This window comes from Miscanthus floridulus, chromosome 9 (genome assembly GCF_019320115.1).
Source record: "Miscanthus floridulus cultivar M001 chromosome 9, ASM1932011v1, whole genome shotgun sequence".
In the NCBI taxonomy this organism is placed as follows: Eukaryota; Viridiplantae; Streptophyta; class Magnoliopsida; order Poales; family Poaceae; genus Miscanthus; species Miscanthus floridulus.
Window position 1 is genome coordinate 118,155,815 of NC_089588.1, and position 72,089 is coordinate 118,227,903.

General features: G+C 44.5%; 2 pseudogenes; both read left to right on the forward strand.

Moving 5' to 3' along the window:
- Positions 1 to 10,102: 10,102 nt before the first annotated feature.
- On the forward strand, positions 10,103 to 15,667 carry LOC136482762 (uncharacterized; annotated as a pseudogene).
- Positions 15,668 to 20,882: 5,215 nt separating this feature from the next.
- LOC136480704 (uncharacterized) lies at positions 20,883 to 35,511 on the forward strand (annotated as a pseudogene).
- The last annotated feature ends 36,578 nt before the right edge of the window (positions 35,512 to 72,089 follow it).

A 72,089-nucleotide genomic window follows, 5' to 3' on the forward strand; every position in this document is an offset into this window, starting at 1 on the left:
AAGGAAGATAGTGCAATACATCGACCACAAGTTACTTAGTACTTAGAACAAAGGAAGGGAAGCATATTTATGCACAAGCACAATCATGATGCATGCTCATCCTATTCGTCCTCACGAAATTGACAGCCTAAGGCGGCAATCATATTCTATGTCGGTGGCATAACACGTACTCTCTCGATATATAGCTAGTCGTCAGCTACATTCCATCTACGCATTCATGGTTAGCATACCTGCAGGCAAATTCATTGCAACCCATCCCCACAAAGAGATAAATAAGCACACAATAAAAGCAGTAAACTAATATACTCTCCATATATACATCCCTAGATGTATATGCTTCGATATCCATAGCTACCCGATAAATATACCCGCAATTAAGTACCTTCATATATACATGGGTGTAACATGTAAATATTCCAGTAACCACAGTTAACTCTCCCCTAGACCGATAGTTGGACGGTCATACTCTCACAACTCACACTTACCTGGGCGTAGAGGCAATTGATCCATACAGTACCATTCAAGCGAATGACATCCATACAATAGCACGCCGTATGGACGACGAAAGAAAAATTGCAATACAGTACATCCCTCAAAGTTAGTACTTAGATAGCCACCTAATAGTCCTTAACTGGGCATAAAGGAAGATGTCGCTAGCATAGTTTTACAAATAAGTTTTGACAAATTTGCCTGTAGCTAAAGTTTTAGTTAAAATAGAATTTTTAAAACCAAAACTTGGCTTTTAAAACTATGTACCTGACAGTATTATGCTTAATCTCGCTCTGATACCAGCTATGACAGAACCGCCCAATTTATATAAGATCAAGTATGGTTGTCCCCACTAACACGTTGACGCACCCATACTTTCACTCATATAAACCCGGTAGTCCGTCGAGTGTCCCGAAAGACCTCAGTAAATCAACATCACAACCAAGATCGCGTGATTAAGCAAATACACATCACATACACCAGGTTGAAGCGGAAATAATATTACAAAGTGGTTAACAAATAATAGTACAAGTTTGGGCTTCAAAACCATTTAGTGAAAACAACATAGCTTTCAAATGAATACGTTAATATAAGTTCCAATTATATGGCTAGCATAAGTGACATCATCCGACAAAAGCATATAGATGAGAAGTAAGTATAGAATCACCGAGCCCATCGGCAGTTAGCCACCATCATCGATAGGTCGAGAACATCACCTGCAACCAGGTGGAATAAACCCTGAGTACTCAAATGTACTCAGCCGACTTACCCGTCTTAAACCAAAATAAAGCGACACCAAGGATTATGCAAGGCTTTCTTTAGTGGGCTAGCTGACTTGTTTGCGAAAAGCATAAGCTATCCTGAAGAAACCATTTTAAGTACTTTGCATCATCTTTATTATGACCTATCCATCTAGGTAAGCACCTGTACTATAGCAATCACTTGATTAACCAATAACATCCAGTTACCAATTTAGATTTAGCATATCCCATACCATCCAGATAACCATCATTGTTCCATAATAATTACTACGATGCCGTAACTCGAGTCAAGTGCTCACTATCCAGGAGTGATGGCGATTCAAATCGATTCCTAACCAGCTGGTGATTTATTCCTTACACAAACCTCACTCACCCGCTAAAGTGAGGTATCGGTCACCGAGTCAACTATCCAGGAATCTCGAGTTTGCCAGGAACCACATGTACCCGAGGGCCGACCGACTGCCCTTTGGTCTTATCATCGCTCCCCCGTGTCCTACCACACCTGCTCCGGTACAGTGCGCTGCGGGCAATCTACTCGGCCCGAATAATCTCCCAGCTTCGCGGTCGAAAGGTGCTTTATTCGGCTAGCTAAATGTAAGGCATGCGTTCAACATGACTCGAGGGCCAACAACGGTCGGTCCTTAATCGACACAGACGGACAGCACCCCAGAACCCTGTCTGGTTGCCTCCAACTTTTTCCGTCCGGTCTCCAATTATCCATCACACATGGTTAATTCCAGGATATCATTCTTTCCATAGCTAAACTCTTCCAGTAACCACCTATAATGTAGGTGACCGGATATCACCGATCGCTACCGGTCTAAGCAAGGCTAAGCAGTTATTCGATCCCGACCTAACAGGGTAATAAGGTAATAAGGTAGGCAAGGATAGTAATAAATGCATCAACGGTTTCAATCAACTCCTACAACTTAATGCAACAATATATAACTCGTATATAGAAAGAATTGCTTTTATAAAGTAGGAGACTTAGAATGCTCCGGGGCTTGCCTAGGATCCGTCACAAGTCAGTTCAGTTAGCTTGCACCGTCCTAGTGACGTCTCAGGTCCTAGCATTCGCTTAGTCCTTCCATCTTCGGGATAGATCCATCAAACACTGTCTTCAGGTTTGGCTCCAACATCTCATCCTTCACGTGGTGCATCTAGCGTACCTAGATGAGATGCAATATGCAAGTGCATAAATATGAAGAATAGTACCATGAGACGCATCACAAAATAGCAAGCAAGACAAGCATAGTTTACACTAACACACTTAAGTACTTTGCGATGCTTAACTTAAACATCACACAATCAATCATGCTAAGATGGCAAAGAAGACGACAACACCAAGCATGACATAAGTTTCCCAAGATCTCAGGTGCTCTAACTCAGTCATCATTCAAGGCATAAGTCACACTTAACAATATACAAGCAAACACTATAATTGGAATCTGCCAATTTCTGGACATGCAAACAGCAGCTACAAGATTTAGCTATAACTGGAGTTACACAAATCCAAATGAATTGCAAGACAACAATCCGGAAAGCTTATGGAATTTTCTAAATTCATCTTTAATCATCTTAGCATGATTCTTAAGTTAACTAAGTCAAATATTCCCATTTACAGAAACTGGTCCACAATTGACAGAAAGCAGCCATTTCTGAAACACAACTTTAAACAGGCATAACTCACAAACCACAAGGCCAAATACCACCAACTTTTAACAGAAGCTAGATACATGAATTATCTACAACTTTGTTATTCTCGTATTAAGATGATTTTACAGTTAGATGGGTCAACTAATCCAATAATTGCATCTCTGTCCAAAACATAGACAGAAACTGACATGCCACTTTAAACAGCTATAAATGGAGTTATACATGTACTATAAATGTGATTCTAGACTTTTTAGAAAGCTTAGCAAATTCTGAACAACTTTGTTGTAAACACCTAAAGCTAATTATACCATTAAGAAGGCCCCACAGTAAGAACAAGGAAACCCAGTCTGGGTTTGGGCAGAAACAGCCACAGAGATTTAAGCAAGTATAACTCAAGATCTACTTAGCCAAGAATCATGATATTTAACTTTTTGGAAAGCTTAAGAAAAGTACCACAACTCACGTATTTTCACCAAGTCATGATTCATAACTTAACTGAGCCAATTAATTCAAACATGCAGAACTGTTCAGAGTAGAAGCAAAGCAATACAGGGCATTTGTTATTTTTATACCTCTTAAACTATAAATCCTAAACTCCTGAAATTTTTACCAGACAACAACAATCACCTTAGTAGAACTCCACAAAAATTTCACATTTATTTGAGCAACACCACTTCAGTTATGAAAAAGACAAGACATAACTAGTATTCAGAACCTAACTGCATAGATCTATTTTTACAGTACAATATTTACACTAAACATGTAATATTATAGATCTACTGCATAGACAATTTCACAAGGATTCCAAAAAGTCCTCATTTGTTGTTTTAGGATTTTTCTACTAATTAATATGAATTTTCCAAGTTCATCATTCAAATCTGTAAAAATCAAAAGAAAAGGAATGTAAACTTGCATCGGGGTCCCTATGGAAAATATAATTCAAATGTCAGCGAAGAGGTCCTCCTAAGCACTATTCACATGAGTCACAACTTCGCAGAAAGAACCTTCCCTTTTGTCGAATTGTTGCGCGAGGTCCTTGATGGGGTCAGGGAGCAGAGGAGGCATTGGACTTCGCCGAATCTGGCCGGAGAGGCGGCAGTCGATGGCGACGAGTGGCGGGGAGCAAGTACGGTCCCGCGCGCACCCGATGGTGCCCTCGGCTCGGCCCGAGGAGGAGTGTGGAGGGCTGGCCACGTGTGCATGCGACTCAGCTATGCGTAGACTGACGGCGGCGACGCTGTGGGGCGCGACGGAGACGAGTGGCTTCAGGCGAGGGGTGCGGGAGTTGCGGCGCGTGGTGAGGGAGGTGGTGCTGTGGTCTATTTGGGCGGAGGGAGGCTGGAGATGAAGGAACAACGGCGGCCATGGAGCTGGCACGACCGACCATGGCAGCGGCGCCTGCACGGGAGCGAGGAGAGCGCGAGAGGGAGCGAGCAGGGAGTGGAGAGAGGGATGGAGAGGGCGTGCTGGTGCCCTTCCTCATCGATAGCAGGGCGCAGGGCGTCCACGATGCGTGGAGTAGCGGCAGCGAGCATGGCATCCACGTGTCCCCTATGGGGCCCGCCATCGAACACCTGGCGCCCGCGATGGAGCCCGAGTTCAGACGCGTTTTCAGCATATTCCCGGTAGTTTTGGATCCGTGGGCCTGTACCAAAGTTGTTGCCCTCCAAATGGTCTACCAAACTCGTTAAGGGTGCCTAGTCATTAGGACAGAGGATCAGTGGTTAATTAAGCCCCAAACTGCCAGTGTCAGCGTATTGACAGCGACAAGCAAACGTTCAAATTGATGGTGAAAACGAGGTCAAACTGGTGCCATCTTTTTACATGCCCTTCTCCATGAACTTAGCTCCAACTTCCATTTTGGGGTCAATTTGAGTTACTTAACGAAATTTGGAGAACGCGAGACGTCAATGCCGATGTCGATGAATTTCTAGACTTAGAATATTTCTAAGTGCTGAAATCAGCAGCAGGTTCCAACTTCGAGCCTCTGTTTGACTTATTTCCAAGTTGATCTAGCTCTTGGTCCAAAAACAAAGTTTGTTCTACATGATATGGACTATTAGTTTCATTTAAGGTCCAACCTCAAAATTGGTATAGAACCTACTGTTCTACTTTGACCAAAGTAGGATCACGATGAAGCTTAAATTATCCTTTTTGATCCATTGGAGCGTTTTCTTGGCATTTGCCCAACATGAACCTTTCATGACTTTTGTTGTAGAATTCATCTAGAGTCATTTTGGCAAGGTTGCAAGGTTTGGTTGACATCTCATGCTCTCATTCACTTAATAGTGCAATTCAAGCACTTAGTAAAATCATTCCAACAAGGATATAACTTATCATTTCATGTGACTTTTTGATTCCAAACTTCATGAAACTTTTCCATGGATTAATATAGATGGGTATTGATGTGAGACACATGAAGATATTCCAATAACACCAGCCAAGCATATATCTTGAAAAGGGCCTATATGTAAAGCAAGGGTGCAATATCCAAGTTTAGGTTGGGGCTCATTTCTATAGGTTGGACCTTGGCATCTTCATCATCACTTAATCATGCCATGTTTGAGCTCAAACCCATTGCTTAACTGGTGGCAAACACCTAGGGTGTTTCAGGCCGCACCAGGGGGTTAGGGAAAAGGACGACCTGGAAGCAAGGATTCGAAGAGGACAGGCATATGTACAAGAAACATGGCAGAGACCAGGATTCTAATCTTGAGCTCCAAGTGAAGGCTCTAGTTGTGAAGGCGCTGGAGGAGCAAGGACTATCTATGGAGCCATGGATATTAGTGACGCCACCAAGAGAACTGGCATTAGTTGGCAGCCCTCCGAAAGTTCCTAGCAGCCAACGTTCCACTGCAGCCACAACCCCCGTCGATCACAACGGGAACCAACTAGTTGCACCTTGGTGTTTCTCAGTGGCTAGCAGAACACTGTGATGGAGGTGGCAACGGGTGTGGCACATCCTCCCGGTGGCTTACACCACAATAATAAGATACCGCCGGACTACACTAGGGTCGAGGTGCATACCGTGAAGCCCGAGTTCATGTAATGGAGGATAGACTATGCAACTCCCGAGGGGCTGGTGTTACTCGGAGACGTTATTGGGTAGTTCATCCTCTGGCACAAATGGGATATTATATTGACTGCTTCTTCGCCGCACCCCCCTCTCCAAAATTTGGACCGAGTTGTTAAGGTCGGAGAGATATTTTCACCGTCTCATGACCACCACATTCCTGAGATGCCACATTCTTCCCCACCTCCTAGCGAGCATGTGCCTGATAAGATGCCACAACCTTCTCTAGCTCATACCGCGCAAGTGCATGATGAGATGCCACAATCTTCTCAACAAGCACAGCCGATACATGAACAACGAGTGTCTCCTGAAGAAGGTGATGCACAAGAAGATGAGGATGTGCCTGAATGGGAACTTCGAAAGAAGCATCCAATCACCATAAGGCCAGTTTATGTTCCAATGAAAGACGTCTTGTCGGTGTCCAAGTGGTATTCCCATGACCAGTTCAATCCTGAGAACGCCTGAGAACCAAGTTAAAAAAGTCCCATCACGGGGTTCTGAGGAGGCCGTCACTAGCAAACTCCACCAAATTGTAAAGCAGTGTCCAAATGTTGATGCCATCAAATGGTCAAAGGATTGCCCGAAAACATATAAAAGAGGCAAGCCCTTCCTACCAAACCGGGACATCCAGCGCCTACCACTTGGAATGAGAAGGTTCCATGATTGGTACTTGCGTGTTCTCCCAATGAGTATAGACCTCATACAAGCATGCTTCCCCACCGGCACATTTGGAAGCCCAGCCAGGAAAATTGTCTTTGACTTCAATGACATGCAGACATGCTTTCACCTGGGAGCAATGGATATGAATCTAATTCGCACGTGGTGCCTATAAGTCCTTGTCCTCCCTATATGATATGAATGTAATCTTTGAATTTTGTTGTAACTAACCCACGCCGTGATTTGTAGAATGCAAGTGCACATTGTCAAACAAATGCCAAGTGTGAAAGCTGGGTATATAGACCCTCAAGCTATAGCCTAAACAAATTTTAATTACCCTAAACAGTGGAAACTGAATGCCAAAGAGTTAGCTACTACAAAGACTCTTCGAGAGAAAGAGCACATCCGTACGGCAAAACTAAGGGAAGAGTCCCTTAAGGTTGCAGCATACATTGCCCTGGCTTTCAAAATTCTCCAACAGCACTCTACTATATGGCTACCATACAACTTCGAGTAAGTTCAACTCTATACTTGAAGCTTTGTTCGATATATTTTATTCAATGCAAAAGAGCTTATCTAGTTCTATGATTAAATCCATGCAGCAACCACTGGATCTGTATAGCTGTCGATGTTGGGAGGAGCATGGCATGGGTCTTTGATTCAATAGATAGGGACCTGGTGACATACAAAGACTTCATATCGATTCTCAAGACGTATACATATCGACAATCCTCATTAGCTTATATGTTTGTATATATACTTGTAACGTTCACTTTTGGATACTAACAAGTTGTATTTGCTAAAATAATTCGAACAGGGCATTTAGGTTCTATGTCACTACACATCACGGAAGGCATGATCCAGCAAGGAAGGAAAAGCTGGCTATAAAAACACTATGTGTGGTAAGTGTAACTTACTTCTTTAGTACTCCATTACATGGGTGTTAAAAGCATTAATTAACATTTTCATATGCAAAACACACATTGCCCCAAGCAGAAGCCTGGGAGTGTACATTGTGGATACTATATATGTTCTATAATGAGTAACACTGGTGTCTACAGGAGACACCCCTTAAGGGTAAGTTTGAACCTCTTCACCCGTAGTATAAAAACTTCGTATATGGTATGAAATACTAAACTGAAACTTATTCTCTTGTAGTGAAAAGAAGAGAGAGAAATGAAAAGAGACCCATACAAGGATGACCAACTCTTAGAGCTCATCGGCGACCTATGCAACTTCATATTGGACCAGATTGTACACGTTAAAGACGCCTACCATGACCGAGAGTCTGACTTAGGTAGTAATCCTCAGTACCAATACCTTCGTCAGACTGAAAGGCTAGCTCTAGGACGTTGATAACAATGTGTACGGAATTTAACATTGGTTTTACCTTGTGAATTATGTCTATTTAATGATGGATTGTATATATTCTTGTGAATTGGACTTGTAATTGTAGTTTATATAATACTCTTGTGCTTGTAGTCTAACGGGTTCGGAACGCTGGTCGCGGGGCGTTCGGCAACACGAACGCGGTTTGGAACGTTGGTCACAGGGCGTTCGGCAACGCGAACGCAGTTCTGAACGTTGGTCGCGGGGCGTTCGGCAACGTGAACGCTGGATGAAATACGCGGAAACAAACAATGTTCTGGTCGAATTTGAATTGTAAATTTAAAATTTTTTTTGGCGGAAAAGCGTACTGTAGGGGCGGTTCTAGACTGAACCACCCCTACAAACAGGTATTATAGGGGCGGCCTGAGAACCGCCCCTACAAATGCATGATTTGTAAAGATGGTTTGGTTGGGACGGCTGGCCAAACCGCCCCTACAAAGGGTTACGAGCCGCCCCAAAAAACGTTTCTGTAGTAGTAAATAAGATAAAAAAAGAATCATTTCTGCAAATGGGTTTATAGGAGAGAGAATGCCCATATTTGGGTTGTGCCTCTCAAGCAACCCAAAATAGGTACTTCTGTTGGAGGCTGATTTTGGGTCTCTTGCTATCCATTTTGGGTTTGGGTGCCCATATGGGTTTCTTATTGGAGACGGTCTTACCAGTGTCTAAAAGCAGCAGAGTATGGTCTGAAATTTCCCACGTTAACGTCCGGACCGTTGCCAGTGAAAATTTAGACTACCACTTCGTGCTCATTAAGATCCGGTCTAATCTTTCATAGGGGAAGATTCCAACGAGTTGGTGTTGCCGAATAAATTCTCCAACTTCTGCAGTGTCCTGTCTATTATTGGAGGTTTGCTTTGGTGGTGCAAATAATTGGAGGAAGGAATAAAGAGGATGCTTGAGCGACTGCTCTTTGCGTTCTCAACCGGTGCTTCTCTGTGCACCCTTATCCAATTCGAATTTGTACGCTATTTGCTTCGGTGATTAAATGGCTTCAGATTTCTTCATCTTTCCTCTCTATTTTCATGACTGATTTATTGATCTGCACCGTTTTTGTGGGATCTAGCTGGTTGAAGAAATCCTGTTCGGAGTGGAAGTTCGCGTTAACACCTTCTGCAAGATTTACAGGAATAGGATCTATCTGGTTGAATCTATAGAGTTACAGACTGATCTATATAAAGATTTCCTGCAAGATTTCATTTCCCGCTTCAGAAATGATGCTCCATCATCTGATAGGTGGAGATTTCATGTTTCTAAAAAGCAAAGGTCGGTTCATCAGCTGAAATCGCCACCGCTCAGTGCCAAATCCGCACAAGAGAGAATTCTAACAAAAAAAAAAAAAGAATGTTGACGGACTCATTTGACCAATCTGAATGTTGAGGGATGAAAATAAATGGGTCCGGCGCGAAAGTTTTTTGAACCAATTTGGCCATTTTTTTACCAGAGCCTAACCATGTCACTAGTATTCATTTATTTTTAGCCCTTACAATAAAACGTCATGCAATCTTACGTCGGGCACATGACGTATGCACGTATGGGCCCAGGAATAAAAACCCTGATGGCCTACCAAGGCGGCTATATGGGAGATATATAAAGTATAACGGTACATGATCCTAATCCTATTTCCTATGGTTTCGTATGTGCACACGGTTAAAACTTATTTTAATTATATACCACTATTGCCCTGTTCGCTTGATCGTTTCTGTGGCTTATAAGCCCGCCGATGCTATTTTGTTGTGAGAGAAACATATTGTATCATGGCTGATACGATCAAGCGAACAGGGCGTATATCGTCATGACGACTAGCTTAAGCCTAGGCTGTTTTATAGTACTCCAATCGGTTCTAAATTATAAGACGTTTTGACTTTTTTTTTAGATACGTATCTTTTGCCATGACTTAGATATACACTATTTCTAGATACATAGTAAAAATAATATATCTAAAAAGGTCAAAACGTCTTCTAATTTGGAACGGATGGAGTAATAAATAGTATACTACGGACGAGCTAATGAAGAGACTTGCAGGTTTGTCTATATATATAGCGGCTGATGTGATGGCCGGGTTGTGAGTAGTAGAAGGATAGCAACCAGAGAGCCAGTTGTGCACGCGAGTGCCTTGAACCATCAGTGAGGCAACTAGCAAGCTTGATCTCCTCCGTAGAAATGGCTCCTGGCTCAGGTTTGGTTTCTTGGCACTTGAATTCAGTCCAAGAGCATGTTGGTTTGATTATTTGTATTGTAATTGTAAACCCCATGGGTTTGCTTTCTGCCCAGTCATCTGACTGAAAGCAGCAGGGCAGTTGGGTGTGACGGCGAACTATAACCACGCTGTGCCACTGAAGCTTCACAAGGAGAAGATAATGGTGGAGGTCACCGGACCTTCCACGGAGAAGGGCAAAACTGCGAACCTGGACCTCGTTGTTGTCCTGGACACCAGCGGGAGCATGCAGGGGCAGAAGCTCCAAGACATGAAGCAAGCCGCCGAGTTCATCATCAGGAAGGTGGGGAAGCTGGACACGCTGACATTCATCCCCTTCTCATCCAAAGCTGGGAGGCCAAGCACTGTGCCGCCGCTGCACATGAGCAGTAGAGCAAAGCATGCCACGAGCCATTTTGTCCAGGCACTCACGGCACATGGCAACCACTACAAGAAACTTGTTAATCCGTGACGATTTCTTGCTGACGGATTTACAAACCGTCACTGACAGCCACTGACAGACGTAATCGGTGACGATATTCATTTTTTCGTCATGGATGAGCCCACTGAATATTCCCAGCCCGTTAACTCGTGACGGTTTTATCAGGATCGTCATAGTGTATGATTTTGAATTCGTCATACGCTAGTTAGCCCAAGACAGTTGGCCCGCTATCAATATTTAGTGTAAAGAAAAGTAGAAAATGTGATTGCAAAAAGTATCAAACCCAAAAGACAATTTGTTAAATTATTTGAACAAAATAATTTTGTTACTTTGTTACATGTTTTTTTTGGCAAAATTAAAAATGTTCTCCATTTATTGTGGATGGGAACAAAAAACTTTACACCTATAACTATATATATGGGATTTGAACACAAGACTTGCAAAAAAATAGAAACATGTCTTACCATTTGAGGTACTTACACTACGTGTCTAAATGTGCACTTAAGTATTTTTATTTATTTACTGGCCCAGCATCACAGTAGGCCTGGGTCATTCACTCGCCTGGGTCATTCCCGCACACGGCGTGGCAAAATGACAAAAAAAAAGGAATCTCCAGGAATTGAACCCTGATCCTAGGTGTTGAAAACAATATGCCTTACCATTGCGCTAGCTGCTCCAGTGTGACAGAACATGATTCTATTAGCCTTTTGTTGGCGGGAGTGGCCCAACATTAGGTAAATAGGGAAAATAGAAAAAAAGAGTGGAGTCCGTGGGAATCGATCCCACAACCTGCGAGTTGACAACAATCCGCCTCACCACTGTGCTAGCAACTTGTGTGTGACCGAGTACAATTCTGTTTCTTTTTGTTGATGAATGTAGGAGTAAGTTTCCCCTTTCCTCAATTCCTTCACGGACTCAGTTAGACACCAGCCGCGATTCAGAGACTCAGCCACCGCCGCTGGACTCAAACACTACCGCCGACGGCGAGATTAGGCAAGAGCCGCGCCGTTGCCCACCACCGCCGCGCCGTCCAGCACCGTCGCCTCCTCGTTTGCCGCGTCCTCCCGCATCACCGCTGCACACCAGCAACATCTCGCATCACCGCCGCCCTTCAAGGCTCCAACCCTATCTTGTAGCTCCGCAGCGCCGCTGCCCTCCATTGTCGTACCAATGAGAGATGCCGAGTGCGGCCATGCATCCACCTGGTGACAAATCCAACTATTGAGTGGACTCCTACGGCCTCGAGCACGCCTGAAATCATCAAACGCTAAGCAGCTGCCTCCTCTCCGAGGGGATCCCCATCTGCCTCACCTGAACTCCTACTGACAGCCAAGGTATATATCTCTTCTCTTTTTTTTTGTTGATTTTGTTGGATGTAGCATTTGAATTATAGCAGTTAGCTCATTGTGGTTTATCTGCGACGTTTGATTAGATGGATAGAAGTTGGGTGCATAGCAAACTATTTTCCCCTGAATACATTGACGGTGTGAAAGAATTTATGAATTTCATTAAGGGGAAATTCAATGAGAATGTTGAAATTCTATGCCCCTGTAGTAGATGCCTTAATCAGAAGTACCGAAAACAGGATGTTGTGAGGAAGCATATACTGATGAATGGCATGGAAACTACTTATACTCAGTGGATTCATCACGGAGAGAGCTTAGATGTCAATGTTATTGAGCATCCTATTGATATGCATGAAGATGATGATGGTTCCACACATGGGGTCGGTGTGACAGAGGATGACAACTATGGTGATCGTTTGGAAGGGATTTTAGGAGACCTACAGAATGCAGCGGCACAGGCAAGGCCGGATGTAGAAAATGAAGTTGGTGCTGAAGAGCCTTGTGATAAAGAGTCATTTTTGAAAACTGTCATGAGAGAGGCAAAGCGCCAACTTTATCCTGGATGTTCCAAATTTTCAAGATTCTCTTTGGTGGTAAGGCTTCTACATATGAAGTCATTATATAGAATTAGCAATTCTGCTTTTACTGCACACATGAAGGTATTGGCTGATGCTTTCCCAGAACACAATACACTCCCAAAATCATATGATGAAGCAAAGGGTATTCTAAAGGAACTAGGTCTAGGGTATGAATCAATACATGTGTGCTACAATAATTGTGTGTTGTTCAGAAAGGAATATGACAAGCATGACAATTGCCCGGTTTGTGGTCTCTCGAGATGGAAAGATGCAGAAAGAAAGAAGATTCCACAAAAAGTGTTGCGGCATTTTCCATTGGCACCTAGGCTAAAGAGGATGTTTTCGACCAAAGAAGCATCAGAAGCGGCACAATGGCACAAGTTAAAGCGGCAACCCAATGAGAAGAATATGAGCCACCCAGCTGATGGTGAGGCATGGCAAGATTTCGACCTCGAATATCTAGATTTTGCAAAGGATCCAAGAAACCTTAGACTTGGCCTAGCTACTGATGGGTTCAATCCTTTTTCAGAAAAGAACACAAAATATAGCATGTGGCCTGTGCTTGTTGTGCCATACAACCTAGCACCGTGGGAGTGCATGGAGGAATCAAACTTTATGATGGCTTTGCTTATTCCAGGTCCGAAATCACCCGGGAAGGACTTCGATGTATTTCTACAGCCTCTTGTAGAGGATTTACTTGAGCTTTGGACAGGTGTCGATACTTATGATGCTATTACTAGCAAATCATTTAAACTTCGTGCTGCAATTTTGTGGTGCATCCATGATTACCCAGCGTTGAGCACTCTCTCAGGGCGTACAACAAAGGGCTATTTTGCTTGTCTCCATTGTGACAAGCATCCTCTTTCATATGCCCTAAGAAGCAAAATTGGTTATTTTGGGCACTTCCATTTCCTTCCAAAGGAACATTCTTTGAGGAGAAACAATGAGTTTATCGGACTTCATGAAAGCAACGATCCACCGGGTAAATTATGTACGGAAGAGCTACTGGCTGAATTGGAGAGAGTTAAAGACGTCAGACCTGGGAAGCCACAAGGAACTGGGAAAAGGAAGCGTTCCAACTCTGAAGGCGGTCATGTGGAAATTTGGAGCCGGATGGTTAGTTTTTGGAAGCTACCATATTGGAAAAAGCTAAAGGTGAAACATAATCTTGATGTGATGCACATTGAAAAAAACATATGTGAGAACCTAATTGGGACAATTCTCAATGTAAAGGGCAAGACAAAAGACACAGCTAAAGCTAGGCTTGATTTGAAAGATTTGGGTATTAAAAAGGAGCTGCAATTTAGAGAGGATGGAGAGATGCCTCATGCTAGATATACCTTGTCCACTAAACAGAAGAAGGCTTTCTGTGCTTTTTTACAGGAGGTAAAGTTTCCAGATGGATTTGCGTCCAACATCTCAAGATGTTTAAATGCTGAGGGAACAACGGTACAAGGGCTAAAAACACATGATTGTCACATTCTTTTGCAAAGAATTTTGCCAGCTGCCATGAGAGGATTTCTGGACAGGGATATTTATGAAGCAATAGCTGAGTTAGGGAGGTTTTTTAGGGAATTGTGCAGCAGAACGCTTAACAAGGATGTGCTAGTTCAAATGAAGAAAGAAATCCCTATAATTTTGGTGAAGCTTGAGAAAAATTTCCCTCCAGCTTTCTTTGATGTGATGATACACCTTGCTGTACATTTACCTGATGAGGCATTGCTCAGGGGTCCTGTGCAATATGGGTGGATGTACCCAATTGAAAGGCGGCTATATACTTTGAAGCGATATGTGAGGAATAGGTCATGACCAGAAGGTTCAATTGCTGAGGCATATATTGCTGATGAGTGTCTGACATTTTGCTCTAAATTCATGGACGATGTTGAAACAAGATTTAATCGGGAGCCAAGAAATAAAGGTTTCTCCAATGAAGAAGCTTATGGTGTTGATGTTTTGGGGCATGGAGTTAATTTTACTTCTGCACCTGAATATGTATATGATGAAAATGGCATTGATCAAATGGTGTGGTTTGTGCTGAACAACTGTGCCCAAGTTGAGGATTACGTCAAGTATGTTCTATAAACTTACTTCTAGACATCTATATGATACTTTTGTGTTGTACAGTAATTTATAATTTTTCTGCAGTCTGTTCAGAGAAGAGTTAGAGACACAGGGGGTGCCTAACATTGAAAGAATGCTTCGACAAGGATTTCAGACTTGGTTTAGGAACCATGTTAGTGTTCATTGTCAAGTTATATATTGCATAATTTAACTTCTTTTTTTCTAATATATGTGTGTTGCATGCATGTGGCAGATTTTGAAGAAGTATAGTACAAATCCAGAAGAGGTGGATGTTGATATCTTCTCCTTGGCATGCGGTCCTGATTTGAGAGTTAGAAAATACTCCTCGTGCATAGTGAATGGTGTGCGGTTTAACACTGTTAACCGAGACAAGAACAAGAAGACACAAAACAGTGGAGTAATGTCACAAGCTACACATAATGGACAGATAATTGATTTTTTTGGAAACATAAAAGAGATAATTCAGTTGGACTGTAACTTAGAGGAGAGGTCCGTAGTTTTGTTTAAGTGTGACTGGTTCAAACTAGATGGGAAGAGGGCTGCACTTAAAGATGATGGCTTTTTTAGAAGCATCAATGTTGGAAGTCTGTGGTACAAGAATGATTGTTTTATATTGGCCACTCATTCTACAAAGGTTTTCTATTTGCCAGATACAAGGCTGGGTGAAAATTGGCAAGTTGTACAGACATTTGACCATAGGCATCTTTACAATGTAAGTCAGACTGAGGTTAATGCTGCTGCATATCAAGAGGACGAGTGCTATGATGAGGAGGGTTCGCGACAACTGGTTTCTAACATTATATATGATAAGCCTTTAAATAGAGAGGATGAGCCAGGCCCTGTTTTTGATGCTGCTGAAATTGCCCGGTTGATGAAAGCGTCCAGCAAAGAAGTGAATGTCGTCATTGGTGATGAAGATGAAGAAGACGACACACTTATGGAGTATTTTAACGAAGAAGACGACACACTTATGGAGGTCGACAGTGACAATGAATAGTTGTTCTGCTGCAAGGTTCTGTTGGAATTTTATGTTTTAATATTCTGTTGTAAGGCACAATTTGTATTTGAGACCCCAATTAGTATTTGAGACCATGTTCTACTATTTTAGATAGCCTCAGTTTGTATTTGAGATCATGTTCAGCTATGGATAGCCTCAATTTGTATTTGAGATCATGTTCAGCTATGGAATTTATGTATAATTTCTTTTTAGTTTTGGTTCAAAGCTGAAGTAACCAATGGTTACTCAGATTTTTTTTTCAAGTTTTGGTTCACTGTTGGATGCAAAAAATTCACAGCTTGGTAGTTCTTGACATGCACTTTTTCATTACAGTATTCATGAAAATGACTCAATCAGTCAAGAAGATAGGCTCATTTCAGAAGTCATTACTAGCACTTTTTTCATTCCAGAAATCATGCCAAAAACATCATTTTTTTTTCATTCCAGAAGTCATTACAAAAGGCTCATTTCACTGGGCCATTGCCAATCACAGGAGTACATGAAATGCACTTGCATTGTCAATCAGCAGAGGTTCATTTCAGAAGCCATTACAACTCAAAATAACAATGCATTCACAATATACAGGCTCATTTGTCAATCTACAGGTTCATTCTACAGCTTGCCCTATGTTGATAATCTTTTGACATCTCCTTGTCGACACATACGCTCGGCTGTTCTCTTCAGTACTATGACAGTTGGCAGGAACAGCTCGGTGCCTAATACAACAATGACAACAAGAAATACATTCATGATGATCTTTGACATCTTCAGTAATCACATCATCTGGTCCATTCCACATCAGTCCTCAAACATTTTTGTCAGCAAACAAATAGAGCTTGCAACTTCCCGGCACCTGCAAAGACAACCTTCGATTCTTCAGTTTTAGTTTTACCAAACCATATGTCAGAACAAAGGGAAGAGCTGCATGATCGATCACTTATTTGTTAATTTCCTGCAGGTGCTCGAAGAAGAAGGGCCTCTACTGTCGTCCATAAGAGGAAGGCTCGGCATGTTCATGATCGAGGACAAGGGCGGCGCTCACCCTACTGGAACCTGGCCGGCGATGCTCACCCTGCTGGAGAGCCGGGGCCGGCTGTCGCAGCACACGTACCTGCTAGAACCTGGCCGGCGGTGCTTCACCAACCTCCTCGCCGCCGTGCTCATCGCGCGGCGAACCTGGTGGCTCGGCGGACAGGATGCGCGACGGACGGGTGGCTCGGAGTACGGGCGGTGGACCGGTGCCTCAGTGGACGCGCGATGCGGCAGGCAGGCGGCGCGGTGGACCGGCGGCCTGAGAGAGATGCGGATTGGGGAGCGGCGGACCCGGTGACCCGGTGGCTCGGTGAGATGGGGATTGGGCAGCCGGTCAGCCGGTGACAGCAGCCACACAGGGCGATTGGGGAGAGGCCAGGCGCTGCAGGTGGCGGGTGTTGCGGATGGCGGCGGATGTGGATGCGAGAGCAACGGATGCGGCCAGCGCGGTGGCCGAGGGGAGCGCGGCGAGGGGGGCGTCCGACGGGCAGGGAGGGAGGCGGCGAACCCCTATGGCGGAGTGGGCGTGGCGCGCATGGAGCCGGTGAACCCCTGTGGTGCAGTGGGCATGGCGCACGTGGAGGCGGCGGCGGACGGGAGCAGACGGCGGAGTCGGGGGAGGAGGATTGAAGGAAGCTTCGTGTGTTTTCTCTCTGTCCTTTTTTTTTGGGAAAACAATCTCCATAGTGGTCAATGACTGATGGGGCCTCACTATCTAAAATTGGACCAAATCTCGCATATATTGCTAGTTGAGCCTAAAAATATTTTAAAAAATATATTACACCAATTCATGCTAAAGTGGACACAAAATTATGAATCAATAAAATGAATGCATCAACGACTCAATGTATTTGAACTTGGATTTTCAATACTGTGATGACGAACGTGGCAACATGAAAATTGTATATGGATGCAACACTAGAACATTTAGCATGGATTTTGTTGTCGTTGTCTCATGCCAACGTGCTTGGGCACTAAAACATTGCTTGAGTCGGTTGTTAACACATCCTACAAACATAAAGGGTTAGGTTCATGATGACGGATGACCATCTTACTTAGAATGGAGTCATTCGTAAAACCATGTCTATGCATCATACATGCATGCTACTTGTGTGGCCCAATTTTCTTACTCCAAAAAAACTCCGGCAATGAGTGGAATACGACTATATATAATAGCTACAGGATGACCATCTTAGAATGGAGTCATTCGTGAAACCATGTCTATGCATCATACATGCATGCTACTTGTGTGGCCCAATTTTCTTACTCCAAAAAAACTCCGGAAATGAGTGGAATATGACTATATATAATAGCTACAGAATGAGAACACAATGTGTATGCATGATAATAGCTAAGAATTGGTGGAATACGACCAAATTTACTATCAACATAAAGGGATCGTGACATGATAAACTATGTGTATGCACTTACATGATGCTTGTTTGGCCCAAATTCCTAATTCCGACAAAATAATTAGTGGAATATGACTAATAGCGATGGAATGGGATAATTTTTTTTTGAGAAAAGAATGGGATAAATTCAAGGGGAACAAATTTGCATCATGCACTGTTTTACAGTACTTACTAGCTAGAAGCACTAATTTTGAAATTATGTGTTGAATATGTTCCAAATTTAGTCCACATCATTTTTGGCCGACTTCTGACGAAGCGAAGCGGAGGCCCGTCACCGGAGGTTTTTACCTTCCGCATTGGGAGGGTTTTCCACGTTAAATCTTCTGTCTCGCTGTGGTTTGATTTTGCGTTCTTCCTCGTTTGATCGTCGTCATTCACAACATTATGAACCCTTATAGTTTTATCAATTATTATTTTACATAATAGCAAATCTCAAATATAGCCTTCCTATGAAACATATACTTATCTAGAAGGTTCCAAATATAAAAGGCAATGTTCAGCTTCAGGAAAAAAGAAAGTTCCCGCGCGCCCAAGCGGCTCAGCGCGCTTTCAAGTGAAATGTGTGCCAGCCCCAAATGTTTCGTGGTTCGAATTGACCTTACTACCCTAAGTTGCATACAGATTAAAAATATATAGGCAATGCTATTACAGATTTTATCAGGGGTACCTTGGTCTTCCCAATTCCACTCCCCAACCACATATATGTGTCGACACTCTCTGGCTCCAAAACCTAATTCCCAGCTGCCACCCACCTCTAGCCGCCACCCACCCTCCAGGAGCAGGAGGCCGCCACCCACCTCAGTTCGGCCTCCAGCCACCTCCAGGAGCAAGAGCAGGAGGCCGCCACCCACCTCAGTTCGGCCTCCAGCCACCTCCAGGAGCAAGAGCAGGAGGCCGCCACACACCTCCAGGAGCAGGGTGCCTGGGTTTGGCCTCCAAGTCACGTCCTGCCGGCCACCTGCTGGAGCAGCCGTTCCTAGATGGCCGCGGGCGCCCCGGGAGATCCACCGCCATCATCATCTTCAAGCCCCGCCGGCCGCCGTCGTCGACTTCAAGCTCAACCCGGCGCCGTCGCTGTTGGAAGGACTGCTCCACCGCCACGCCCATCGTTGCTGCTGGGAGGATCAGAACGCTGCCACCAGCATCTCAGGCCGCAAAAAGCTGTTATGGCGCCGAAGGGTGTGCCAAATAAACCGAAAGGAGGCCGGATAGCAGGTATAGTCCTAACATCACCTCTTTAGTTGCTGGTTTGAGGAACCAATGGTACTTTGGAAGCCTTGTCTTGCCCAGGCTGGAAATTTTTTTGACATTTTACATCTGGATGTGTTTCACTATTGTTAATTTTAGATATCATGTCTGTAGCATGTGTACTTGTTTAGCAAATGCTTTCCTGAATAAAATCCTTGTTGAAAGATCTGAGTGCACTCCAGATTGATATATCAATTCTTCTCTTCTTTTGTATGTCAGCATGTATCTTAGATATCCCAAATATTTAGGGGGCTTCAGTTCTAGTTTGTTTTACAAAAATGTTAATGTGAATCCCTGCTGTAGAGTATTCAGAATAGTTTGGGATGCTTTGATTCAGTCATTCTGGTGTTCCAAAATTATTTCTTGTTACACAAACTTTCACTGAAGTACTGATGCTTTGATTCAGTCATTTTGGTTGTGAACTATACAATATTATTGATATGTTGGTCTTGTTTTTTTTCATCTTGTTACCAGGGCTGCTTCCAATTGAAATGGAGCGCCTGAGAGAATGCATGAAGAACAGTGCAAGGCAGAAGGAACTTGGACTTGCTGATCCCTATGTCAAAATGTTGGCCGAGTACGGCCTGCAGGATAATACTGATGAAGGAGATTTGATTGACGATGAGAATTCTAAGGTCCTAATTCCTCCATGTTGTCAAGTCTTAACTTGTTTTTCTTCCCTTCCTAATTCAATCTAACTCTAATGCTATGTGGACTAATACATGCTTTCATTTCTAACAGTGCTCTAAGGAGAAGACTCACAAGAAAACTAACAACCAACCTTCAAGAATCCACCCTGGTGGAGTCAAGTTTCAGTCTCGCAAGAGAGTTTTTGCAGACCAAACATATCCTAGAGTTACAAGGACAAAGAAAAACAATGCCCAGCAAGATGCAAGGCTAACACCAAGTGAAATTTCTGTGCCACCTCCATCTCAAGCTAATGAGAGCCACGCTGGAGAACTTGTTGGCAACTTAGATGACCAAGCACAGGATGCTGTTGAAGGCCAGTTCTACTGCCACATTACTTAGTCTCACTCCATTACCATGACTCAGCTATGAAAAATGTTTAACTTGATCTATGAAGTTTGTCTATGTGTTGTACCTGTTTATCCAAGTTTAATGCTTGTTTAGCTTGTGAAAATGTTAACTAGAGTTTTAGGTATAAAAGATTCATGAAACCAATTTTCACTATTTTTTGAAATCTGTTGTTTGACACTAAAAAGTGGGCTGAACTTGTTTAAGTGGGTCTAACCTTGTTTTGTTTCTCCTTTTTGTATGATGCTTTATATATCCAAATATGATTCCCCTCAAAAAAAATATATATATGTATCCAAATCTGATGTAATTTATGCAATGTGCTATTTATAGCATGTATGTACTTCTTAATTTGTCTGGGCATCAGATTTGTATAGCAGATGACCTTTTCCTTTGTGTGCCTTGTTTACTAGGTAACATGATGAACTAACCTTTAATTATTGCTAATAATTTTAGGTAATAACTCTGCTCTACTTGACAACACACACATGACCACTGGGGCTGATGCAATTGACTGGCCTAATCAGCATAGCCGAATGGATGATGGAGGTGATGGTTTCTTACTGTCATTCTATAAGTTAGGTTTGTATGATGAATGCATTCTTACTAGCTGCCCTTTTTAGATGGCTTTGCCCAGCATGATGACAACACCATCGTGGCTGGTATAGCTGATGGCATTACCCAACATGGTGACGACAACCAGATTGCCAACGAAGGTGATAGTTTGTTCCTCTATTTTTCATATTCCATATTGCCTCAATGGATCAATGTTTGCTTCACCTACTTAATTTTAATTTCAATGTACATTTACAACTAGGGGGAGAGGAGAGAAGGGACCGGGGACATAATATGGGACTTGGTCTCCAAAGGTTAAACTGAGCGCGCCGTGGCAAGCTGCAAGTTGTTACAACTGAAGGGCATATAAGGCCGGTGGTTCCTCTTGTTGCTACAAAGTTTGCAAGTGAATGCAACATCATAGTTAGGAACCATGTGCCTATACTCCTGCATTGGAAGATGTACAAGAAAAAACCTGCATCAAGTTCAAAGGAGAAAGAACCAAAAGAGAAAGAACCAAACGAGAAAGAACCAAAAGAGAAAGAACATGCATCTGCATATGTTGATTTATTCTTAGGAAAACTAAAGGTACATACATTCTTTGGCCCCTTCCACATTTAGTCTCAATATAAGAACCATTGTTTGTTGTTTTATGCCATAAGTTACTGAATTGATATTCTTTTCTGCACATGTTCTTCCATTCAATTAGGCCAAGTTTGACATAAACACAGAGGACAACACAGTTAAAAAGGGTTGTATTGAGATGATGCAATCTGCGGTCCGCCAACAAAGATACAGGCTGAAGGCAGAATATTTTGATCCTTTTCCACTACATTTGGTTACAAAAACTTCTCCTGTCAAATGCATGACTGATGAACAGTGGCTTAAACTTTTAGAATCATGGAAGAGTCCCAAAAAGATGGTATGATTTCTCTGAAAAACCAAAATGATGCCTTGTACATGCTAATCTATCACCAACCTTACATGCATTTTTTGTCTTTGATGTAGGAGATGTGTCAAAAGAACAAAGACAACCGAGGGAAAGTTAAGTACCATCACACAACCGGATCCCGTGCCTACATGGTTCATGTTGAGAATTTGGTAAGTGAGCCATGTTAAACACCTTATAAATGTAACACCCTAAAATTGGAATTCTTTTTAAATAGTAAATTTGATTTAAATATGCAGTTATATGTGCATTTCAAATTTAGGAAATAATATTTCTTTTATAAAATTAAAAGAAATGCAAGAATAGAAACATGTTGATGCATTCATGCTATTGCATATTTATTTCTGTGACAGGTGTTTTGTTCAAATGCTAAAAGATTCTAAAAACCTTTTGAAAATGAGTTTGAAAATTTTATTTATAAAAAGAAAAAGGAAATTTCCTTCCATTCCCTCCCTTCCTCACATTCGGCCTGCTGGCCCCTCTCCTTTTTCTTCCCGCGGCCCAGCACCAGCCCCAGCCCAGCTCGCCTCCCCCTTTTTCCCGCTCGGCCCAGCTACGCGCCAGCCCAGCCACGCGCTCCGCGCCGGCTCAGCAACTGCCGCGCCCAGCCCAGCAGCCGCGCGCCTCGGCGTCGCTCGCACCAGGCAACTGCCGCGCCCAGCCGCTGACGCCCGGGGCCCACCTGTCGGAGCCGCCCCCTTCCTCCCGCGCGTCCCGCAACCGCAGCGGCGGTCATGCAGCAACCGCCCGCGCTCCACTCGCGCATCGTGGGCGCCCCCCCCCCCGCTCCCCGGCTGCTACAAAAGGCAGCCGAGCCCCCCCTCGCGCGCTCCCTGCTGCCCCCGCTCCATTTTCGCCTCATTCCTGGCCGCAACTGCCGCACGGAGGAGCTCCGAGGGTGGCCGTTCGCCGTCCACGTCGCCGTTGTCCCCGAGACGTCCCCGCCTCCATCCTTCCCCACTGTGAGCTTCACCGTGGTCCCCTCTCTCTCCCCATGCGTTTCATTTTGCGTTTCGTGGTTTGTAGCGCCCAATCCGCAAGCGTCGTGAGCTCCATGCCGCCGGCCATGGCGCCTGCGCCCCGGCTTTCCCCTCTGGCCGTCTTCTCGGCATGGCCGCGAACCCCTTACCCCCCCGATCTCACGGGTGTCCTCGGTGGTCATTTTGGTGGACCGTAGGCCCCTTACCGCGTGCTCCGGCGAGGCCACTGCCGCCGGCCATGGCGCCTGGCCGCCGGCGACCCTGTTCCGGCCGGCCAACCCCCCCCCCCCCACGTCTATTCCTAGCCGCCCATCGCGCGATCTACGGCCTGAAAAAGAAGATACCCCTTCGGGGGTAAATTTGCTAAAGAGCCCCTGGACTTTTCTAAGTCCTAACCCGCCGTCCTTAGCGTATTTCCCCGAATACGCAATCCCGTTTGGAAAGCGTAAACTTCACTGTTTAAATCAAAAGTACGCTTTTAGTATTTACAGAAATGCCATTCGAACTGTTTCGCTTATAAAATTGTCGTTTTAACTCCGAATTGATCCATTCAAATCGCGTTAGCTTCGTAATTTCATAAGCTACATGTTGGAGCTACTGTTAGTCAAGTTTGGAACTTTTTAATTTCATGATTAGAATTAATTAAATATAGGGATATAGGAAAACCTGTTTTAATCATAACTTTCGCATTTTAGCTCCGTTTTTCGTGAACTTCGCGTTGACGTGATCGTAGCGAAATGTAGATAAGTTTTACAAACATTTTATCTTGATTTCAATACTGTTGGTGTACTGTTCTAATGATAGGAATGTTTGCTTTGCATGAATGCTTTTGGAATGTTGTATGTTGCTGTGTTGGTCGCGTTCAGACGGTGAGGAAAACATTGGAGACCAAGAACTCTTTGACGACCAGCAGGACCAGCACGAGTTTGTGAACCAAGGCAAGTATAACATGGGCCTTCCTTGATGTCCTATTTCACTTTAAGCAATTACTCATTTGCATGTGTCTAATTTTGATACCCGTAAGGACATCCTAGTGATTGTTATCCTGTTCTTTGTCTCCTAAGGGTTAAATGCATATGAGTAGATTGCTAGTGCTCTAACTGAACTTGATATACATATTGATGAATGATACTATGGAACAAAGAGAGTAACCTGAATTATAACAACTATTCCATAGGGCGAAAGTGCAAATGACCTTTGTTCATGTTGCTCCCATCCCTCCATAAGGACTTATCTGTCGGCAAAAGCTGGGACTGACAGTGCAACCGGGAGAGTCATATGGCTCTAACTTTAGCTCAGTAATAGGACATTTCCTAGCTGGTTAGCGGTTACCTTTTGGCGCAAATGGGGCTTGCCACTTTGGGTATAGGGCTGCCTCTGTTCCTATGAGTATAGCCGCGATGGATTTGTGCCATAGGAAAGGGGGGTCCCTACATCTGCCTGCCAAGGAAACCTAGCGGCCCTAACTTGTTAGGGAAACCTATGAAATGGCTTCATAGTGTACCCTGCCCGCTCACCTTGGAAGTGACATGGGAGTAATTAACCCGGGCATATGGGGATCACGACTCGTGGTGAATGTGCACCACCTCTGCAGAGGGTAACAAACTGTTATAACAGCCGTGCTCACGGTTACGAGCGGCCCAGAAAACTCACAGAATAACTGGTTACTTGTTGATGATCAATTAAGTTGTTCTTTGATGAAATATGGTAAACCTGACCTTGATATATGTTCTTATGGGTTAAATGGGAGCTTAAGCATAACTTGATAATACTTGAGAATAAAAGTTTGACCTATTAAAAATGCTAACTGCAGTAAACCAGAGTCTATCCTTTTTGAGCTTTCATAACCCCATGTTAGCTTGCTAAGTACGGAATGTACTTACACTTGTTTATTTTCTTTACTTGGATAAAAATCCCGGATGGGTAACAGATGACAACGGGTATGAGGATTTCCCGAAGGATTATTAGGCTTGTGGTCAACCAGTTGACCTTCCCTGTGATGACGGCCACGAGAGTTCATTCTATTTTTATTATCCCGCTGTGATGTATGAGACTAAGTTCTATTATAACTCTGATGTATGAGACACTGTGATGATACTATTGTTATTTGTCAGCTTGTGTGTGTGATTGATTCCTGGGCACACACGAGTTTAGTGCATTCAATTTTATCCTTAAAATTGGGTGTGACAAATTGGTATCAGAGCCGTGTTGACTGTAGGACGCAAGCCTAGTTAGAAAATGGTCGTTTTAGCAGCTTTGCTCCTCTGGTTTCTTGCTTACTGACTTATTCTTGTTATTTTATTAAAACATTTATGCTTTTCATACCTTAATCTATTATTTAAAATTGTTGATTCTAATTTCTATCTCACTTTAAATCTATAGATGTCTCATAATCCGAAGACTGCTCGACTCAGCACCGCCGGTTATCGTGCCATGTTCACCCCGCGTGCCCCACCGGCGGAGAGGGAGATTGTGATCATCTCTAACGACGAGGAGATGGCTACACCGACGCCTACACCTACTCCTACACCAGTCGCTGTGCCCGTCTACCCTGTGGTAGCTACACCTGAGGAGTCGACAGCTACTTCCCCTACACCTGCACCCTCCCCAGCTGCCCCCGTGGAGGACGATGAGATTGGCTGGAAGTGCAAGTACTACTTCAAGCCAGCTCCAGAGACAGCCTACTACCACACTCTCCTCACCCACATGCTGGACGACTACTTCCCTGACTTGCACGCTTCCATCAGCTACCACTGCGCCGAGTACAAGCACCCACTGGAGGCTACCTTCTGGAAGATAGAGCTGGTGGTCACTGCATGGAATGATATCATCAATGGACATGAGGTGGAGACTGTCCACAGTGCCCCTGCCAGGAGAGCCCATGCTTTGGATGGCATGGAGGATGCAGCACAGAATGCCTACATCCACTACCATGGTCATCGCTTCGAGGCCATGAGGGAGGATCGTTTCAGGTTTCTTCCTCGAAATGATCATGAGGGTGTTTGGCAGGTTTTGGCTCCACCAGAGAATGACCCAACTCTGGAGGCAACGGTGCAGCATGTCCACGCTATGCAGGGAGTGGATGATGAGGTCAAAGGAGAACTGCGTGCATCTCAGAGGGCGCAGAGACGTCTTTAGAAACAAGTGGATGAACTTCGAGCACAGCTGGGACAGCCTTCCATCTACAAGAAGAAGCGCTGTTCCTTCACCATGATTGACACCGCTCCATAGGTGTTAGGTGCCTTGATCTAGATTATCACGTTGTTAGTTCGTATCCTTATTTAGTCTTGTTGGTCTTGTGAACTTGGTTGATTAGATGTTTGATTTGTGAACTTGGTTGATTTGGTATTTTGCTTGGTTGCTGGAAGTTTGTGGGCATGTCCACAACTTCCTTAGATTGGAACTTTAAATTTAGAATGAAATCTTAATGTAGAAGTATCGTTTTATCTTATCTCTGCTGTACTGATTTCTGGAGCAGCCTGTGTTCTTTATCTGGTATCTCGAAAATCTGGGATGATAAAAATTCTGAAATTTTTGTGGAGATAACTAGACCTCTGTATCTTTCAAGTGTCTTTGGAATCGCATCAATAGCTGTTCAGGTTTGGGAGATCTAGCTGACACAAGTTGTTGTTCCTGCGCTGTCTGGAACTCAGAACAGTTTCGGTTTAGCTCCATTTTTGACTATGTGCGAGTTCGAATCTGTAACAGAGGTCTAAATGAAAGTTGTAGCTGATGTCCTAAGCTTTCTAATGAATCTTGGAGCACCTCTGTTGGATCTCTGAAACTCGAGTTATAACAGTTTTACTGAACTGCTGAATTTGAATCTTGCCCAGAAAATTTTCAGCATTGTTTCTTATCTTTTGTAAGCTCTCTATAATTGGAAAAAATCTCTAAATTTTGCACATTTGTTAGAAAATAGATGGCTGCAAGAGGAGGAAGAGGCAGAGGCCGTGGTCATGGGCGTGATGCTCTTATGAATCCACCACCGCCACCTGTGACCATGGAGCAGATATTGGGAATACAAGCGCAGCTGATGCAAGCTATGATGCAGCGCTTGGACAATGAACCTGCAAGAGGTCCACCGCCTGTCCAGGTTAGAGATAAGCGTGGAGAGTTTATGAAAGGTCGTCCACCGGTGTTCACACATGCCACAGACCCTATGGAGGCCGATGATTGGTTGCATGCTGTGGAGAAACAACTGAACATAGCACAATGCAACGACCTGGAGAAGGTGTTGTACGCTTCCAGGCAACTCCAAGGAGCTGCTCAGGATTGGTGGGAATCATTCCAGTTTGGACGTCCCAACAACGCTCCTGATATCACTTGGCAGGAATTTAAGGACAGTTTCCGATCATACCATATTCCTGATGGACTAGTGGAACTGAAGCAGGAAGAATTCAGATCTCTCAAGCAAGGATCAATGACTATGGCGGAATATCGGGACAAGTTCGCACAACTATCTCGCTACGCTCCTAATGATGTGGCAGATGACAAGGATAAGCAACGCCGTTTCCTCAAGGGACTCTATGATGGACTGCAGCTCCAGCTGATGTCTAATACTTATCCTAACTTCCAGTCTTTGGTGAATCGCACAATCGTGATTGATGATAAGCGCAAGGAGATGGAAGCTAAGAAGAGAAGGCTCCAAGGGCAAGCTTCTGGAAGCAACACTCGCCCACGTGCTTATCCCCAGCAAGGTTTCCAGCAGAGGAATCAAGGACCGACTCATCAGGGAAGCCATGGTCAGTATCCTCAGCGGAACCAGTTCCAGCAACGCCCTCAGTATCAGCATCAGTTTGGAAATCAGCGTCCCCCGCAACAGACTAGCAATCCTGCAACACGCCAGGGAGTGACTAACAATGCTCCTGTGAAGAGTGGCGCACCCAACAATCCCAATGCCTGTTACCGATGTGGAGAAGTAGGTCACTATGCTCATCAGTGTCCTAAGAAGCAGAACCAGCAAGCACCTCAGAACCAGGCCAACAATCAGAAGTTCAACGCCCGACCACCTCTCACAGCGAAGGTGAACTATGTGTCATCTGATGCAGCTCAGGAGATGCCTGAGGTCATGTTGGGTACGTTCAGTGTCAACTCTATTTCTGCTATCGTACTTTTTGATTCTGGTGCTTCGCATTCTTTTATCTCCCAAGCTTTTGTTAGAATGCATAGCATACCTTTGTGTGCCATGAAAAACCCAATACTAGTGAATTCCCTGGGAGGTAGTATGCCGCTTCTTATTAGAGCCCCTCAACTAGCATTTCCTTAAGGGGGTAGACTTCAAGGTGAAGCCTATTGTGTTGAGAACAGCGGGAATTGACCTTATCCTGGGAATGGATTGGATGAAACAACACCAGGCAGTGATTCAGTGTCAGGAGAAATCTATGGTTGTGACATCACTCAATGGGGATAGAATCTGTGTAGAAGTAGTAGTGCAAGCTCAGCCTTCAGCCACAGTGAATCAACTAGATGGTGAAATCAATGAACAAGATCGTGTCGTGGAGGAATTTTCGGATGTCTTCCCCGATGACTTGCCAGGTATGCCACCTGACCGAGACATTGAATTCATTATTGAATTATTACCTGGAACTGCACCAATAGCTAAACGTCCATATAGAATGGGAGTTAATGAATTAGAAGAGCTTAAGAAACAACTAAAAGAGTTGCAAGAAAAAGGTTTCATACGCCCCAGTTCTTCCCCGTCGGGGGCACCTGTGATCTTTGTGGATAAGAAGGATGGTAGTCAACGGATGTGTGTGGATTACCGCTCACTTAATGAGGTTACCATCAAGAATAAATACCCTTTGCCTAGGATAGATGATTTGTTTGATCAGTTGAGAGGAGCTCATGTGTTCTCCAAGATTGATCTCCGATCTGGTTATCATCAGCTTAAGATTCGGAACTCGGATATACCCAAGACAGCATTCACTACACGGTATGGATTATATGAGTACACCGTTATGTCTTTTGGATTGACCAATGCACCTGCATACTTCATGTATTTGATGAATAAGGTGTTCATGGAGTTTCTGGATAAATTTGTGGTAGTATTCATAGATGACATACTAATATTCTCCAAGACAGAAGAAGAACATGCGGAACACATAAGGATGGTCTTGCAAAAGCTTAGAGAGCATAAGTTGTACGCTAAGCAGAGCAAGTGCGAGTTTTGGTTAAAGGAAGTCTCTTTTCTGGGTCATGTTGTCTCCAATGGTGGAATAGCAGTGGATCCAGGCAAAGTGCAAGATGTATTGAATTGGAAACCACCAACTACTGTAAGTGAGATTCGTAGCTTTTTGGGACTGGCTGGTTATTACCGAAGGTTCATTGAAGGCTTTTCCAAGCTAGCCAAGCCTATGACAGCTTTGTTGGAAAAGAATGCTAAGTATGTATGGTCGGATAAATGCCAGGCAAACTTTGAAGAGCTAAAGAAGAGATTGACTACAGCTCCAGTATTAATTTTGCCTGATTTAGACAAGAACTTCTCTATATATTGTGATGCATCCCGTTTGGGTCTCGGATGTGTGCTTATGCAAGAAGGAAGAGTGGTTGCATATGCATCCAGACAATTAAGGAAGCATGAGTTGAATTATCCTACTCATGACTTGGAATTGGCAGTTGTGGTTCATGCTTTGAAGATCTGGAGACATTATCTGATTGGACATAAGAGTGATATCTATACTGATCATAAGAGTTTGAAGTATATCTTCACCCAATCAGATCTGAATTTAAGACAACGTCGTTGGTTGGAATTGATCAAAGACTATGATTTGGAAGTGCATTATCACCCGGGAAAGGCAAACGTCGTAGCTGATGCACTTAGCAGAAAGAGCTATGCCAATGGAATTCAGACAACATCTATGTCAGCAGAGTTGTGTGCTGAAATGGAGTATCTCAACTTGAGCCTGGTCACTAATGCAATGGAATTGGTAATAGAGCCTACACTGGAGCAGGAGATACGCAAAGGTCAATTGGAGGATGAAAAACTTAAAGAGATAGCAGAGAATGTAGTGCTTGGAAAGGCACCCGGATTCAGAATGGATGAGAATGGAACTCTTTGGTTTGGGAAACGGATATGTGTACCGGAAGTGAAAGCTATCCGTGATGCAATTCTGCAAGAGGCCCATGAGTCTGCTTATTCTATACATCCTGAAAGTACCAAGATGTACTTGGATCTCAAAGAAAAGTATTGGTGGTATGGTTTGAAGAGAGATGTGGCAGAATATGTGGCTTTGTGTGACACTTGTCAAAGAGTGAAAGCTAAGCATCAAAGACCTGCAGGGTTGCTACAACCAATGAAGATCCCTGAATGGAAATGGGAAGAAGTTGGCATGGATTTTATTGTAGGATTACCCCGCACTCAAAGAGGTTATGATTCAATATGGGTAATAGTGGATCGACTCACCAAGGTCGCTCACTTTTTACCAGTCAAGACTACTTATAATGGCGCAAGATTAGCAGAGTTATACATGGAACGAATAGTGTGCTTACATGGTGTTCCCAAGAAAATTGTGTCAGATAGAGGCACCCAGTTTACATCGCAATTCTGGCATAAAGTACATAGATCTTTGGGGACAAAGTTGAATTTCAGTTCTGCTTACCACCCGCAAACTGATGGACAGACTGAAAGGACCAACCAGATTTTGGAAGATATGTTGAGAGCTTGTGCACTTTAGTATGGTGATAGTTGGGATAAGAGTCTGCCATACGTGGAGTTCTCGTACAACAACAGTCACCAGAAGAGTCTCAAGATGGCACCTTTTGAGGCGCTGTATGGGCGTAAATGTAGAACGCCTTTGTTCTAGAATCAGACTGGTGAAACTCAAGTGTTTGGACCCGATGTCCTTAGAGACGTGGAAGAACAAGTGAGAATGATTAGAGACAATTTGAGAGTAGCTCAGTCCCGACAGAAGAGTTACGCTGATACCCGTAGAAGAGAGCTGACTTTCGAGATTGGTGATTATGTGTACTTAAAAGTGTCACCAATGAGAAGTGTGAGAAGATTCAATATGAAGGGAAAGTTAGCACCGAGGTATATTGGACCTTTTAAGATCCTAGAGAGACGTGGAGAAGTAGCCTATCAGTTGGAACTGCCTGAGAGCTTGTCCGGTGTGCACGATGTGTTCCATGTTTCCCAGTTGAAAAAGTGTCTGAGGGTACCAGAAGAACAAATTCCTTTGGAAGAACTTGTTGTCAAGGAAGATCTTACTTATGAGGAGTATCCGATAAAGATCTTGGAAACTGCCGAAAGAGTTACGAGAAGCCGAACAGTAAAGATGTGCAAGGTGCAGTGGAATCATTATACAGAGGATGAGGCTACTTGGGAAAGAGAAGAGGATCTGAGAAAGACTTATCCCCAACTATTTGAGTAAGCAATCACCCGAATCTCGAGGACGAGATTCATCTTAAGGGGGGGTAGAATTGTAACACCCTAAAATTGGAATTCTTTTTAAATAGTAAATTTGATTTAAATATGCAGTTATATGTGCATTTCAAATTTAGGAAATAATATTTCTTTTATAAAATTAAAAGAAAATGCAAGAATAGAAACATGTTGATGCATTCATGCTATTGCATATTTATTTCTGTGACGGGTGTTTTGTTCAAATGCTAAAAGATTCTAAAAACCTTTTGAAAATGAGTTTGAAAATTTTATTTATAAAAAGAAAAAGGAAATTTCCTTCCATTCCCTCCCTTCCTCACATTCGGCCCGCTGGCCCCTCTCCTTTTTCTTCCCGCGGCCCAGCACCAGCCCCAGCCCAGCTCGCCTCCCCCTTTTTCCCGCTCGGCCCAGCTACGTGCCAGCCTAGCCGCGCGCTCCACGCCGACCCAGCAACTGCCGCGCCCAGCCCAGCAGCCACGAGCCTCAGCGTCTCCCGCACCAGGCAACTGCCGCGCCCAGCCGCTGACGCTCGGGGCCCACCTGTCGGAGCCGCCCCCTTCCTCCCGTGCGTCCCGCAACCGCAGCGGCGGTCATGCAGCAACCGCCCGCGCTCCACTCGCGCATCGTGGGCGCGCCCCCCTGCTCCCCGGCCGCTACAAAAGGCAGCCGAGCCCCCCCTCGCGCGCTCCCTGCTGCCCCCGCTCCATTTTCGCCTCATTCCCGGCCGCAACTGCCGCACGGAGGAGCTCCGAGGGTGGCCGTTCGCCGTCCACGTCGCCGTCGTCCCCGAGCCGTCCCCGCCTCCATCCTTCCCCGCTGTGAGCTTCACCGTGGTCCCCACTCTCTCCCCATGCGTTTCATTTTGCGTTTCGTGGTTTGTAGCGCCCAATCCGCAAGCGCCGTGAGCTCCATGCCGCCGGCCATGGCGCCTGCGCCCCGGCTTTCCCCTCCGTCCGTCTTCTCGGCATGGCCGCGAACCCCTTACGCCCCCCCCGATCTCACGGGTGTCCTCGGTGGTCATTTTGGTGGACCGTAGGCCCCTTACCACGCGCTCCGGTGAGTCCACTACTGCCGGCCATGGCGCCTGGCCGCCGGCGACCCTGTTCCGGCCGGCCAACCCCCCCCCCCCCCCACGTCTATTCCTAGCCGCCCATCGCGCGATCTACGGCCTGAAAAAGAAGATACCCCTTCGGGGGTAAATTTGCTAAAGAGCCCCTAGACTTTTCTAAGTCCTAACCCGCCGTCCTTAGCGTATTTCCCCGAATACGCAATCCCGTTTGGAAAGCGTAAACTTCACTGTTTAAATCAAAAGTACGCTTTCAGTATTTACAGAAATGCCATTCGAACTGTTTCGCTTATAAAATTGTCGTTTTAACTCCGAATTGATCCATTCAAATCGTGTTAGCTTCGTAATTTCATAAGCTACATGTTGGAGCTACTGTTAGTCAAGTTTGGAACTTTTTAATTTCATGATTAGAATTAATTAAATATAGGGCTATAGGAAAACCCGTTTTAATCATAACTTTCGCATTTTAGCTCTGTTTTTCGTGAACTTCGCGTTGACGTGATCGTAGCGAAACGTAGATAAGTTTTACAAACATTTTATCTTGATTTCAATACTGTTGGTGTACTGTTCTAATGATAGGAATGTTTGCTTTGCATGAATGCTTTTGGAATGTTGTATGTTGCTGTGTTGGTTGCGTTCAGACGGTGAGGAAAACATTGGAGACCAAGAACTCTTCGACGACCAGCAGGACCAGCACGAGTTTGTGAACCAAGGCAAGTATAACATGGGCCTTCCTTGATGTCCTATTTCACTTTAAGCAATTACTCATTTGCATGTGTCTAATTTTGATACCCGTAAGGACATCCTAGTGATTGTTATCCTGTTCTTTGTCTCCTAAGGGTTAAATGCATATGGGTAGATTGCTAGTGCTCTAACTGAACTTGATATACATATTGATGAATGATACTATGGAACAAAGAGAGTAACCTGAATTATAACAACTGTTCCATAGGGCGAAAGTGCAAATGACCTTTGTTCATGTTGCTCCCGTCCCTCCATAAGGACTTATCTGTCGGCAAAAGCTGGGACTGACAATGCAACCGGGAGAGTCATATGGCTCTGACTTTAGCTCAGTAATAGGACATTTCCTAGCTGGTTAGCGGTTACCTTTTGGCGCAAATGGGGCTTGCCACTTTGGGTATAGGGCTGCCTCTGTTCCTATGAGTATAGCCGCGATGGATTTGTGCCATAGGAAAGGGGGTCCCTACATCTGCCTGCCAAGGAAACCTAGCGGCCCTAACTTGTTAGGGAAACCTATGAAATGGCTTCATAGTGTACCATGCCCGCTCACCTTGGAAGTGACATGGGAGTAATTAACCCGGGCATATGGGGATCACGACTCGCGGTGAATGTGCACCACCTCTGCAGAGGGTAACAAACTGTTATAACAGCCGTGCTCACGGTTACGAGCGGCCCGGAAAACTCACAGAATAACTGGTTACTTGTTGATGATCAATTAAGTTGTTCTATGATGAAATATGGTAAACCTGACCTTGATATATGTTCTTATGGGTTTAAATGGGAGCTTAAGCAAAACTTGATAATACTTGAGAATAAAAGTTTGACCTATTAAAAATGCTAACTGCAGTAAACCAGAGTCTATCCTTTTTGAGCTTCATAACCCCATGTTAGCTTGCTAAGTACGGAATGTACTTACACTTGTTTATTTTCTTTACTTGGATAAAAATCCCGGATGGGTAACAGATGACAACGGGTATGAGGATTTCCCGGAGGATTATTAGGCTTGTGGTCAACCAGTTGACCTTCCCTGTGATGACGGCCACGAGAGTTCATTCTATTTTTATTATCCCGCTGTGATGTATGAGACTAAGTTCTATTATATCTCTGATGTATGAGACACTGTGATGATACTATTGTTATTTGTCAGCTTGTGTGTGTGATTGATTCCTGGGCACACACGAGTTTAGTGCATTCAATTTTATCCTTAAAATTGGGTGTGACAATAAATAAATGTATGCAACTGTTACTTAAGCATGCTGGGGGATAAAGCTCTCTATATGAAGCTCATCAATAATTTTCATATTGCTGAAATGTTTTCTCACTTTACATAAGGGAATTTGAGATGTATTGATTTATGTAAGAACACAACTACTTGTCATGCTGCTGCTCTAATGTAAGGATAAGTTTACAGAATATTGTGTTTTTAACATGCTGTGCTCTTGTGATGACAATATTAAGCATATTTTATCTTCCCAAGCCTTTAGAGCCTCACCAGATAATTGTAGCCTTGCTGTTTTCACATGTATCAGTTCCGAACATATTTGTAGATGTCCTCTTCATGAGGCTTTGTATGATGTAAACTAGGAGTGGTTCTCCCTTGTTGCAGCAACTTGCTGCTAATCAATAAAGGTTCCTTTGTCATAAAAAAAATATTAAGCTTCTGCTGCTATTAACCACCATATTAAGCTATTTGTAACATGCTACTGTATATGCTATTGTAACAAGCTACTGCTGCTATTTTTTAGATTTGTCTTTGTATAATTTGGTACAAGCTACTGGTGCTATTGTAATAAGCTACTGCTGTTATTGTAACCGCAACTGTCTTTTTTTAGTTGGACATGTTCTTCCAGATTTTTAGTTGAACAGTAACTATTCAGGTTAATCCTATTTATAGTTGAACATGTTCTTCTAGATTTTTAGTTGAATAGTAGCTGTCCAAAATTTTGTAACATCTTAATTCATGCCGGACCTAATGCATATATGTTGTTCTCAGGATGACAAATATAATGATGAAGAACCTAATGCATTTGATTTGTTCAAGGAGTGCCACTATAGCAAAAAAAAATGCTACACCCCTACTGTACAGGAGGCTATTGTAAGATAATTTTCAGACTTTGATCTTTGTATTTTTAATTCTCTCAACATCAACCATCTTTGCTACTTGTTTGCTAGACTCAGATGGAAAACAAGCTATCTACAACAACAGAAGGTGAAGAACTTAAGTCTGCGGCTCAAGTTGTTGCTGATGTGCTTGCTGAGAACACCACGAAGAATCAGTTCTTGCAGAATGTGGGGTACCAGAATGCCTGGCGTATTTCCAATGAGCAGAGCGCTGAACTGGAAGTGGAGAAAAAGACCAATGCTGAGCTTCGTGTACAAGTGGTTGATTTGTCAAATAAATTGCAAGAATCTGAGCAGGCAAGGATTATTGACCGAGAGAAGATGAAGAGGAGTCAATCTGAGATGGAAGCAAAACTTAACCTTTTACTTAGTCAAATTCGACCAAGTTAAGACGTGCATGGTGCATATCTTTTGCCACTAACTTGATGCATTTTGCTGCTGCTAACTTGTGTCAAGTCAATTTCGACCAAGTTAAGCGATACATGGTGGTATATATTTTGTTGCTGCTGCTCGCATTTTGCTGTTGCTGCTACATGCATCATGCTGCTGGGCTTCTATGCATTCTGTGTTGTTGGCTTGTGCCATGGTAAACTATATGGCTGTATGCACTTCTATATGTTAACTATTGTTGGATGAATACTTGTAATCTGATGTTGGTTGCAAATTTATGTGATATATTGTTGGATGGAAATATGAGTTATTTTATTTAATGTGTGGGCTATGTATTATTTTATTTAATGTGTGGGCTGTGTATATTGTTGCAATAGTAATTATTTGAGCTGTGTGTGGGCTGTGTATATGGGCTGAATGTTAAAAAATGGGCTGTGTATATGGGCTATATGTGCTGTAGTAGTGGACTGAAAAGTGGGCTAAAAATTAGTGATGAATTTGGGTTGCAATATGCTGAAATGGGCCTGTGAAAATGGCTGAAAAATTGATGTGAAAATGGCTGAAATTGGGCCAAACTTGGCCCATCTTTGATTCTGGCCTGTTAACAAATGAGCTGGTGTATCTTTGATTGGCAATTGATTCATGACGGTTATTTTTTGTCACAGGAAATGGGTTCGGGCTGGACTAACTAGGCCTCGGGCTCTATCGTGACGGTTTAAAACCGTCACCGTTTATGTTAATCCGTGATGGTTTTCGACAAACCCTCACGCATGTCAATCCATGATGCTCAATCCGTGATGATTTCTGAAACCATCACGGATGTTGTTTACTGACGGTTTTTCAGTGATCCGTGACGAAAATTTTCCATCATGGATTAACAGGATTCTTGTAGTGAACACCAATGTCAAGGACGAGCTCCATACCGCCGTTCGTATCCTCCATGGCCGTAGGGACAAAATAGGCCGCGCCGCTGGTGTCTTCCTCATGTCCGATGGGAAGCAGAATATCGGTGATGCCAGCGATGTCGATGTCCACGATTTCCCCATCTTCACGTTTGGCTTTGGTCATCAACACGACCACCATGTACGTTGCTCTCATACATACATACATACATACATACATACATACATACATACATACATACATACATACATACATACATACATACATACATCATTGCTAGTACATGCATGTTAGTAATGATTTACTTCTTGTCGTATGCTAACAACACCATGAGCAGATGCTCTATGACATCGCACGCACAAGCCATGGAGGCACATACCATAACACTCGACATTCGGCTATCAAAAATAGTCTCCTGTATTTCGCAAAGGTCCTCGGTATCCTCCGCGACGTCTCTGCTCTGAACCTGACGGTAACCCTGAAACCGTACGCTGGGGCGACCATACTGCAAGTGGAACCTGGTAAATACCGGGTCACAAGCGGCGCCCATGGGTCTTCCACCATCCATTTCGGTGAACTTGCCCGGAAGGAGCACCGGAAAATCATCATCGTCATACAACTCCCTGCCGTCCTCAACAATCAGAGAGCCAAATACTGTCATGGTTGTCGAATGTTCATATCGGTATGTGCCAAAAACTAACTCATTCAATTGGGTCCATTGTATATATTGCATGGAATTCCCTTACCTTACACTGGCCCGGCGAGCTAATAGATACGTGCTATGAGTGTGTTCACTGTCCAGTCTCCCCAAAGAGAGGGAGAGCACCAAGAGTCTACACATTGGGATGGCACGTGACCGGAACGCACAACCCCATGCGCCGAGGGGGCATTTCAAGGCGGAGCTGGCCCGTCGCGACCAGGCAAATCGCCTAGGCAAGATGAAGAGACTGGCTGATGGCAAGAAATACGATAAGGCCATGGATGAGTTGGTGGAAGCCAAGAATGCCCTGAGGATCATCGAGAGCACCCAGCACTCCATGACCTGCTGGACGCCCTCTCCCTCGAACTAGAGCACCTCGAAGAACTGTTGGAGTCCCATGAGGTCTACAACCAGCGCGGCAGCGCCTACATGCTGGCGGCCATCTTATCGCACGATCGCCAGCGCTTTGCGGCTCGGGGCGGCGCCGGCGACGTCACGCTCTATGCCCTACCGCGCATGCTCAAGTACGCAAGGCAAGCGTACGAGTTCCACAGGAATCCAAACACCGCCCACATCTGATGCATGCATGCACTGCCTCGTTAATCAGGGATATAATTCCATCGCCAGTCCCTGTTCTTGTTGTGCCTAACCTTTTACTATGTATCTTGCATTATGATTTCCAAATTTGCTTGCTCGCCCTCCCTTATCTTGTTGTTCACCCCCACTTATCTTGTACAAGCATCGAAATAATAAGAGAATATATAAGTTATTTTGACTTTTCTCGGTACATAGTTTTTACTATTTATCTAAATATACACCCTTTCTAGATATATAGCTTTTACCAAAAAAAACTCAAATGACTTATCACTACGCCAGATTTGCACATCACTGTCGGCCTCATCACTGCCGGATTTGTGAGAACCGGCAGTGATGTACCTTCACTGCCGGTTATGAGCTTGAAAATGAAAAAAAATGATTGGGGCTGGGCTAAACCCGACAGTGAAGAACCACATCACTGCCGGTTTGTGGCTTAAACCGGCAGTGTTTTGGCGGGCACTCGTCACTGCCGGTTTAAGCCAAGAGCCGACAGTGATTGGGCTCTATCACTGTCGGTTCTAGCCAAGAACCGACGGTGATAAGCCTACAACACAAAAAGGCTGCAGCCGTCCTCTCCTTCCTCCTCTCTTCCATCCCGAGAACAGAGGTGCGCATTTGGACCCTTCCCTCCATTGTTGCGGCTGCTCTTCACCATGAAGCTAGTGCTTGGATTTTGAAGAATAGCTTGATCTTTTTGCTTTAAGGTTAGTAACAAACATCCACTCCTTTGATTTTGTTGCTTAATTAGCTTCGTTTTGATGGCTACATTGCTTGATTCTCATTCTAGTTCTTTCTCCATTCTAGAGAGCACTTTTCCAATTGGACATTTGTCCAAGGCTCAAATTATGGTGAATCCATCATCCAAAAGGTTGGTGTCTATGAACACATTTAAATTTCTAGCTAATTATTCCATGGTGGTCAAGATGATCATTGTGAGTATGTGATGCTATAATTAGTTCTTAGAAGTAGAGTAGAATAGTTGTTCTTCAATATTGTGCAATAATTGTTTTTTACTACGATTTATAGGGCCGGGGCTACCAATTTTAATTTTTCAATAATTAGTGTACAATAATGTTTTCCAAAAATGGTACTTTCGAGCTACAATTGTTGTTCATGAAGCTCGATTTCTTATTAATTCTTTGTAATTACTTTCTCAGTATTTTTTGTGCAGAGATGGATCGAGAGTGAATGCATCTGTCCCGAACGGACAAGCGGTACATGCATGGCGTCAGCCAGTTTATCACCGATGCCAAAGCCCATGCTGGGAATGAGAACCTTGTCTTCTGCCCATGCAAAGATTGCAAGAATCATAGGAACATTCATCAAATTAAGTGTATACGATCGCACTTGATTACTAAGGGGTTCATGCCAAACTATACGATATGGACTATGCATGGCGAGGTTGGTGTGAATGGTCTGCAGGAAAATGATGATGATGTGGACATGCCTGGCGTAGCCATCCACGATGCTGACGAGGAACCCGGTGTCAACACAGAACCTATGGCCACAATTAATAATGTGTTTAGGAACACGCTAGCTGACGACACTGAGAATAACGATGGCATTTCTCAGCTGCTACGTAATGCAGAGACCGGATGTCTTAGTGAAAGACAGCTGAGAAAGCTAGAGAAAATGAGACAAGATGGCAAAACACCATTGTATAGCAATTGTCCATTGAGCAAACTGGAAGCCCACATCATGCTGTTAGAGTTCAAATCGACAAACGGATTGAGCAATAAAGGCTTCGATCAGTTGTTAGGTATAATAAGGAAAATGCTCCCAGAAAAAACGAGTTGCCAGAAAAGACATACTTGGCCAAGCAAATGATCTGCCCCATCGGCCTCGAGGTTGAAAAAATCCACGCGTGTTCCAATGATTGTATATTGTACCATGGAGAAAAATACAAAGACTTGGACAAGTGCCCCAAGTGTGAAGCTCCATGGTACAAGGAAGGGCCGTTAGATGAGGGTACCAAGACCAAAGGAGGGCCCGTAAAGGTCGTTTGGTATTTCCCTATAGCTCCCCGGGTGCATAGGCTATTTGCATGTGCAAAGTCAGCCAAGCTGTTGCGCTGGCATGGCGAAGAACATAAGAAAGATACAATGATGAGGCACCCCGCCGATGGGCATGACTAGAGGATTGTCAATACTTTGTTCTATAAGGACATCGGTGGAGAGGTAAGGCACCTTTGGTTTGCTTTGAGCACAGATGGGATGAATCCTTTCGACCAGGTTAGAAGCAATCATAGAACCTGACCAGTGATGCTCTGTATATACAACCTTCCACCTTGGGTCTGTATGAAGCGGTCGTACATCCAGATGCCACTACTGATCCAAGGGCCAAGATAGCCTGGGAATGACATCAATGTGCTTCTGGAACCAGTGATCGATGAACTAGTGGAGATGTTTGAAAATGGTGTGCCGGATGTTTGGGACGAGTACAAAAAGGAACATGTCACGATCAAGGGAGTACTTATCGCTACAATCACCGACCTGCCAGGTCGAGGTTCGTTGTCTGGAGAGAAGACAAAAGGCTATACTAGATGTGTCGAGTGCTTGGACAACACCGATGCGGTAAATCTGCCAAATAACTCAAAGATAGTTTATATGGGACACTGTAGGTTCCTACCTAAGGATCACCCTTACCGCAGGAATAGAAAAGATTTCAACAGTGCTATTGAGAAACGCTTAGCTCCAAAATATCGAAACAGGCCTATGATACTTCGAGAACTCAACAAACTGGAGGTTGTCCTTGGAAAGGGGGACAATGCAGTAGCAACACCTGATGGGAGCGTTTAGAAGAAAAAATCAGTTTTCTGGAAACTACCTTATTGGCCATTTGTGAGTGTACGCCACTGTCTTGATCCCATGCACATCACTAAAAACGTGTGCGCTAACACTCTTAACACCTTGATGGACACCGGGGGGACATCGAAGGATTCACTAGCCACACGCCTGAAAATGCAACACTTGGAAATCAGGAAGGAGCTGCATCCCGTGAAGCTAGAGAATGGCCAGTTCGAACTTCCGGTTGCGTCATGGATATTGAAGAAGGAAGAAAAGCGTGCGCTTATTTCTTTCTTCAATGAACTCAAAGTCCCGACCGGCTACTGTGCGAACGCAAAGAGGCTAGTGAACATGAGAGAACTCAAGTTCAACTATGGACCTATGAAGGCCCATGACTATCATGTCATTATGACTCAGCTACTCCCTGTTGCCCTGCATGGTATCCTCCCCCCAAAGGTCCGCGCCCCAATCATAAAGCTTTGCTCGTTCTTCAACACGATCTCAAAAAAGGTCATTGATGTGTCCACGCTAGAGCAGCTGCAGCGGGACATAGCCGAAACTCTTGTTAGGCTTGAGATGCATTTTCTGCTGACTTACTTTGATATCTCATTGCATCTGCTCAATCATCTTGTTGACCAAATTAGAGCCCTTGGCCCAATGTACTTGCATCAGATGTTTCCTTTCAAAAGATTGATGAAAGTTTTCAGGAGGTATGTTAGGAACAGATTCAGGCCAGAAGGGGGCATGGTTGAAGGATGGTCAACGGAGGAGGCCATTGAGTTCTGCACATATTATCTAGACATCAAAAGAGTCGGAGTTCTAGAATCTCGTCATGAGGGAAGAATAGGTGGCAAAGGAACGATCGGGGAGAAATCTGTTACAGTAGACGACCCTGTTTCTATTCAGACAGGCACATTTCGCTGTTCTCCAGCAAACCGAGGGTGTGATGCCATACATTGACGATCACTGGCAATCGCTGCAAACTCTGTATCCATGCAGGTCATAGGCTTGGCTGGATAAAAAACATAAGGAGGAATTTGTCAGCTGGTTACGACGTTGCTTGCTTGGAATAAAGTTGGGTAATCAACTGGATGCCTTAGCCAAGGGGCCTTTGAGTACATATCTTAAGTACCTAGGGTATGAGATCAATGGATTCACATTTTACATAAAAAAACAAGATGGAAAGAGCTCATACCAAAATTGTGGTGTTCATTTTGATGCTCATGACGAGAACAGCAACGTGCAGGCGACATACTATGGTTTCATAGGGAAGATATGGGAGCTAGCCTATGGTCCGTTGAAGGCAGCTCTTTTTCGCTGCCAGTGGGTCTGGCTCGAGGAAATCAACACTGATAGCGAAGGGTTCACTATCGTTGATCTCACTAAGACCGCATACAGAGACGACCCCTTCGTCCTTGCAAGAGATGTTATGCAAGTCTTCTATGCAAGGGACAATAAGACAAAAGGAAGGCTGAAAGTAGTCCTAGAAGGGAAAAGAAAGATTGTCGATGTCGATGGAGTGACGGACGAAGAAGACTACAGGGACTATCAGGAAATACATCCATTCGGGGCGAACGTACCCCTACCTATCCTTCAAGAGGGTGACGAACCTGCTTACGTACAAATATATCACAATGAGGCCCTCATTGTTGATGCACCTAATGATAGTTAGATTATTGTTAACTATGTAATCATTATGCAGACGTTGTATCAGTAATTCGCACTAAATATTTAATTTATATTTTGTGTGCATCTCTACAATTTAATTATTGACTATGTAATCAAATATTAAGATGATGTTCACAAACACTGTTATTTGATAATTATAGACCATTAATTAATTATCATGGAATTAAATAATGAAGACACAAATTTTTGTGTTATTTGAGAATATAAACTAACTGCATTATTTCTATTAATAAATAAATAAATAAATAAAGAAAAGCAAACTAACCAAACTCCCTATCCTAGCTTAGCAGTTAAGGCCGCGCACTCTGTACTTTGAGACCCGTGCTCGAATCCTAGGCGGGCCAAACTTTTTTGATTTTGTATTTATGATTTAGTAGTGCATTACGATGGGATAAAAGAAAAAAATAAAACCATTGTAACCGAACTCCCTATCCTAACTCAGCGGTTAAGGCCACGCACTCTCGACCCCATGACCCGTGCTCGAATCTCAGGCGGGCCAAACTTTTTTATATTTTTTACAAAAAGGCTATGATGGCAAGCTCCAAACCGACAATGTTTTTTATATTTTTTTACTAAAAGATGGTGGCAGGGCCCTTCACTGCCAGTTTTGGTTTTAAAACCGGCAGTGATAGCTTCTATCACAGTCGGTTGCTCAAACCGACACAGAAGGCCCAATTCACTATCGGTTTTTAACTAAAACCGACAGTGATGTGTAGATGCTCCTCACATACCAACAATGCTCCCATGACCACAACAGTTGGACTACTGCTCCCACCTACCCCGACAACTTTAGTTCAGAAATAAAAATGTACCAAGACTGCTAGCCCCTATAAAATGGCCCTCGACTAGGAGCTAGCCTCTCCATGCATGTTGGTTTCAGCCAGGCCTTATCAGCCATGATACAATGTTTTCCTCTCACAACAAACCATAGATATCGTTATGCATCGTAGTCCACCAAAATGGTGCACACGTGAGGTACTAGAAGAATGCTACTGAAGATAGAGCAACACCGAAGATTGGAGATGCCATGAGGTTCACAGAGCCATCCGCTGTGGTGCCGAGCTGAATCCGATGTGCTCTAGACTATACCGAGAAAAAGGCCAGGTACAGTAGAGGAATGGATTCATCGATGCCGCCTTATCATCTCCAACCGGTATAGCTCATAGACCATCTCGGTGCTATTGTTTGAACCCTAGTTAGTGCAAGAAGAATGCTACTGAGGTGGTTAAATTATAATGTGTTGATACACATTGATGGTAACATTGACCTGTACGCAAATAGGTCTTTGTTATCGTATATGAAATTTTAGTGTAAGGTCTTTGTTATCGTATATGTAACTTATTTCTAATTTTTTGTAATTTTTTTATGTATTTCATTACTATCTAAATAAATATATCATTCTTATTAAAACTTTCCCACTGTAGTATCTAAATAAATATATCCTTTACATATATGCACCTTCACTGTCGGTTCTATTTAGAAACCGGCAGTGATAGCCACCTTCACTATCGGTTCTATTTAAAAACCGGCAGTGATGTCCATGCCCCTATATAAAACAAACTGCCGGCCACATACATCGATCCCACTCACCCATGAACTCTCTTAGTCTCATTTCTCACATTTCACTCTCACTTCTCAAGGCATCCACTCTCTCTCTCTACGTGATTTGGTCATGGCTCCTGCATTTTCCAATGGTATTGATATGTTGTCTTCTCCAATATTCTATCTATATTCATTTGATCAATATTTATATTCATGTTTCTTTGCATTCTACATTTATATATATTCGTATTCCTTGCATTTGATCTATATTTAATTATGTTGCCACATTTTACTTGGAAGAATTTTTTTGTGCATATATTTTATGTTCATATTTTTTTTGCATTTTATCGATCAGGTGGTATGAACAATGGACCTCCCCCACCACAAGAACCAGGTTTCCACCCTGGCGTTGAGTCATTTGCTCCTAATGTGGCCATTCCATGGTTCCCAGTTCCAGCTATTGTATGAAATATTTTCCAACATCTTTTGTGTTTTTGATGCTAACAAATAAGTGTAATTAGTTTAATATCATTGTTGCATGCATATATGTCACAGACTATATCCCCAATAGATTGGCTGCGAACAGCACTTAGCTGGTTCTTTATCTCGCACATCGTCCAGAACACGGCATCTAATGCAAGTGGTCGGCTATGGACGTGTGAACTCAATTTTTTCATCCTTGTGAGGGGTTCAAATCATCGGAACCATATCCACGGGACAGGAATACAGAGCACTTGCTTTGAATGCTGGTGATATCCCCGTCCCGCAAGCAAGCGAATGGTTTGCAAGCTACAACCATGCGGATGTGGTAAAATGGTCACTTATATCTAAGTCGTGGTTATTTGTTGTTTATTATTGTAATAACATTCTCTAATTTTCTTCTCCACATGCAGATTACGCTATAGGACCTTACCTATGTTGCATGTGGCTTGTGGGCCGTTCTAGACCAAGCTACGGAGCAACTCGGGTACGATTGGGACTTCCGCAATGGAAACCTCGGCCAGCTCACTATAGAAGGACGCCAGTACTGCATAAGGATTACTAACAGGGGCAGTGGTCGTTCAGTAGGTTACATCTATGACCGACCATTCTTTTGGTATTGTGAGGCACGAGAGAGTGCACTCATACGGGCATTGGACTTCATCGATACAAGCAAATACATAATCCGTGACATCAATTACCATATATGACTACAGAGGCATGTTAGTGTGCGTGGCCCCATTGATCCCGGTAGTGATTCCGATAGTAATTAATGTTTATTTAGCTAGGTTTTCATGGTCGTAGTTTAATTGGGTTCTAATTTTATTATGTATGGCTTTATGTGTTTAATTATTGTCATGCATGTAATTCGTGTAACATTTGTTGGGCAATTAAAAATATACATTCCGGTGTCGTATTGGTCTCAAAATTATTCTCAGACTTGCACGTGCCACGTGTGAAGAAAACACCAAGTTTGGGATTTTCCGGAGATGGTTTGCTACTTTCTGAGGTTTAATTGAATTTCCGCACGATGACGCCTATTAATTATAGGTTGAACTGAGTCTACCCACGAAAAGATCCAGAATGGTGCCAAACTTTTACACAGGCTCTAATGTGCCCTAGGGATAAGAATTTTGTGGAGGTGGATGAAAAAATCTATTGGGTCCAAGATGAAATTCACCCTCTTTTGTCTCATTTGGCACAGAGAAAAATATAATAAATAAAAAAATGATCAGAAAAATCTAAGATCCTGTGTGAGGTCTTAATTTGGGTGTACATGCTTGCCAAAAAATTCCAAGCCATTTCAACACAGGCGGAGTATACATGCTTCACAGAGGTATATGTGCCCTTTCATAGAACCATGACTATACACATAGGTCATCAAGGTTTCTGTGGTTTATAGGCATTCCGGTGTCGTATTGGTCTCAAACTTTTTCTTAGGCTTGCACGTGCCATGTGCGAAGGAAACACCAAGTTTGGGATTTTCCGGAGATGGTTTGCTACTTTCTGAGGTTTAATTGAATTTCCGCGCGATGAGACCGTTTAATTATAGGTTGAACTGAGTCTATCCACGAAAAGATCCAGAATAGTGCCAAATTTTTACACAGGCGCTAATGTGCCCTAGGGATAAGAATTTTGTGCAGGTGGAAGAAAAAATCTATTGGGTCCAAGATGAAATTCACCCTCTTGTCTTATTGAGCACACAGAAAAATATAATTAATAAAAAAATGATTAGAAAAACCTAAGATCCTGTGTGGAATCTTAATTTGGGTGTACAAGCTTGCCAAAAAAATTTCAAGCCATTTCGACATAGGAATACATATGCTTCTATTTATTCAGTATATAAATGAATTTTTTAATGTATATAAACATCACTGTCGGTTTAAAAAAACCGGCAGTGATGAAAAGAAACCGACACTGATGCTTATTATCACTGTCGGTTTATTTTGAAAACCGGCAGTGATATATAAAAAAAATTGTGCCAGCCCTCGGGTTTGAGCTCGGGTCTCGGGCTACAGAGTTTAGACACTTAACCACTGCGCTAGTATAGGATGTGTGCCAAGGTTTATTTATTTTGTCTTTTTGACCTTTAGACCGCTTAATAAATTATAAAATTAAACCAAAAAAATTGGGCCGCCCGGGATTCAAACACGGGTATCGGGGGCTAAGTTGCAGGGTCTTAACTGTTGAGCCAGTAGGAGGTATTCAAAAGAAGTGGAAAAGAAAAGTTACTTATGCTGTAACTGCTACACGGCAATCACTGCCGGTCTAAAGAATAGCCCGGTAGTGATGTACCCCCATCACTGTCGGTTTCTACTTACAACCGGCAGTGATGTACCTCCATCACTGTCAGTTTCTAATTAGAATCGGCAGTGATGAGGTCTGGTATAAAAGCCCGCCGTGGGTTGAAATTATCCAAATTTCAACCCCGCGCCAACCGTTCCCAGCCCCTCGCTCCTCTTCTTCGACGCTGACGCCCGTGCACCGCACCACGCCGGAGCACCCGTCCACCGCCCCCTGCGCCGCCGTTCCTAGTCCCGTGCTCCTCTTCTTCGACGTCGACGCTCGTGCACCGCCCCACGCCGGAGCACTCCCCACGCCGTCCACCGCCCGACACCGGAGCACCGCCGAGGCCGTCAGGAGCATGCGTGGATAGCTTATTTCCCACCCCCATGGTGAGTGCATGGCTCACTGCCCGCTAAGTGTTAGATGAAATGCCCCACGGTTGTTGTCTTCCCAATAGCAGTCGATTCCTATTCGATTGAGTTACATGTTGTTACTCATTGGTTTAGTTATCCTTATATGTACAAGCTGTTACATAAACCAGTTAGTTTTTCCCTGAAGAAATTATGCTACCTACTGATTTGTTGAGGACCTATTAATCATGGCCCTAAACTATTTAAGAACCACTGGTGTTATTTGCATGTTGTCGCAACAAGTTATTCCCTCGAGTCACAGCTAAGTGACCTTTTGCGCTGTGTGCAGTCTAAGTATTTAAACATTGATCATCAACACCTCTTGACATAGTTAGATTGAATATGTGACAATGATATGAGCATATCTATCTCGAATAGTAGTTGCATAATGTTATGATATCTCCGTACTTTGTAATTATTGCAAGCAATGGAAACTAGCAGTCAAAGGTACACGTTAATGACTGTGGACGTCTTATTTGTGACGGTAGGGAGTGTTCTGTTTGTGTAAGAGTTAGATAAGAATTTCTACTCTTGCTTTAGCAATGATGGATTCTTGTCAAATGTGTACAGGTATAATCGCTATAGGTAGAGTGTCAATTGATTTTGATGGAATATATAGCATGCTTAAAAAAGGCATCTATAGATGTTTGCTCCAGAAAAAAAAGTTAAAAACAACTTTTAAAATTGGCTCAGCAGCAGCAGCAAGTATGATTACTAAACCACATTGATCTCTGAATAATAAACAGTCCAATTATTGAGGTTATTTTTTTATCATGTCAAGGATAAAGAACATTAAATAGATTTAGTTTGGCCATATAACTTGAATAATAACTCTTGTTCAGTGAGTTACCATTACCACTTACCACATGCCTAATTTACTTAAATGTATAGGCAACCATGGCATGGTATGTAGTGCATGTTGGCCATATGCCTAGGATTTATCGAACCTGGGAAGATTGCTATGCTCAAGTCAATCGCTACCCTAGTAATTTGCTCAAAAAATACAACATAGAAACTGAAGCTTTGAGGGCCTACTATAGTCATCCGGCCTACCTTGCAAACCATGGGCAACCGGCCTACTATGGTCCAATGAATGCAAACCATGGCCATCCGCTGGCACTGGAGATCGAAGAGAAGCCACCCGCCGGAGATGTGAAGATTAGGAGAATTGCTCCATAGTCTTGTAAAGATGTCATGTTTTTATTTATGGCTATGGTCATCGCTTTTCTTATTTGGAAGTTGATGTAGGCTTAGTTTCGTAGAAGAGTAGGTGGACTTTGTTGTATGTGGTCAGTCAAACAATGAATTTGTTCGAGGTGAACATATGCTATTATTTGACTATGTTGTATGTGGACTTATTATTAGACTTTGCATTAAACATATAATATATATATGAACATATGCAATTAGTAGTTGTCCGCGGCCAAAACTAACCATGATCGTGTCATAGCCATGACTCATCGTCGCCTGTTACCCCGTCGCCGAAGAACTGATCGGCAACAAGAAGCGGCTGATATCGCTGGGACGAGAGAGCCGCATGATCCGATAAACGGTGACAGTGTCAATCAGGTTGGTGAGAACGAGCAGCCATGGACCCCGTCTGGCCTTCTCGATCTGGGTCAAAATGACCAAGATGGTCAGGTAACTTTGGTATCATGTCACTATGTAGCCACACACGCTAATCAATTGAGAGGGTCATAGCTTACTTGGTGTCTCTAGCAGGAGCCTCCGCCGGCGGAGGAGCCAGAGGGTTCAGGTAGCAGGAAGGCCAGATCAAAGCGAGGCGTGACAAAGATTCCTATTGGTAGGAATGCACACTGGCACATTACTGAGTTCGATGAATTTGGGGATCCACTCTCACCGCCTATAGCTTTGACCAAATACAAGACTATCCTCGGGTTACTTGTTAGGGACTTTATCTCGATTAAGTACAGGAAGTGAATTGGGAAAGATGATTGTGGTGCGTTTTGGGTTGTTGTGAGCACCGGATGTGTTCGGTGTGCACCGTACATGTGTCTGGGTAATGGCTATTTTTCCATCCGTTGGAATATAGCAGTTGGGGCTATTCGGTGTGAAATCCGATGGTGCACCGGACATATCCAGTGCACCCGCAGCCTGGGCAATTTTTGCCTAACGTCTAGTTGGCCCTTGGGGCTATAAAAGTTGAGTGCGGCCGACCTTGGTTGGTTCTTAGCACCCTTGGTACTGTGCACAACCCGTATCGAAGAGCAACACTAGTAGAGCGGGGTGCGAAGAGCGCCAAGTGGTCCGGCTGGACCAAAGTGCTAGAGCTCACATGGAGCAATACTTGTATGGAGAGTGTTGTGTGCTTGCGGGCCACCACTAGCAAGAGGATCAACGGCAACCTTGGGCTTGCCTCAACAGGGATTAAGTGGTTGGCAAACCACTGAGGATAAAAATATTTGTGTCAAACTTGTTCTTCCCATTAGTTTGCAATTCCCTTCATCACTAACTTGTATTTACTTATTCATACTTGCGCTAGTGAGTAGTGGTCACTCTTGTGTTGTTAGTTTGCTTGTGTAGCAAAGTAGTAGCTCTCTTCTGCTAGTTAGCTTGAGTAGCTTAGTAGCCTTGCTTAACTTGTGTAGATAAGTTCTTTAGCTCTCTAGTTTAGCTTGTGTAGCTTTGCTAGTTGAGTAGTGCTAGCATGGCTTAGACTTTGTGCGCTTTGCTCAATATTATGAGTAGGAGCTCCCGGTGTGCGTTGTTGTACTAGTTGCATGGATTTGTGTGACTTTGCATACTAGACTTGTGTAGGTGAGCACTCTCTAGCTTGGCACCTTGGTTGTTTTTCTAGGATCTTTTGTAAGGTGCTTGTGAACATATAAAAGTGTGCACATCTGCACGAGTCACAAGCTAGTTTGACAATGTTGCTCGGCTAATTTTTTTTTAGGGGAATGTTGCTCGGCTAATTGTTATCCCAATATTGACTTCTCGGCCCATCCAAGATACAGGTTCAGCTAGGAAACTCATTTGGGTTCGGTACCCGCAAATGATTCTAAGTAGTCATGACAAAACGCTCGAGTTCATGCGCATATATATAATTGGCAAGCTAACCAAGTTTCACGCCAGTGATCTCGGAAATTCAATCAAGGAGAAATCTCCTAAGTACTACATGAGCACAAGTCTCACAATTATCACACCACCGTCCGCACCATCAATGCCGGCGAACATGTGAAGTCATTTTCTTCCCCTGACCGACGAGCCTAGGACGTTTCTTTTCCGTGACCGACGAGGCCGGAATTACTTTGTTCGTGACCGACGAGGTCGAACACTTGACTTCATTATGGGATCCGCACGACGAGGCCGGATGCCTTTTCTAGAGGCTACATGGAGACAACTCTGATTTATTTGGAGACGACAATGACGACCATCAGCATAGCTTAATCGGAGGTGTTCTGCAGCCCAATGCTGCTGATGTAATTAACTAGAGGCCTCTAGAGGCCCCAGGAACCAGAAGCCACACAATCCTCAGATTGTCAGATGGAGCTCAGCGCAAATTTATATTAAAGTGGGAAATTGTACTCGGTAATTGTCGCGGCCGTTGCTTCGCTGCTCAAGCGGCCGTAGCTGACGAACGCGCGTCGACGGAACGAAAGATGCTGCCGGGGCTTCTTCGGCCCATCCGCGGCCCGAAGCTTCTCCTGGCCGGTGGCACGTAGTAGATGAACAGGTGCTGCGTCGCTGCAGCGCTCCTCTATGCTTGGTCGGCGGCCATCGTCTTCTTCATGCTCCTCGGCGCACCGCGTACGTGTAGAGGTGATCAGCGGTGGTGACTGCCTTCGTGATCATCTTGGCACGTAGCCTCCTTCCTGGCTCGTTACTCACCCACAGTGGTGCCCGGTCCGGGACACTGTTATATTGGCCTCAGGGCTCTGAGAAAACATCCTCGCTCTTCCACTAATAAGGCTCACGAAAATTCGAATCACGTTACTTGACGGATCTCGAAGAAAAACGTGACGCCCTTAGTGCTCGTTAACAAACGACGTGCAATAGGTCACCCTAAAAATCAACTGGCTTAGAGATGCGTGGGCGATGGTGGTGCACCTATCCCATCCTCATTATTATTTTATGGCTAGGACTTAATGATGCGCAACCACTAATTACACGCTGGAATACGTCAGGAACCTACTTCTCGAGTACCACGGTTTTTTTACCCTGGCATGGCATCTATGATTTCCTGGAGGCTACGTTTCTGGTTATCGGGTACACCACCCGAACGCGACGTTAACAACGACCTGAGGACCACGCCCAGGAAACTATGTTTCCCGATATATGGTGCACCACCCGAGCCAGGCACTTACAGCTACTAGGGAACGATGTTCCTTGATGTACGGTGTACCACCGCCTCACTCGATGGTTGAAGAAGATTCTCGCTACCCGAGAAATGCTCTTGGTACTCGAGCGGCAATCCCGATATATGGTGCACCACCCGAGCCAGGCACTTACAGCTACTAGGGAACGATGTTCCTTGATGTACGGTGTACCACCGCCTCACTCGATGGTTGAAGAAGATTCTCGCTACCCGAGAAATGCTCTTGGTACTCGAGCGGCAACATACTGGCTCCCCAATACTTGAGAATATGTAGCTGCACTGCTTGAAACTTCGGCACCCGAAGATGCTCACTATGTACTCATAGTACGCAGAACTTGCAGGGGAGACTGCTACGTTCCGAGGGCTTGAAGTTACGTGCTAGCTTATCATTAAGTCCTACGGGGGCTACTATCAGAGATATGGGCCAAGGGTACCTGCACAGCCCGTATATATGACCACCACCAAGCTTTCAGTCCAGCAGCCGTCAAGGGGGAGGCCCGCAAGGTCTGACGCGATCAACCAACGTGGAGATCAAGGCAAACCAAGGCACAATCGCCCTCTCTGGATGGTAGCTAGCATCAATCTGTTATAACAAACTTGGAACACAATCTGTTAGCCCGATCGCCCTCTCTGTAACAAACTAGGAACCTCTCTGTAACAAGCTGGCGTCCTTGTGTTCAGCGCCTGCTTGGGACCGAGCTGCACCTGTTAGCTTCCAGAAGGTTCTGGACGGTTCAAGTCGTATACAGGTGCAGTGTATGGCTGCGCCTGTCAGCTTCTTCCATTTGCACGTCATGAACAATTGAACATACCTACGTGCATGCATGGAACGTACAAGCCCATGCAATTGTTGCTTCCAATCCATGTACATGAACAAGCACGTACATTTTTCATATATTTCATTTACACAACTGGCACACACAAATGCTTTTGTCGATAGCTGTTACCACATCCAAAGCAGGAGTACGCAATGTATTTGTGCGTTACCTAGCTCTCTTCTACGTTGGGTGAGTCAGAGTGAGCAAGATTCATACGTTGGGTGAACTCTGTTTCTAGGTACAAACTTTAGCTCTCTTTCTGTTCGCTGAGTACCTCCATAGTTGTTGTATTCGACTCGTATACCTCATCGTTTGCTATAACACCGCACCTATATGCATATATACTGCGTTTCAGTTTGATCTGTGTTTGAATAAATGACCGCAAGCATAGGCTCTGTTCGGCTGCTCATAAAGCCACTTGTGCCGATTTGTACGGCTGATTTATTGGGAGAGAAAAATACTTTACCATGCAAGATGCAGCACAGTTCTCGGTTTCAGAAACTGAATTCCTCAGATCAGAAAGTTGCAAGACTCCCATAGTTTGCTCGTCCTTTAATGGCTGGATATATGCACGGGAGAAGAGAGGAAATAAATTAATCCCTAGCGAGCATGCCTGTTTCTGGGCTGACTTTGCTTTTGTTTAAATAAATCAATTAAACTGGCCTCGGTAGTCTCCCCAATCGACATGCTTGACCACAAGTTTGTTTTCGTTGGGCAGCCTAGCATCTTGCTCGGGCAGGAAAAAAGTTTGTTGGGCCCAGCAATAAAGATTAAACTATCTGAGAAAAGCCCAGTAGAGGTCTTAAGAGATTGTTGGGCCAACCAAAAAGCAGAACAACTTAACGCTCTCACGGTCTGATTGTGAAAAAAAAACTGAATGTCCCATAACAACAATGGCAATGTTCGTGCTCTATAAAAATCAATGGCTAATGGTCGTGTGCTCTGTCAGTTTGTTGGTCCATAATCTGTCATGTGTGCAGTATAACAGGAAGTTAAATCATATATGCGGCTATGCGCGCACTACCTGCAAATCCCTTGAGGCAATGACAAAAAATTCCTGCATTGACAGCTACTAACCACTTCCTCTCACTAGCTAGTGGTATCCTAGTCACCAATGAAATTCTAATCCCTCATCCTGAGGGCTCCCTCCAACTTCGGTTGCCTGCTCCGAGAGGCTTTGCCGATGGCTTATCTGACTCTTGGCCTCTAGCTCCGTTCCTTGGCCTACTTGAAATAAGTGCAACACCAACGTGGAAAAGGGTTAGCTTCATGGGACCCTCGGGGTCTAGAATATCGACCTCTTCAGCATTGCCCTTGCAGCTAGGTTAGGCACACAATGCTGACGCGACTCATTTGAAGAGGGCATGATGCCATATTTTTTTAAGCTAATGGATTCATTAATTTGGTCTTTATATCCATGAAGGATATACATAGCCAAAAAGATACAAGTACATAGACTCACACCTCAACAAAGAGGAGAACACACGACAAAAATTGAAAAAACTATGAATGGGCATATGGTCAAGCGGTAGGGCTGTCCAGTGGGACGCTGTTGGCATTTCTTAGCGCAATCACCAAGTATGGAGATAGAATCCATCCCCGGCAACGGCGCCAGAAATGCTTATTGGCACTTCTTAGCGTAGCTACTAGGTTAGTATCCCCAGCAATGGCGCCAGAAGTGCCTTGTTGGTATTACTTAGCAACATCACTATTAAGTAGCAATGCCACTAAGTAATAGCCTTGATGGTTCCTTAACAATTAAAGATATTTATATGCTAGCATACGGAGCTATCATTATAGCATTTCACCCGGAAGTATTAAGGGTATCATTATTTATATTTTCCCAAAGGAAGACATTTGAATAAGAGTCTAGTATGGATATGAACGTGAATAATAATGCTTGCAAGTACACCAATGTTTATAGCCTCCACAGACTTCACAAACTTTTCAGCGACTCTACTCTCCTTCTGTTGAAAACCAAACCGGGGAAAGGGAACCCCAACACCTTCGCCGAAGACCTGAAGGTGTACCATCTCAATAGTCATGAAAGGCACTTTCCTGCCATGAGGCCAGCAGTTAGCCGCAACTATCTCCTCCACCAGATCCTAACCTCCAGAGTACTGGCAGGCCAAAGCAAAAGCCTTATCGCAGGCTTCGCGCCCCTCAGCAGTCCCTGACCCAGAGGTACCTTGAGTCGAAGACTTCATCAGAGTCATCACGGAAGCCAACGGATACCGAGTATTCTTCCTCCCATCTTCGCCAGTGGAGGTCAAGCTGTCTGTCCTCACATAAAACCAGTATTGCATCCAATCCTTTCACCACTTGTTCTTCTAAGCAAAATAAATTTCCAACTTCTCGCCCTTTTGATTCCTCCTCTGCATGAAAGCGCAGCTCCCATACTGGGCTATCAACTGGCCTTTGCCCACCTGCTTAGGCTAACGCTGGAGCTCATAGTACTCGCAGAAGGTACCAATATTGGGCTCCGCACCATAAGACAAACAGGCCCAACTGAACTTGCTCAAAGTGATGATACCATTGGGTGTAAGGTGACACAATTGTACCTCAAATGCTTCCAGAACTTGATGAAGAAAATGGGCAGTAGGAAAGCGAAGGACCCAAAGAAAAAAATATTTGAAGACCATGGCATCAACACTTGCGGCTTAGGGACCATCTCTCCTTGCGGAGGCTTCACCTTAGCTTCACCGAAGCAGCCCAACTTCCGCAATTCCACGATCATATCCTCCATCATGAGAGAAGGCCCAAAATCCCATTTCCTGGATGGGCCAACCATGTCTCCCACCTCCTCAGCAGTTATCAAGTCGGCGACGGAGGCTTCAACACCAGCAAGATTTTCCTCAAGCCCCTACGCCTCCGCACTGGCAACCATACACTTCTCGAAACGCGCAGACCACCCACTTGCCCTAACACCGAGAAGTCGGCGGTACGGACCGAAGAAAGTAGCCCGGCAGGGAGGAGGACTAACAGGCGAAGCCACTTCAAAGACTCGGAAAGAACAAAAGGGAGCAAAGGCAAGAGCCAACCAAGTGAAGACTAAGAACAAAGAAAGAACTTAGAAAGCAACGACAGCGAAAGCAATGGCTTGGATGGGGATGGGGGAGCCTTCACCTACCCCCCCCCCCACCCTATATAGCCATCGAACCGGCGCTTCAACTTCTGCGCCCAACGGTCGCATCCGTTCCATAGCGTGTGACTTCCAGAGCCGTCGCGTCCAATCAAAAGAGAGCACGACAAAAGGGAGAGGTCTGATACAGCGCGTCCTAGGGGGGAAGGGAGAAAGCCTCTGTAGCTCAATAGCCTCGAATAAAATTGAGGAACAGGGTCCGCCTACATCAGACCATGCCGTCAAGGGGGGAACTGTTGCGACACGGTTATGAGCCACGGAGGCTAAGGTGCACTACAGCAATATGAAGTAATGCTAACCGGTTGCATGAGTGATGTGAAGGAAGTTAGTCAAAGGCCTTCGCCGCTGCGGCCACGACCGGCGAAGGTCACCGGATCATGGCGAAGGCTTGCCTGGATAGCCTGAGGTGGAGGCTCCGGCGGTCTCAGCGAAGGCGACGGCCCGCATGGTGAAACGGAGGCTCAGGCGGAGGCTTCTCGAGTGGAGATCACGAAGGACCCTCAAAGACCTCCGCCGGCAAGGATATCTCCATATCGACAAAAATAAAGATATATACATTTGGATAAATATTCATTTTTAATAGCTTATCAACCGTGAAAAATTATTGTCTTCACTAAACACATAGTATTGACTAACAAATCACTTTAAGTTATATTGATACTCCATGATAACAAATTTCATAAGTTATTGTCTTGAATAATTTATACATTTGGACTGAAGCATTATGCCATATGAGTATGATTTTAAGCACTCCATATATATTAAAAAACTGTATAAAAACTCAAATATCCCCTCAAGTCTACATCTAAATTGTCATAATATGCTTCTAAAAAATTAAGTAACCATAAAGCATATATGTTTCTACATTACCTATTAATATTAGTACATTAATTTTTTTTGAAGTAAACATACATTTTGTGCCATCAATGCAAATCAATTTCGCATGCGTGCATGAGCAATAAATATATATGTTATGTTTTAGTAATCATGAAAAATATTTTCTTAACAACTCATATACCAATTATACTAACTCATATACCAATGATAGTAACTAATTATTTAAAATACTAATTATCCCAGCATATTTATGTAAGCTGTTACTTAAATATATTTATACATTTCTTGAATTATCTATATTACATATGTTATGTTTTAGTAATCATGAAAATTATTTCCTTAACATCTCATATACTGTAACACCCTAAAAATTGGCATATTTTGAGATAGGGGAAAAGTGATTAACTTTGCATTTTTGTGGGAATTTGAATTTAGAAAAATAATAAAGTTAATGAACTAAAATAAAAAATAGGTCAATGACTATGTGTGTGCATTCATGCTGCTGCATATTAATTTTTGGAATGGTTTGATTTGAACTCAAATTTGAACTTGATTTGAATTTTTGCCTTCAAAATCTCTTTGGAAAAAAATTGTGGAAAAACAAAAGAATAAAATCCTTTCTCCTTCCTCTTTTCAGCCCGTAGGCCTGCTGCTGCCCATGGCCTGCTTATCTCCTTCCCAGGCCGCTGCTCACCCTTTTGCCTCCGCTCGGGCCTTAGTCCAAGTCCAGCTCGGCTTTTCCCTTGTAAGCCGCTGGCGTCAGTTCCACAAGGCCCATCAGCGTAGCCCTTTTCTTCTCCTTCCCGGGCCGCTGCACTCTCCGCTTAGGCCGAAGCCCAGCTTTGCCGGTCCAGCCTGGACGCGCCCACGCCCGTGCGTCTCCTTCCGCCACTTACCTGCCGGGCATCTCCTCCTTCCTCCTCTGTCTCATGTCCCAGTCGGACACCACGCCGACGCCGCCGAGTCCGGAGCTGCTATAACCTCCGAGATGGCGTGCCGCTCAAGTATTCCTTTCCATAAATAGCGTTGTGCCCCTCCTTTGTCTTCTATCTCATCTGCCGTTCGGATTTTTCGCCCAAGCAGTCACAGCCGAGCAACGCTCTAGCGCCACCGCCGACCACCGTTGTCCAACGAGCGCCGAGCCACCATCACTGTTTCCCGCTCGCGTATTCCAGTTCGGGTGAGATCCCCTTTCCCTTCTCTCTCGCCCAGAGTTTTTGTTTCATCAAATCGTGCGCTGTGGAGCGAGAACCGCGAGCTCCGTTTGGCCGGCCATGGCGCCGTCGTCGGAAGCCTGCCGCCGGCACTGTTCCTGCCGATTTCTTCTTCTCTTTCGCCATATCAGATCCAGGCCGTTCGGATCTAATCCAATGGCCCAAAACCGGAGATACCCTTTCGCTGCCGATTTTGCAAATACGTCCTTATAAATATTTCGGTGTTAACCCGCAGTTCAAAGCGCTTTTACAGATTACGTTTCTTTCTTTCAAAAGCGTATTTTCGTTCGGTTGGACTGAACTACGTTTTCAGTTATTCACAGTTTTGCCATTCACCTTGTTTTAGCCATAAAATCTTCGTTTTAACTCTGATTTGATCCGTTCAAGTTGCGTTAGGTTCGTAATTCAGTGATATACATGTTCAAGCAGCTGTAAAGTAGGTTTCAAACTTTTAATATTCGAGCTTAGATTTAATCTATTATTTTTCTATAGGAAATCTTGTTTAATTCATAACTTTTCTATTTTAGATCCGATTTTTGTGATCTTCGCGTCTGTGTGTTCGTAGCGAGACGTAGATTTGTTTTCTAACCTTTTCATCTTGATTCTATGTTGTTGGTGTACTGTTCTAATTTATAGCCTTGTTTGCTTTGCATGATTGCTCCTGGATGATTGTATGTTGCTGTGGTTATCGAGTATAGACGGTGAGCAGTTCGTGGGAGATCAAGGGTATGACTTTGACGAGCAGGACCAGCAGGAGTACTTTGCTCAAGGCAAGTATAGCATGGGATCATCCTTGTTTCCTATTCACTTAAATTCATTAAATTCATGTTGCATGTGTCATCTTGTTAGGAATTTCCTAGAATTGGACTATTGCCTTGTCACCTATGGGTTATGCATTTGGGTAGCTTTGCTAGAGCTCGATTGAACCATGATCTTGTAACTTGACTAATGGTATACGCAATAAACATTAAAACATGACTTTGTAGCAACATGGAAACAGGGGGCTAGAGTGTTTAGCTACTTTCTAAATGCTTCAGATTCCTCTCCCTAAGGACTTATCTGTAAGTGATCATCCGGAACTTACAGTACAGTTGTGAGGGCTACATGGCTCTGGCTTTAGCTCAGTATGAGGACCTTTTCTAGCTTGTTAGTGGTTACCTTCATTGGCGTAAGAATGGCTTGATGAATCTGGTATAGAGCGGCCTCTATCTCTATGTGTATAGGCTACGTGTCAATGTGCCATCGGCAAGGCGGGCTCTACATCTGTTTGCCGAGTGAATCTAATAGCCCTAACTTGTTAGACGAACCTTTGAAAGGCTTTATAGTGACCCCTGCCTGCTCACCTTGGAAGTGTTTTGGGAGTAATTAACCCGGGCATATGGGCATCATGACTCACAGTGAAAGTGTACAACCTCTACAGAGTGTAAAACTAGTATATCAGCCGTGCTCACGGTCACGAGTGGCCTTGGAACATTTATGGAATAGATGAACACTAAGTGACATTTGTTTATGCTATTCATTATTCATGTTTACATTTGATCATGTGTATTGCATTTGGGAATTGGAAACAACTTGTTGCTACTCATAAGCTAAAAGTGTGACAACTAAAAGATGAACGCTGTTAAACCTGTGTCAAGCCTTTTGAGCCTCATGAACCCCGTGTTGCACTTGTTGAGTATGACATGTACTTACGCTTGTTTATTTTCATTATTTGGATAAAATCCCAGATGGGTAACAAATGACTTTGGGTATGATGATTTTCCTAAGGACTACTAGACTTGTGGTCAACCAGTCGACGTCCCTGTGAAATGGAGCTTCCGCGAGAGATCTTTTTATTACCTTCGCAATATTTATGTGACAACTCTGTCTTATTCGTGATGTAATAAACATTTGTGATGATACTATTCATAATTTGTCGGCTTATGTGTGAGACGTCAGACATCGCCTTGCCCTTGTGGGCCATACACCATGCCTGGAAGTCCGAGCAAGCCTGACCACTATGTGATGCCGACTACAAGAAAGACAGCACAATGATTACAAATCAAGCAGAATTGAGCGTCACAATAGATAAATGAATTCGCGTACCCATGCTTGTTTGTATCCGGTGAGGCTGCGACTGCCTTGATGGTGTGCTGGACCTTGCATCTACAAACGATGATCCCAGGCATCCCTGTGCATCTTGAGGTATTCCTCCATGAACCACCTCTCCACCATCATCGCCGAGCACTCGGGATACGCTTCGCACCACCAGGGAATCATCTACACGTCATCAAGTATTGGACAAATAAGAAGATCAAATTAAACCAACTTAATCTCAAAATGAATGAATATTGATGTTCTTCATTTACCTCAAGGTACTGCTCTCGGGTCAGCTGCATCTCTCTTGCGTCTTTCTTGGTTTTCCTCTCTCCAAGCTTCGACCCGTAGTAGGTTACGATGGCCTGGATGCGTGCCTCGTGATGCATGTCGGTGATGAGTTTTTTACAGGCTTTGGTAGTCACCTGCTGCGCCCTAGCCTCAAATCATAAGTCTGCATACAAAAGCGATGTATCCATTCATTATTTCAAGAAAAGTCCAATGAATGCGACGTATTGAGCAATGTTGTGTGAGGGAGACTTACCCAAAGCTCTGCCTTCACCCACGACGCCTTGTTGGGGTACTCCACATTGGTGGCGACGGCGTAGTGGTCAAACAAGTAGGCCGGCTCTGTCTTCGATGCGTACGTGACAATGCCGGGGAAGTGTTGCCTGCACAGAAGACCCAGGATGCCATTGACTAGCCGTGCGTTACCACCCGACACAACCACCTAGTTCCTGCACAAGTGATTAAGAAAAATTATTAGTTTTTTTATCATATCAAATGAAGTGGTGGTGATAACAAATAAAGTTACTTACTTTTGCCCTTTGGGGTGAATCACTGGGCGTTGGTGAGGAAGCAGAGCCTGTGGGAGGCTCATGGGACCTCGCAAGTAGACACTCGAAGAGGAGTCGGAGGAAGCGGAACTCGTGCCTGCCGCCTCCTCCTCCTTCGGATCCTCCTCACATGGCCCCTCCTCCTCGTCCGTCTGGCGAACCAGCTCATCGTCCGACTCATCCACGGGTGCCACCTCCTCCTCTGGCTCCTCCTCACACGATGTGGGAGTAGACGGCCCCCTCCTGCGGTTGGCGGTCCTCTTCCTCGTCCTCCTAACCGATCCCTCCGCCGCCCCTCCGCCTCCTCGTGCAGCCGGCATGGTCTTTAGTAAATCGAGTTCACAGACCTATGACGGTCGCCCACCATCTTTGTTCAATCACCTGCAACAAAAAAGAAAAACAAGACGTAATTAGAAATAGGTGCAAAAATGAACAAAACATAATTACAAAAAACATAGTATTACATGTATTAGAAATAATCTTCATGATTGAGATTAGCTGGATCATAGGTCTCGTCATCACTATTAACATTGTCCAACTCATCAACACTATCTGATATCACATGTAGAGATGTCCTGGTTTGTAAGCATCGTACGTGACAACGTGCACGAAATCTTCTGATATTTGTATTATAGCCTCCACATATGATATCACGACATCTCAACAAGTTAATTGATTTTCGGACTTCGTTTGCTTTTTATAGAATTTAAAAACACTTTGCACGCAAGTTTGCGGTCATGTTTCATGAACAAGATGTCCGAAATTTCGGGTACGTTCCTAGATACGGCCTCACACTACACTCAGTAACATGACAATCATTTTTTGAATCATTAAATTCCATTATTCGTACCACGTGCAGTTCAAAATTATATTTTTCAAAAAAAATTTAGTAAATGAAATAAAGTAACTAAATATATCAAAAAGCCATAAAAAATCCCCAAATTCTAACTAGGAGTTCCTGGTGCTTTTAAAGGGCTGCACAAAAAATTTGGAGGCCAAAAAAAAAACTTTGCCCAGTGCTGGGGCATGGCACTCGGCAAAGGGGGTCTTTGCCGAGTGCCACGGATAAGGCACTCGGCAAAGAGGGTTTGTTTTTTTAAAAAAAAATCATCTTTGCCGAGTGCCTTCATAGGGCACTCGGCAAAGACATTTAAAAAAAATTTAAATCTTTGCCGAGTGTCGGCCCAGGGGCACTCGGCAAAGTATTTTTTTTCCAAAAAAAGGACATTTTTTTTAAAAAAAAATCTTTGCCAAGTGCCGTGCTAGGGGCACTCAGCAAAGTATTAAAAAAAATTTGCCGAGTGCCAGATCTGGGACACTCGGCAAAGAAATTTAAAAAAAATTAAATCTTTGCCGAGTGCCAGATCTGGGACACTCGGCAAAGAATTTTTTTAAAAAAATAAATAAATCTTTGCCGAGTGCCTACCAGCAGGCACTCGGCAAAGAAGGACGTGGCCGAACACCGTTACGCGGGTCAGCCTATGCCAAGTGCCGCTCTTTTGCCGAGAGTCTGACACTCGGCGAAGAAGTCCTTTGCCGAGTGCATTTTTTTGCCGAGTGCCCTGCTCTCGGCAAAGAAATCTTTGCCGAGTGCAGCACTCGACAAAGAAGGTCACTACCGGACTCCTTGAGTTTGCCGAGTGTCCGAAACACTCGGCAACATACCTAAAACACTCGGCGAACAACACTCGCCATAAACAGTACCGGCAAAGCCAACTTTGCCGAGTGCCATTTATCGGGCACTCGGCAACCATTTTGCCGTGTGCAGTTTAGCTCTCGGCGAAAAGAAACAGCCATAACGTCAGACCCGTCGTTAACAGCAACTTCGTCGAGTGTCAAACGGCAAGGCACTCGGCAAATTTTTTTTCAAATTTTTTTGGTTTTTAGAATTCCTTTTTCGCCGAGTGTTACACTCGGCAAATGATAAACATATGCCGAGTGTGGCCCTGTAAGACACTCGGCAAACATTTTTCAAACAGTATTTGGTTTTTTTTAAAATCCTTTTCGCCGAGTGTTGCACTCGGCAAATGCTAAACATATGCCGAGTGTTGAACTGTCAGACACTCAGCAAACATTTTCAAACAGTATTTGGTTTTTAAAAAAAATATCTTTTCGCCGAGTGTCTTGGTGATAACACTCGGCAAAGCCTCAGAAATCTGATTTTTTTTTTTGTTTTTGCATTACATTTCACAGCACATATATATATCACAGCACAGATATATTACACAGCACATATATCACATATATATATCATCTCCACACACCACATATCACATACATCACAATAATCCACAATGGTACACAAATATCATACCACAATACCAACATAAGGTTCGAGTTTAAAGTATCCACCACAAGTGCATTACAAGCATAAGTGCAACACAAGGAATAAGTTCAACACATGAAAAGAAGCAAATCACCAATTAGACCACGGCGACTGCTGCGGTGGGTCATGAGGTACATCGTTTGATGCCGCCGATTGACCCTGCACAAAGAATAGATAAGATTAATTCTCTGGAGAAGCTAATCGATTGGTTAAACTTCCATTAACCAACCATGTCAGTTGAATCGCTTGACACCCGTATCGTTTGCGTGGGGGTTGAATCTTAAATAAAGGCGGCGTTAGTGTACGAGCAGCGGTAAGAAAGGCGCGTTTATTCTGTTTCCGCATGCTCTGTAATGACGCATTGGCTGCGGATTAAAGCAATAATAAACGCCCGTACCAGCAGTACTACGGCAGTGTCTTAGTTTAGCAGCATAGCAAGGTTTCAGTTGCCGGTAACCAACCCGTCCTCGACTCGAAGGACTCGCGCTTATGGCAGCAGGTCGTGGGTGTGGCCAGCAAGAGCAGAGGACGAACTAAAGCACCAAAAAAACCCATGACAAGCGTCAAACCATTCAGATAAACAGGGCAAGAAAGAAAGAGAAGAAAAAAATGGGGCAGAGGATAAACGGAAAAGGAAGCAAGCATGGAGAATAAGGGGGGCCCTTTCTTGAGCTCGCGCACTAGACAGCAGCAGTCGATGCGGCAAGCAGGGAGGCCAGAGGGCAAGAACAAACAGGAGAAACAGCCTGCATTTTTTGCCGCTGAGGAACGAAGAGGAACGGAATTGAAGGATGCTGCTGCGTGCTCACCTCTGCCTCGTCTCTCGCCTCTTCTGGAAAGTCTTGGGGGGGGGGGGGGGGGGGGGGGGCTCCTCTCTCTCTCTCTCTCTCTCTCTCTCTTAGGTTCCCTCTTTTTTTTCATACACAGGTAAGGACCCTTTTTTCACATACGGGTGGAGTACTTACTTTCAGTTTCAGGAACTTAGGTTCCCTCTTTTTTTTTTTCTCTCAAACGAGCCTTCACCCAGCTCGTGTTTCATTAAGATAAGAAGGGAAACTTAGGTTCCATCTAGTTGCCATCATATTTTTCAATTGCCACAATGGCAGGTTGCACGTGCCGACACAAATCCAGGCTCAGGGACTCCTTTTTTAAATAAATAAAAAAACATTATTACCAGCCATCATCAGATCATGATGCGGTCATGAAAAGGGCCTCCCCAATTAAGCCAAAAGAATCATGACACTTTCATACACCAAAATCCAGGTCGTAGCTTTCAGCTCAAAATTTGTAATGCCATCTAGACAGATTCAATCCGGGGCAAGAGTACGCCGCAGTTACAGTATGCCATCTTCCCCTTTTTTTAGAGGAAAAAATGTAGACAAAAGGTACTATCCGAGGTGGTATGCCTTAATTAGTGTGACTTTTCAAGTTTTATCTACAGTCGTACATGTTAAGAGGTAAAGCAGCTAGAGCTGCTGCAGCGAACTGTATGCTCACAGGTTGAAAGGGGCACAACTGTATGCCCAAACCAAGGTAAGCAAAAGGGGCAGAAGTGAACTAGCGGCTCTGCAAACTGCAAATTAACAAGTTGAGTAACCTTTGATGCAAATCACCCCATCATTCCCATTGCTAAAGACTAATCGGCACTGGGGATAGATGTACTCACAGGAGTGTCTTCAGGAGGACGAGGAGGAAGAAATAGCGCTTGTGGCAGAGGTTCACCCATCTTCACGCCGAGATTTTGCATCCACTGAAACATGTGCTCCTGCCTCTGCCAATCAGCGTCAATCTTCGCCTCCAACGCTATTCTCTGCCTCCTCTCTTCTTCAAGCTCGGCCTACAAAATTTCACCCCAATGTTACAATGGAAATCAAAGGTATGTAAGAAACAATGAACGACGAATAAAAGAGTAATAACCTGCAAAGTCTGCATGGCGTGCTGTGTACTGGTCGGCCATGGGCGTATGGGCGGCCTCTGGCCCGTGTCGCTTGTTCGGATCTGGGAGAGAGTGGGGGTAGTGGCCGTGTCGACGACGCTGTCGCCAAGCCAGTACCTGCCATGCTTCTTGCCTCCTCCCACCCTCATGACAAGGTCACCTTCGAAATCTTGGGTGCTCAGATCGTACTCCGGCCCATGGACCGCCTTGGCCGCCATTGTGTACTCGGTGAGACGGCTGTGGATGGAGGGATTGCTGTACGCCGAGGGGGGGGGGGGGTCCTCCGGGTTGAAGTCGACGGCGAACGTCGCCTTGCCCTTGTGGGCCATAGCCCATGCCTTCACCTGGGAGCAAGGTGCGCCACCATGTGATGCCGACTGTGAAACAAACAGTAAGATCATTAGAAACTATGCAGAAGCAAGCGTTGGAATACATAAATGAAGTCACGTACCCATCTCTCCGCGTACTCAGCAAGGGTAAGGTTCCCCTGATGGTGTGGTGCACCTGTCATCATCAAACGCCGCTCCCGGCAAGCGGCGTGTGTCTCCGACCACTCCGGGGAGCACCACTTGTCCACCATCCTCCTCCAGCACTCGCCTTTACCGGCCACCCAATTTGGAGGCACCTACACGTCAACAAGCATTTGTCATATAAGAACACAGTAAGTGTACTTAATCTCAAGAAGAAATAGTATTTACCAGCATGTATTGCTCTTTGGTCAGCGTCAAGGTTCTTGCGAGGTCTTTGTCGATCTTCACTTCCTCGAAGACAGCTTTGTATTGCTGTACAGCCAGGATACGCGCCTCATAGTGCATGTCCTTCACGAGCTTGTAGCAGGCTTTGTGAGCGTGCCTCTCGGCCCTCTCCTCGTATCCCTCGTCACATCTATAGTAATCCTGCATATAAACATTATGTATGTAGTCATTATTTCAAGGATGTGATAGGAATGCGATGTATTGAGCAAGATAGTGCGGGGAAGGCTTACCCACAGCTCTTTCACAACCCACTGCGCCTTGTTGTCGAATTTCCTGCCTTTCCGATCTCGTGCATCGGGGGCGGAGGCGTAGTGCTCGAACGTGTAGGCCGACTCCACCCCTCCTGCCCAGTCCACCAGGCCGGGGAAGTGTTCCCTACACAGAAGACCCAGGATTCCACCGGGAAGGCGTTTGTGATCACCTGCAGGCACAACCTTCCATCCCCTGTCCAAGTGATTAACGAAAAAATATTAGTTTGTATTTTGCCATGTTAAACATATCAAATGAAGTAGCGATAACATCTTAAGATACTTACCTTGGCCCATTGGGGCGAATCACCGGCCATTTCATGAAAGGTATAGGCTGGTCCGAGAGGCGTGAAGGGCATCGCAACCAGATCTTCGAAGCAGAGGAAGAGGAACCCCCCGCCGAGGGCTCCTCGAGCTCGCCCTCCTCCTGCTCGGCCTGCTCCTCATGCTCCTCATGCTCGTGCTGCTCCTCCTCCGCCTCCTGCTGCTCCTCCTCCACCTCCTGCTGCTACTCCTCCGCCTCCTCCTGAGGCGAGGGAGGTACAGGCGACGGCGGCCGAGTCGCTGCACGCGCCTACCGACCCTGGCCTCTCGGCCAACCCCTGCGCCTCCGTGGCGGCTCCTCAGCTGCAGGAGCTTCCTCAGCTGGAGCGGACGCCGAGCTCCGATAAAACGACCCGACGAACCTCATACCGCCCACCATCTTTTGTCAATCACTTGCAATTAAAAAGAGTAAACCAATAAGCACGTATAAACAGGACAACCTGAAAAAGAAATGCAAAATAAACGAAACATAATTAGAAAATGATAGTATTACTTGTATTAGAAATATGCATCATGATCGGGATCAGCCGGATCATAACTCTCATCATCACTATCACACATGTCGAAACATATACGGTTATCGACATGCAAAGAGCTGCATATTTCCAACCGTATCTCTTTCGAACGGGAGACGCCTAACCGGGTTACGTGCTCTACAAACATGCATGATACAGAAAAGAGGGGTGTTTTATGCCTCACCTCGCTGTCCCGCAAACAGGAGAAGCCTCAACCGCTACAAGGTCCACGGAACACCAACAAACAGCCAGAAGCCTCAGTCCTCCCTAAAAGAATAAGTCATTTCACACGAGTAAGTAATTACCTTTATATCACCATAAGATAATGGATACATGAGGCAGCAAATTGGCAATCAACACATAGGCAGCAAGTTCCCAGCAGCTGGCTAAGATTGACAGAAAGGGCGCAGCACAAAAAAAATCGAAACATAACAGAAAGCAATCAAACCAATATGAAGTGGGCAAGTCTAAACAAAGTTGTTTAACTGGCCACATTCATACATGGTTAGAAAGAAGAGAACTCGGAATTTTGCTGTAGGAAAAAGCTGTAACGTATGTAGGTGAATGTTAGCTAGTTATTAAGCTACAGATCGTAACAAGACCCATCCAAAATCTGTGATGTCTGAATTTCCTATGGAAAAAAACTGAACATATGCATGGATGTTAGCTTAAAGGTTATTTTAGAAAATATAAACCGCAACCAAAAATCTGTGATGGTTCTGAGATGTGTGAGGGAGTATGATGGATAAACATTACTCGTAGCTAGACAACATGTACATGTGATTTTACTTGGGCCAACACATCGCGTTCAGGCAACAATCCAAGTATAACCAACTCAGGTTGGATGTAGAGTACTGTATAACTCAACTGGAACAGATCCGTGAGCAATTGCAACTATAACAGTGAGCAAATGAGTAAACAGACGCTTACATCGCGCAACTTCCCCTCGATGAATCACTAGCTAGTCGTCAGACGCGTCCCCGACCACCCCGCAGGCCGGAGTCGACGTCAACCGTGATGCCGCCGACGTACGCCCGCGAGACTAGCTTGTCGCGGCCACCGGACTGCGAGATGGCGAGATGTAGGGTTTTGTGTTTGTGCGGCGCCCGTGAGCAATTCTTCTTGGTTTTTATTTTTTTTATCTTACTACTTCCCTGCCCCATAATCTCTCCACTAATGCTACTGCACCATTCATGCGATTCAATCTCAGCATGCCGGCATTTATTCAATCCAACGTAGGGGAGTAAACAGAAGGAGCTTGGGTATATACAACCTGCCGACACGATCATTGAGCCGGCAGAAATATACACAGTGCGTAAACAAGGATGGCCCCGGACCGCACCCTTATGTATCTATCTATCTGATCTCCTCCGGATCGAGCAACTGGTGATAGATCGATAGTAGACGAAAGATAACCAGTCCGTCACCGCTGCAGTCAAGTCACAGGTAGATAGCTAGCTGCTCCTTCCTGCCACAGCTTAGCATACGCGCAGTGTCCATGCTCACGAGGTAGACTTGTGTGACTGCTCACTGCTGGTGCTGGGCACCACGCACAGCTTGCAAGTGACAGCATGCTTTGGCTTCTACCCTTACCCACAAGAAGAGAAAGTGAGGCTGTAACAGCTAGCAGTAAAGCAAATCTCTCTTTAGCCTGAGTGGTGTCATCTCATGCTTGCCATTGCAACTGCAACTGCACTATAGCCTCAAATGGCTTTATTCTCCTTCACTTCACCAGGATATGATCTAGTTAGCATCTTTTTCTCCACATCTATAACAGGATTGACCTTGCGCATCTATCCTCATTGGATGGCACCAGTAGTGTGTCACCAACAACTAGCTCAAATGGAAAATCCACAGGATTTTATTTTAAGATAAACAACACACACACACACTAAATGGCCAAGAGAACAGCTGCTAGTCCACCAAGTGAGCTTTGTAAAGACAGATATATGACTATATTCATAGGCATGCTACAACTAGGAAGATTGCTAATGAAAAAAACAGCCTACAAATTTGAAATTTGGAGAAGAACGAAGTGCTACAAGGGCATTCATCATGCTTTATAGTAGCTAATTATTTTCTCAAGAACACAAATTTCAATTCTAGGAAGATTGCTACTAGCAAATTGCTTTGACCTTTTGAAAAATTCCTCAAAAGTATCGGTCCTGAGCTATATATCTTTATGTTGAAAAGGAATTAGGTGGCAGTAAATAAATGGCAGTGTGGTATGTCTTTCAAGAAAAATGAGATATCCCTGACTTTGAAACCCAACACAACTTTGAATAAATATTCTAAAAAAGCTCCTACTAAAAATCTGAGCAGCAACGCACAAGATTAGCGTGACATCCTTTGCTCTATTAACATGTAAATAAGTAGTCAGGGATGCTACTACATATAAACAGTCAGGGTTGCTATCACTAATATTTTTTATAAACAGCCAGAGTACAGATACAAACATTATTTACTGAAGAAAAGATCGAGCAACCAATGGTCCATAGAATTGAAAAACAGGTAAAATTCAGATCTATTGCAGAATACTGATACACAGTTGTAAGTCATAAGCCTGAAGGAGCCTATAACTGAATCTATCACGCAACAAACGAAGACAAATAGCAGCAGCAAGGCAAGGCAACATGAAGAAGTCTAGCTATTTCTTCCCAACTTTGGGATCCTGACAACCTAGCAAGCGATAGATAATATATGAACGAAGGGGATACACCAATCCAGGGGGCCAGGGCGAGAAACATGGGTAACATTGGATGGGGGAAGCGATAGATACAATGGGGCTTACCGGAGAATGGGGGAAGTGGTGGGATCCTGCGGTGGGCTCCTGCGGCGACGGCGAAGTCTCCGCCGATTCTCTCCACAACCCTAGGGCAGTTTCGTGGGCGTGCTCGCGCTCGCGCTCGGTTTCTCGGCGGGGACAGGGGCATGGGCCAGCCGGTGGCTGTGGCAGATCGGCCGGGCGGGGGGGGGGGGGGGAGGTCGACGGCGGAGGCGGGCGTGGTGGGGAGGGAGGGGGCCGCGGAGTGGGGAGGGTGTGACGACGGCGGCGCGAGGGGAGCAGTCGTCTCCGGCGGCCTTCTCCGACGAGCACCTAGGTAGGGGCGGGGACGGGCGGAGTGGGCGCGGCGGCGGGCGCAGCTACGGTGGGCGGGGGCGGAGCAGTGGTGGCATGCCCTGGCCGGCGCCCGTCTCCGGCGACCGCCCGGGTAGGGGCGGGCTCGGGGCAGGGGAGGGCTCGGGGGCAGGGAAGGGCTCGGGGGCAGGGGGCTGGCCAGCACCGGTGGGGAGGGAGGCGCGGCACCGGGAGGAGGTGTGAATTGAATGGGGAGAGGAGGGAGGAGGGAGGCGCGGCCAGGCCTATTTGCGCTCTTGGGCCCTGTTTGCCGAGTGCCGGCCCGATGGGGCACTCGGCAATATTTTTCTTTTTTCTTTTTTTTTTGCTGCAAACCTTTCGTACTTATAGCTTTTAAAAAACATTTTTTAAACCTTTGCCGAGTGCCCCACCTTCTGGCACTTGGCAAAGGTACTCGTTATTTCATGTGCTTTCTTACTTTGTTTAGTTCCAAAACTCAATTTTTCCCCGATGAAGTTCCAAAAATCCTTGTTAAATTCACTTAGAAATTTATGTTCGATGCTTTTATAAATTATTGGGCAACATTTCATGTAATTGTTGTTCAAATCCAATTTATCGTAAATAAAATTCAATAATTGCGGTAAAAAAATTAAAAATTGTCAAACGGATCCGAAAAATTGCCAAAATTTTACAGGAAACGATCTTTATTCTCTAATCCATATAGAAAAAATTTTGAAGTGAAACTCCAAATCCAAAATTCAAATTATCTCCAAATCTTACAGGATACTTCTCAAATCTCAGAAACTTCTCTGGAGATGCTCCGATTTGTAAGTAGCGTACATGTTAACTATGCCAAAACATTCTCAATTTTTTACCATAGCCTCTACGTATGATATCGTGACAACTCGATGAATTTAATGATTTTCAGACTTCGTTTGCTTTTTATAGAATTTTCAGACGTTTCCGCCACACGTTTGTGGTCATTATTCGCGAACACGATGTTCGAAATTTCTGGTCTGGCCCTGGATACGGTCTCACATCAGACTCAGTGACAAGAATATCATTTTTTTATTCACTTTTTTCGGATATTCGAAGCACTTGCAGTTCAAATCCAAAAAATTACCGAAAATTCATTTAACTAAAATAAATTGACGAAATATAGTAAAATCACTCAGAAATGTACAAAACTTCAACACAGAGCAACAGGTATTGTAATACAACAGTACAAAAAGTTTGGGTGGCAAAATAAAAAAAAATTGTTTTGCCGAGTGTCAGATGGTGACACTCGGCATACATCATGATTTGCCGAGTGTCGCAAGGTGACACTCGGCATATAGGTGGGTTTGCCGTGTGTTAACATGTGACACTCGGCAAAATGCTAACGGAGGGCGACGGTGTTACCTGGACATGAAGTTGCCGTGTGTCTATTGTTTGCCAAGTGCAGGCACTCGGCGTATACAATTATGCCGTGAGTTTTGTGTTTGCCGAGTGTCGTCTTCGGGACACTCGGCAAACATGTTATTTGCCGAGTGCCCGAAATCATGCCCACGGCAAAGCTGGGGACACTCGGCAACTTAGGCGTTTCCAGTAGTGGGTCTTTGCCGAGTGCTCAATTTTTGACACTCGGCAAAAAATTTTGCACTCGGCAAAGTCTCTGTTTCTAGTAGTGAAAGCAAGCAAGCAACATCGAGAGCCAATTTAAAAAAAAAACTCAAGAGCCATGGAGCTGGTGACTGGAGCCATGGGCAGCCTAATCCCCAAGCTCAAGGACCTGCTCAAGGAGGAGTACAAGCTGCAGACAGGAGTCGAGGATCAAGTCAGGTCTCTTGAGCAGGAGCTCGAGAGCGCCCACGCTGCGCTCCACAAGGTGGCCAAGGTGCGTCCAGATCAGCTTGACGAGCTCGTCAAGATCTGGGCGCGCGAAGTCCGGGAGGCGTCTTATGATATGGAGGACATCCTCGACACCTACCTTGTGCGAGTCGAGGGCAATCATAGGCCCAACGACAAGGAAAGTTTGCTGAAAGGCATGGGTGAGAAGATGACCAGGTTATTCAAGAAGAGCAAAGAGCACCACAAGATCGCTGGTGCCATTGAGAAGATCAGGAAAAATATCCAGGAGGTGACCGACCGGCATGGTAGATTCACCGTCCACAGCATTGTTGCCAAGCCTGCAGCATCCACGCGAACTGTCGATCCTCGCCTTAGTGCTATGTACAGAGAAGCATCACAGATCATTGGCATCGACAAGTCAAGTGCTGATCTCATATCCATGCTGTCGCCCAATGGGAATGACGAGTCCAACCTGAAGATGAAGATTGTTTCTGTTGTTGGAACTGGTGGGCTCGGCAAAACTACTCTTGCCAAGGCAGTGTATGATAAGCTTAAATCTCGGTTTGGTTATGGGGCTTTTATTCCGGTTGGCCAAGATCCAGACGTGAATAAAGTCTTCCGAGACATTCTTATAGATCTTGACAAGGATAAATACACAAATTTGAAATACACAATGTTGGATGAAAGGCAGCTCATTAGTGAGCTCCATGATTTCCTTCTAGCAAAGAGGTACGAAAGAATAAGCATCCAATGATTTTGCACTAATATATGTATTATTAGTGTGGCCCAAATATTTTCTCATACTTCCTATACTATGTGTACTTGAAACCTTGATTGACAATGATTGT